General features: G+C 40.6%; 2 protein-coding genes across 3 annotated transcripts; both read right to left on the reverse strand.

Annotated features, from left to right (window-relative positions):
- Positions 1 to 1301: 1301 nt before the first annotated feature.
- lurap1l (leucine rich adaptor protein 1 like) lies at positions 1302 to 8832 on the reverse strand. The gene is made up of 2 exons (XM_080451078.1): positions 8163 to 8832; positions 1302 to 3100 (listed from the first exon to the last, which is right to left on the reverse strand). The coding sequence occupies exons 1-2, from the start codon at positions 8382 to 8384 to the stop codon at positions 2711 to 2713; spliced, it is 612 nt and encodes a 203-aa protein (XP_080307204.1). The 5' UTR covers positions 8385 to 8832; the 3' UTR covers positions 1302 to 2710.
- An 863-nt stretch (positions 8833 to 9695) lies between these two features.
- tyrp1a (tyrosinase-related protein 1a) lies at positions 9696 to 21859 on the reverse strand. 2 transcript variants are annotated; one of them, XM_080451442.1, is made up of 7 exons: positions 21345 to 21859; positions 19511 to 19833; positions 17736 to 17940; positions 15918 to 16085; positions 15107 to 15286; positions 11523 to 11663; positions 9696 to 11040 (listed from the first exon to the last, which is right to left on the reverse strand). In XM_080451442.1, the coding sequence occupies exons 1-7, from the start codon at positions 21697 to 21699 to the stop codon at positions 10853 to 10855; spliced, it is 1560 nt and encodes a 519-aa protein (XP_080307568.1). In that variant the 5' UTR covers positions 21700 to 21859; the 3' UTR covers positions 9696 to 10852. The 2 variants fall into 2 exon arrangements, with proteins under 2 accessions (XP_080307568.1, XP_080307567.1); XM_080451441.1 differs by having other exon boundaries at positions 11523 to 11666.
- Between the last annotated feature and the right edge of the window lie 50230 nt (positions 21860 to 72089).

Here is a 72089-nt window from a genome sequence, read left to right on the forward strand (position 1 = left end):
CTTCAGCAAGGAGAGATAAGGAAAGGCAACATTAACCAAGTAAAGCTGCTTTGCACTCCAAGTGAGGCAAAAGTCAGCTTAAGGTTTCTGGATAAATAGAGTGGTCGTATCTGTGTGGAATGATGAATAATGGAAATTCCAATACAGTCCTGAATTCTGTACTGAGGACAAACTCTTCATTATGTAACTATACACACTGACATCTCTTACAAAAAGCCTCCACAAATTCCTACATTTATGCTTTTGGTGGCTGCTAATTAAACAGATTCTACGGGGTTTAAGATAATGGTGTTTAAGTCCAAAGCTTCCAGTAAATAAAACATTTCCTTGCTGCATCCAAAGTTCAAAACCTGACCTTTTGTGAGAAAGCTTCACGGAAGCATCTTTAAGCATAACTCATGACTATTCAAATAAGTACGTTTCCATGGCTAAGGTCTTATGTCAGGCTAAATAAAGAGGGTGTCATCCTAGTATGGGAACTGGTGAAGTTCGCCCCATGGCTACTCGTTTATTTGCCGGCCATGGAGACCAGGGGTTTCAACTTTCCGATAATGACTTTCCCTGTATACAGTCTGTCTGGAACTGCAATTATCCCTGCACGGCTAGCAACAGCTCAGTGAGATTAGTTTAAAAATATAAAGAAATACACCACATGGCTGGAGTGCTATTCATATTCAGTTTCATGTATGATTACGGTTTGTTTCAATTGACTGGTTGTATATGCATTGTATTTTGGATGTTGAATACTAAGCAGTTTTTGTGTTGTAATTTGATTCTCATGTGTGAGAACTGAGAAGACATCCGCTCTTAAGTATTATCCCAAATGGCCTTCCTCTGTAAATAGTTTGAGGAATTTAGAAGGCAAAATGAATGGTCATTTCCTGAATTTAGAACTTCTTGTTCTAAACTCCTTGTTTTGTTTATTCCAAGCAATGTGAGGTGGGGGCATACATGCTAAATGAGGTGCAATCTTCCATGCTACATTACACAGTGAACCACAAGTTGCAATCTGGTTATGGCTGGACTACGAATTGCAGTCATTTGCAGTCTCATTAGAGAATATTGGGTAATTGAGAAATGTTTTTGTCATAAATGGACTATTATTTATTAAGTAGGCTATGCCTTGTTGGTAGGGCACCTAGTGTGTGTGTGTGTGTGTGTGTGTGTGTGTGTGTGTGTGTGTGTGTGTGTGTGTGTGTGTGTGTGTGTGTGTGTGTGTGTGTGTGTGTGTGTGTGTGTGTGTGTGTGTGTGTGTGTGTGTATGAGAGAAGGGGGATACAAATATTTTACACAAGCTGAGAAACAAGAAAATCCCAATATTATTATTTCTCATTTCTGTATTTTCAAATACAACTTCAGCCACGCACTGAAAACAATAATTTATAAAGTTAAAAAGTAGGCAAGGCATAACACAAACACAGCTTGTGTACAAATCCAACATACCAAACAAAGATACAATCATTGATTTGTGTATGGAAATTAATGGCTTTGATTAAAACTTCAAACTATTCTGACAAAATGTGAATTGTTAAAATTGTGCCCACTATTAAAACAAAATGTGTCCACTAAAAATATTCACAAGTGTCAATGCTGTGTTGGTTCTCTGGACGTAGCTTTCAACATTATATGAAATGAAAAAAATCTAAAGAAAACAACTTTTGACAATATTGACATGGGAAGAGCATGAATGAATGCAATGAAAGCCCGAGTAATACGTAGTTGTGCACATGAAAACCACGCACAACTAAGTATAACTCAGTCATTAGTCCATCCCCACCAGAGAGTATCGGTAAGGACTTGGCTTGGAGGCAAATTGCACTTGAATTTTATCACGTTTCCACAAAATGATGTGTTGCCACATTTCGAAATTTAGCCTCGTCTGCCTCTCACAGTGAATCTTCCAGTTTTCCAAATGACTGCGAATGTAAGTCCTTATCTTGACTTAGATTGACTGATTGTGGCTGGCCCATACAAGGTTTTAAGCATGTGTGACCTGATAAAAAAATTGTGTTCTGTATCTATCTATCTATCTAAGGGCCAATTTGCAGTAAATGTTCTTTCATTGTGGTGTTAACCACTGGCGTCAACCTGGCGTCCCTATTTTGGACTTGTCATTATAGGCAAAACATTTCAAAAGATTTTCTACAAGCTTACAACACGTCACAAATCGATGCAACACGTTGTGTAATTGTAGATCGGCTAAGTGATCTTGATACATCACCACATTCATGAAATTGTGGCTTTTCACCTTTGATGCAAATGTTTTGAGCCTGTAAACATGAAAATACAGTACTACTGAAATACAGTAAGAATGTCCTTGCAATAAATATGCAATAAATATAGCTTTAATGCATAATAGAGCATATTTGTTCATCAGCATAAAAACATAATTTTGTGTTTTTTCCTTTTTCTTGCAGTGTGAAGCGGCAAAGGATCGGTGAGATCATGTGCTACCATAATCCATAATATAAAGAATATAGTTTCAAGACACAAACTAGTGAGTCAGTCAGGAAATTTCAACGACACCACAGGTATCGACGTCACATGATGTTAGAACATTTTGGAGCCGTTGGCAAAGTCAAAAATAAATCTTTCAAATGACGTGCATTTCCCAAACGGGCGAGATCAACACACAAGTCTTTTATTATTTTCCTTCTTCGCGGAATATCCCCGTAGTCTCTGCCAGCGCCATATGCAGGCTCGTCTTTAATTATCCAAAACAGTAGTATTCATCCGATTCCACCCGGAGTTTCGACGGCGGCTTGCTGAAAGCCTCGCCATCGATAACGGTTTTGTCCACAAACTGGTCCAGGTCTGTGGGCGACGGGTGGTCAGGGAAGTCCTCCTCCAACGTGTCCAGATAGCTGCCCACAGATATACCATCGAGCCCGTCGCTGTTGCCGTCGTTTAAACTGGTGTAGCTGCCCTGCAGCGAGGCGCCGTCCTGGCTGTCCGACAGGCTGTACAGGCTGCCCGTCAGGCTGCCCTCTTGGCTGGCCGCGGCCCCTTTCTCCTCCATCACCCAGCGGATGGACTCGATTCCCTCGTTGATGGACATCAGCTGCTTCATCAGCTTGACGTCGATGGCTCGCAGATGGGCCTGCGGGTGAAAGGGGGGAAAGCATTTGTGTCAAGAGCGGGTGCATGATGAAGAGCCTGGCACTTGAATGCAGCTGCTAATAGCACCAGCTGAAATAGCATGCGTTTAATCATGTCAAATGAGTGAACGGGGTGGAAGAGCCACATCATTATTCTGATTGCCAGCGCCAACACTGTGAACACGATAAAGATACAGTACAGGCCACTTCCTGGCAAATCTGTTTAACCCTTTAAGACCGGGAATGCATCATTTGTGGCATTTTAAGATTTCTTTGGCTATTTTTGAAACATCGTGATAATTTGTGCAAATCTTGTAATATATATATATATTTTTTAAAGCGAACATTTGTCAAATATTTAGTTCTAGAGACCCAAAGAAGCAAAGATTTGAGTTACAAATGTTGAGTTTCTAACTCAGTTAAAAAACTTTTAACTGAGGCAAAGTTGGCAAAGTAAAAAAAAATAACAATTCAAATATTAGCAAAAATTTTCATGATTTTTCAAAAATAGCAGATCTACAAGCTCATAGCGCGGCACAGAATAGCCAAAGAAATCTCAAATGACAGAAATGCGTTCCCGGATTGAATGGGTTAACCACTTGAATCCTAACTGTCCCTATTATTCTGGGGGTGAACATTCAGCGACAATAGCAAATCTACATGCTCACTATATGTCAGCATGCGACGTGTTGTGAGCTTGTAGATTGGATAATGTTTCGTCAAAAGAGATTTGTTGCAGAGGAGAAAAAGGAGTGGCCCTGGGGGGAACCCTGGTAAGCTAAGTAGTGTACAGTATATAGGGTTACCGTAAGTGGTTAAATATTCACAGAAGATGGCATGGATTGTTTTCATTCCACATTCACGGACAGCACACTGTGTGGCTTATTTGTTCATGTTGACAGAGCAAAGAGACATAATAATATAATAATGCACCGCAATGGACTCCTTCTTATCTCACTTTTAATGGGCTGACTCTGTCTGTAAATGGGTAAGCCATGCTTACATCAATGATAATAACCACACAGTACCATTGATTTAAATCCCTTCCATGACAACCACACCACTGACTAGGAATGGTATGGGGTCAGTGGACTGACCCATAGACTGACCGTCAGTCTATGGTGGTGTCACTCAAGGGGGGGGGGGGTTCTGCCTGCCGCTAGCTAGTGACAAATGGCCGGCAGGATCCATAAATGGACAGTGAGTCAACCCAACAGTCAAAACACATTAAGCCGGATGGGAGATGACATGGCCTGATACAATGTTCCAGACAGCTGACTTGATAAAAACGGAGCCTTTCTTAGGACTGGATTCACAACCGGCCCCATTTAAGGCTCATAATGCCGGCAGTGTGTTTGCTTTGTGGGTACTGGCATCCCCGCCCGACCCCACCCTCCCTCCCCCAAACACACACACACACACACACACACACACACACTCACACCCAACCACGAATGACTCAAGCCAAGAAGACAGACAGTACAGGAAGCTGCGTTGGAATTTTTTACTCACAGTGGGTATCACAAGATGGGTTTTAACCAACATAATTAGAGCTGCACAAATGCTACGTAGTGATATCCAACTCTCCACATTGTTTGTTTGAGGAATAAACATGGGATGGGATAGAGCTACCAGGGGGAAACGTTGGCATCTAAACTTCTTTCAAACATGGCCTGAACCACTCTATTAAAATTCAACCAATTCAATGAGATATTCAAGCCAACGAATCCACATCAATTAACAGGCTGCAAAATATTGTCACACTTGCACCTAAACACGGGGGTGCTTGCTTACCATTGTGACAAGGGTGTGAATGGGGGGTTTGTAAACTCGACACCACAGAAGGGCCATCTAATTGGATTACAGATTAGGCCTAAAGTGTAAGGTGTGGCAGCACAACAAAAGCTCAAGATTGCCCAATTTAGGTATTAACAATACCTATAAACCACATGAACCCCAGCGTCTGGGGTTAACATTCAGTGAAAATAGCAAATCCACAAGCTCAATCTTGTAGATCGTCTATTTTTGGCGAAGATATTTGGTGTAGAGGGGGAAAGGGAGGGGGCCTAGCATTGACCCTTGGGGGACTCTGTATAGTATAGTATGTATTATACACAAGTATAATGGTTTTACGTGGTTAAGACATAATGGAATTACATGTACTAAAGATTCAATTTTTTTGTGATTTTGGTGAATTTCCCAATTCTGAGTGAAGACTGACCAAAACAAAGGAATAGACCTACTGTATATGTAATGTTGTTCAATTTGGGGGGGAAGTACTGAATAATGACAATATTACAGATTTTCTCACAGACACATGATTCAGCACAATACAAAGTCGGTTAGTCGGTCAAATTGGCCTTAATACCACCCCAATATAGACTGTCAAACTCGGTCAACTTGGCCATCTGGTGTGGGGAATCCTAATGCCATTGGTGACCTTAGACACGGAGAGGAAGCTTTGCTCTGACTCAAACAAGTGAGTGACCAAACATGTGCAAAGATAGAATAAAGTAGCAAACGTCTCAGAATAAAACATGAGCTCATGGTGAAACTGTGAATACACCAGACATAATCTTTCCATGTCCCATTTCTCTGATTAGTCTAAGTATCTAACTTGAGTAAAATGTTGAGGTATTTTTTTTTACTTTACTGGAGTATTTCCAATTCTCAGTACTTTTACTTCTACTCCACTACATCTCAAAGGCAAATATTGTACTTTTACTCCCCTACGAGTTACCACTTCAAAAGTAACGAGTCACTAGTTACTTTGTAGATTTTGATTATTATTACAAAACATACATTAACCACTTCAGCCCTACATACATTTCGGCCATTTGAAAATAGCCGCTTGTTTGTAGATCTGCTATTTTCAAAAGATTTTTAAAATAAATTCTATACATTTGAAAACATGTGAAACGGGACATTCTGCATAATGAGTACTTTCTACTTTTGGTACTTTAAGTACATCTTGATATACCAATACTTTTGTACTTTTTTCACAAGTACATTTTGAATTCCTGACTTTTACTTGTAACAGAGCATTTTCTACATTGCAGTATTGATACTTTTACTTAAGTAAAAAAAAGTTATTTTTCCACCCCTGGTCTGAATCACAGGGCAGACGGTGATAATGGCCTGTCAACAACAAGGAATCCTGGCTGCCCTGATCAAGGGTTAATGGCTTTCACCAAATGGAAGGTTTCACCACACTTGTTGAGAAGGATGAGCCATGTCACTTAGCACTTCTGGTTGGCATTCAACAATCCCTGTGTAATGCATGGGCCTGTTTTACAGCCTCATTACTACTATACTATTCTGATTCAAATGGGTGCATTACAAAACCAATGTGCAACCTGAGCCTGCGTGTCTATGGTTGAATCCTATTCTTATAGCCTACAATTACCCAGTGGTGGAAAAAGTACTCACATATTGTACTTAAGTAAAAGTACCAATACCACAATGCAGAAATACTCTGTTACAAATAAAAGTCCGGTATTCAAAATTTACTTGAGTAAAAGTACAAAAGTATTCGCATTAAAATATACTTAAGTACTGAAAGTAAAAGTACTAATTTAGCAGAATGTCCCATTTCACAAGTTTCCAAATGTATAAGATGCTTTGAAAATGGCAGATCTACAAGCTCACAACGCATCGCTTAGCTTGTAGATCTGCTATTTTCAAATAGCCTAAGTAATTATACGTAGGGTTGAAGTGATTAATGCATGTTTTGTAATAATAATCAAAATCTACAAAGTAACTAAAGTTTTCAAATAATTGTAGAGTAAAAGTACAATATTTGCCTCTGAGATGTAGCATAAATAATTGAAAATTGGGAACACTCCAGTAAAGCAAAGAATCCTCAAAAGTTCAGTACTTGAGTAAATGTACTTAGTTACTTTACACCACTGCAATTAGCCAGCTGATTTCAAACTTCTGTGAGGACAAGACATAACATTATGTATGGGCAGTATAGAATAACTCCCTTTACATAGGACGATGAGCTCACTTTTTTATAATGCCACAAGGAGTTGAAATTACAGGTTGGTTAGCTTTTTATAGACTGAAAAGATGAAAACATAGACATCAACACGACATGTGCTTCATGTGCTCCCACATTTTTCGTCCTGTTGTGGATTTGTATATTTGACGATTTTCTTTTCTTTTTGGAGTTGTATGTTCTGTCTTTGTTGTTTTGTCTTGTTTGTTGTTGTTTTTTGTGTGTGTTTTAGCCTTGATGTCTTGTGTATGCACTGTACAGCATTTTAAATGTGCTTTAAAATAACATTGACTTGACATGACATGTGTACCATTAATTATAGGCTTTTCCTTTGCCCAGTGTCCTGTTTGGTATAGTAGTAACTAGTAACTAAAGTTTCTAGTTACTACTATCTTTTTTAGCACTGTACTGGTAACTCAAGTTTGCAAATAATTGTAGTGGAGTAAAAGTGCAATATTTGTGGAGTAGAAGTAAAAGTATAGAAAACTGGAAATACTCCAGTAAAGTAAAAGTACCCCAAAATTGTACTTAAGTACAGTACTTGAGTAAATGTACTTAGTTACTTTCCACCATTGCCTGTGTGGTGGTATAGTAGTACTGTACAGTAAATTAATGTACAGTACTACTATACAACCACACAGGCAGTGGTATCTGTAGGGCCTACAGTGTAATAAACTGTTTATTACACTGTAGGCCCTACAGATACAATACAATGCTTTTTAACTTTGCTCAACATCTCTCTGTTGCTACTCTACCCTTTGCTAAATGGCAATTCAAGCAGCATGTACATTGTAGCTACTGAATGGCAGTGGTGTAAAGTAACTAAATACATATATATATTTTTTACTTTACTGGAGAACCAATTTTCAGTACTTTTACTTCTACATCTCACGAGGCAAATCCATTACAATTATTTGAAAACTTTATAGATTTAGATTATTATTACAAAACACACATTACCCACTTTTACCTGTAACTGAGCATTTCTAGATAGTGGTATTCATACTTTTACTTAAGTAAAACATTTGAGTACTTTTTCCCACCACTGACTGGACTCGACTTACCATTTCTTGTTTCAGAAACAACATCTTGCTCTCCAGCCTCTTCAGGTCAGAGGAATGACCACGATTGTTGCTCGCACAATGTGAGCCGACCGTCGCCTTGTTGTCGTGGTGTTTCCCTCCCACCAGAGAACGGATCAGGCTGTCGGGCACCTTGCGACCCAACTTGGTCTCTATGTCCTTAAAGTCAGACAAGACGCTGCTGTCCTGCTGCTGATCGTCCATGATGTGGCAGAAGGAGAGGAATGAATCCAGCCAGATCAGAGATCAATGATAATGGTTTCACTGGAACGACGTCTCTCTCCCCACAGGCAGCAGCAAATTACAGTACGAACCCAGGGACTGATCTCTGATCAGCACGAAAACCAATTCCAGCGAATGATCCAAAGCAGTTTAAACTTTAAATAAAAGTTACACAATGTTGATTAAAAAAATCGCCAAAAAATGCATATATCAGCCTTAAACTAATCTCTCAAGAGGGAAAATATCTGATGGGTTCCCAGATTGGCTTTAAACTAACTAAACAAAAGTAAACATCAGACACACTCTTCTCCAGTGTGCAGTAACATGCTGCTGTACGCAACAAGTCAAATGAAAAAATGCTCGCCTCAACACATTTAAAGCTTATTATTACCAGTAGCGCGCTGGTCCCATTGAAACGACTGGGAGCGTCTTACTGAATGAGGCTGGAGTGACTGACTCACTGATAATGACGCCTTCAGGGCAACGTGCTGCCCTAGCCCCGCCCCCAGTGGGCGTCACTCAGGACAGGTGGGACAGCCACGCCCCACCGGCCATAATACTCTGTAGTACAGTGTTTACCAAACACTGGGTCCCATTTGTGGGTCGCGGAATCATTTTTGTGGGTCGCGAGTGAATATCCCTTTATTTTTTGTTTCCTAAATTCTGTCATTAATTATTATTTTGAAATATTTTCTAAAGATTTCCACCCAAAAAAATCACACATTTTCATGAGTTGAAAACAAATTCAAACATTTTTCAAAAATAATTTCATGAATGAAATAAAAAATGATCAAAGAAATTCCCTAAATTAGAAAACACATGTTTAAGAAGAAGCGAAATTAGCAGATCTGCAAGCTTGTAGATCTGCTATTTTCACTAGTTTGGGTCCCGGGCTAAAAATTGGGAACCACTGCTGTAGCACACTGGTTCTCAACATGTTCAGACATGATTTATCTATAGATCTCTGACGCCATTCTTTCTAGCCATAAAAACAATCTCTAAATAAATAATAAAAAGCATTATAATGATTTACTATTATTATTAATTACTATTATTATTATTATTATTATTATTATTATTATTATTATTACCCTTATTATTATTATTATTATTATTATTATTATTATTATTAGAAGTAGTAGTAGTAGTAGTAGTAGTAACTTCATTCAGGTCAACAAGCAGGCTAAAGTTTCACAGGTGAATCTGTGTCAAAGGTTGCACTATTACACCCTCTTGTGGCCATGAGAACTAAGCTTTGTTGCTCATAGTTGAAATGAAATGTTAGCTTTTACAATGACAGCAAATACATGTTTTATTCCATCAGAAATAGTAGTATAAAACATAAAGTACATGGCAGGGTTCTTAAATTATATAGGTATGTATTTAATAATTCTGACATATTACATATTTTAAAAAGTATTCTGAAATGTGTTTACACATTTAGAGAAAAACAAATGACAACTCCTTACTATATTCTAAATATTGTAGTTCATATAAAGGCACTCAAAGATAAGTAACAACACAGAAAACATTAAACTGAGAATATATGATCCCATATTACAGTACTGAACCCAAATGTCAAACGGTATAGAATGTGTGTCACTTGTAGTATCACTAAGCAACAGGTTAATTTTATTTTATATTTTTACTAGCCTGATATAAGGACTGGCAGTGCAGTATGTGATGGCAAATTATGACTTAATATACAGTATATTTTGAAGCTCTGAAACACTTTGTAAGCACACATGGCACAAATATTCCTGCATTTTAGTTAAGGTTGAACATGATTATAATAATATGAATTATTAATAACATTAATTAATAAAGAAATTACTTTTTGCAATTATGTACACATTCTCATACTCAGTAAAATCCAAGACTGGAGTCTTAAAACAATTCATAGCTGCATTTCCAGTGGTGGAAAGTAACTAGTAAGTACATGAACTCAAGTACTGTACTTAAGTACAATTTCGAGGTACTTTTACTTTACTTGAGCAGCTCCATTTTTCAATATATTATACTTCTACTCCACTACATCTCTGAGGCAAATATTATACTTTTTTACTCCACTACAATTATTTGACAGCTTTAGTTACAAGTTACTGATGTACAAAACATACATAACCAATTAAGCTCTATTTTATACTTCATGTATTCAAAAATAGCCGATCTACAATGTCACGACACGTTGTGTATATCGGTTAAGATTTTCAGACATTCGGCAGATTGAGTAGTAGCCTACTTGGTACTTTAAGTATATTTTGATTCCAATACTTTTGTACTTTAATTCAAGTAAAATTTTGAGTACAGGCCTTTCACTTGTAACAGAGTATTTCTACATGGTGGTATTGATACTTTTACATAAGTAAATTCTTCCACCACTGTGCATTTAAGTACAAAAATAAGAAAATGAGAAGGCCGCTGATGTCTGGATACTGTGGATATTGATGTTAGACTACAGATTGGCCCTTGTCATCGTCATAACGTTGGTACTGGTTTTCAAGCAGAGGCTGGCGGCCCTCCACCCTGTTGTACTTGGATCGCACAGCGCATGTACTGACGGCAAAGATGACTGCAACAAGCACAAGGGCAGCGACAATCCCTATGGTGATCATCTCTGTCAGGGTGAAAGGCTCACCTATAAAATAGACAAGTTACAATGATTAAAATCAGTGGTGCAAAGTAACTAACTGCATGTACTCATGGCGGCAGTGGCTCAGGGGTGGAGTGGCTGGTAGAGCGGCCGGATGGCAACTGTGAGGTTCCCAGTTCGATCTTGGGCTCCCCCAGAGTTAGTGTCGATGTCCTTGAGCAAGACCCTGAACCCCAAATTGCTCCCGATGAGCAGGTTGGTGCCTTGCATGGTTTCCGCCGCCAGCGGTGTATGAATGTGTGGGTGAATGTAATGCACAATCTATGTAAAGCGCTTTAGATAAAAGCGCTATATAAATGCACCATTTACCATTTACTCCGGACTTGTACTTGTAACAGACTATTTGTACAATAGGATACTTCTAAAAAAAAATGTCTGTACTTCTTCCACTACTGTGGAAACTGATGCAGACACTATGCCAAAATTGGACATAATAAATATTTAAGTAATACAACATTATTAATTACCTGGCCACTGAGCATCATATGAGTATCCAAGGTTTTCTGGGGCGGTCAGGAACATCTCAGCGTTTGTTACCGGGGGCCAGAATGGTACCATGTTGTAGGCCCTGTTGTGACCAATGGGGGCATCTTGCTCAGGGTACACAGCTTCTGCAAGACAGAGGAGACAGAGCCACCTAGAGTTAACTAACCCAGTGGTTCTCAACCTTTTCAGGCCGCAAACCCCCAAAATAATCATATTTGAACTGGGGACCCCCCACCCTGACAGGTCGGTCGAGGCATTAAATTGAGTTTGACTCAGTTCGGCTTTTGATTGATTGAATACTTTATTAGAAGTTTGCAGAAAAAAGCACATGAAGGTACAGTTCAATATAAGGTCAGCTAATAGGAATTAAAAAACCCTTGTTTCCTTTGGGGTCCTTTGTACTCAATTCATAGTGAAACGCACATACATGTTGTGAAAATAGGCGATCTACAAGCTTGTAGATTGTCTATTTTCAAAATGTTTGCGTCTTTCTTATATTATTTGACAATTTGGCCACTGTTTGACCAGCTTTTATAGTATAGTTTGTAGATTACTTGAGATGCAGTAATGGTCTTTTTCTTTCTTTGAGGTATTAAAAAGGTCTTAAAAGTCCTTTAAATTGTCACTTCACTTTCATCTGGGGACCCCCCCCCCCAAAATCATGTGGGGACCCCCAGGGGGTTGCATTGCGACGTGTTGTGAGCTTGTAGATCTGCTATTTTCACTGAACGTTGACCCAAGAACTTTCACTGTAATGTTCACTGTCCCTGATAAATAAATAAATACAAATAAATAAGAATAGTGAAGCTAAATAAAAACTAAGCTATGATGACTGAAACTATGACTAAATATATTGACAATTTTGTCAACACAAAAACTATAGACTATAAAATGTTAGGGATGGACTAGTGGAGAAGACATCCAGTAGAACTAACTAGACAATTCATTCCGAATGTCATTCAAAGGTAACTAAGCACACAAGCTAAAGTTATTTTATCATGGCAGTCAATGTGTTAGATGGTGTGTTTATGTTAACTTGAAATACAGTGCAAGCTATATAAATCACCTCTGACCTGTACTGATTAGAGAAGTGAATGACCCAGAGTGGCTCATCTTAGTTCATAAATTAAAAGATTGTTTGACATGCTGAACGAGAATGTGTAATAATCTGAATATTAAATAATAAAGTTGACTATGCCACCTATAGGTTGAAGTGATGTCATACCATGTAACTTTTTCAGTTCGGAAGAGTTAGAACCCAAACACCAATAAATAAATAAACGAATGAATGAATGAATTAATACATTTGTCTTATTTCACTTTATTATCTTTAACTGTATTATCTCTAACTGTATTATTTGTGTTTGGTACAATTGAATAAACATAAATTCAAGCAAGTATTTCTCTTAGTTGTTATTCATTAATCTAAAGTGCGCTTGCTAACATCTGGGGCAGCATCCAAAAAGGCCTATATATAATCATAAAATCTAAATAATATATGTTATTGTCCCTAGAAAGTATACCCACTCTGTGAAGGCAGTTTATTGGTAGACACCCCCTAATCTCTCAAGAACAGATTCTGCTCTGAACAAACAGCAGAGGTCGCTGTTTTTCATTTTCAGTTAGCTCTGGGTTCCCAGATTGGACACTCCCTAAACAGGCTTCAAGCGGGCTCTTTAAATAATCCTCTGGTTTTCCAGCCCCGCCCTCTCCTCCCCCACACCTGACAGAGTTTAATAATTATTATCACACTCTCCGTTTTATTTGGAAGGAAAAGAGTGAAATAAAAGTTAACTACTTGTAATGTAACGTTCCTCCGCTGGTTCCTCGAGTGTATTACAGATACAGACAGGTGTCATTAATTACCCCTCAAGTTACCGCAAGACTGTTGTGTTGTGTGACAAACACGTAGCCTATGTGCTAACTGGAGGAATGTGGTCTGTGTAAAACTTGTGGAAAAATGTTGACATTTTATTAAACGCATGTTCTGCCAGAACTTTCAAATGCATATGAAACTGGCTGACCTTAGCTGACAGTAATTGGGTGAGTTAACGCAATAAAATGAATAACATTTGCATAAATACATTAAAAAATAAGTTTAAGAAGTAGTGAAAATAGCAGATCTGCAAGCTCACAACATGGCATGACCATGTAGATTTACTAGTTCCACTAGTTTGGGTCCCCGGGCAAACGTCTAATTTCACTTTTGGGTCTTGAGGTAAAAAGCTTGGGAACCAGTGATCTATGGCATGTAGCCTATGTCATATCACAGCCATTCTAGGGCTAGTAGGGTCCTATATACCTTTATATCCTAAATAAATAAATAAATACATACACTGTTTTGTTGGGGTGTCACAGCACCAGATATCCTTGTATGAAATCTCATACAAAATTGATATTGGATAAGTGTTACAACCTGAATAGCACATCTAGATTTCTATTTAATCTCAAAATTTATTTCATTTCTAGGTGTAGCTCTTTTATAATGTGTGCATGTTTAAAAATGGCACCAGATAGTGAGGACAAAATAAATCAATGTGTGTAGGGAAGAGAAACATGTTTACTGTTATACTCTTTATTTTGTTTGATGAAATGAAAGTATATGACTTTCAAGGTCTGCAAATGATGACACAAAGGACGACACGTATGTAGTGTATGTTGTGACAGGATACAGTATACGTTTACTAGGCTGTGTATGTTGTGACAGGATACAGCATATATGTATAATTAATAATTATACATGTGACTCTTGGTCACTTAAATTACTTTCTTTCTTTCAGATACTCAAGGTGACTGGAGACGCCGCTGGAGGGTTCATCTGGGGATGAACTAGAGAGCTCTATCTATCTCTCTCTATCCATGGGTTCCAAAGTGTGACCCTGGCCATCATCACTTACAGTTCCACAACTGATGAAGTCAAGTAGAAGACAGCTCAAGGTAGGAACCTTTGTTTTTTCTTTGCTGCTGCTGCTGTTTGTGTTGTAAGCTGTGTGTATACTTATGTGATTCAAGCTACTTTTGGGACCCAATGACTGGGTGGCAATGAAACATGTTCAATGATTGTTTCTGCCTCTGGAATTGAATGCTGACGTGAATCTACAGTTTGTATGTTGTGTTGTGTCTGCTGTTGAAGTTCGTGAGTTGTAACAGAACAGTGTAGTTGGCTCTTGGTCACTTCAAATATCCTGTGTGTGTGTGTGTGTGTGTGTGTGTGTGTGTGTGAGTTTGCTATTTCCTTTAAGTTAAAGCTAGAGGTTTTGGGCTTTTCAGCCATCAATTCCAGAAGTTCATTTGGAATATAAGACTGGTGTGGATCTTACAGTATGTGTGTTTGTTGTGTTGTGGCTGTTGTTGAAGGTTGTGAGTTGTGACAGGGTGGCTGTATTGGTTCATGAGTGGCTTGGTGGCAAAACCTGTGCCATCATTCATTCATTCATTCATTCAAATGAACTCTTACGAGTCCATTTGGTTCCATTTGTACACTCACATGGAGGTCCTTGAAATAAAATAAAAACGTTATAATACGCATTGACACCAGTATGGTCCAGTGAATGAGGTTTTTTACCTGGACTGTGTCTCCTGAGCCACTCGTCAAAGATGGCATCGGTGAAGGTGTGGAGCAGGACAAAGATGGGGTCGTTGGGGGACAGGTGCGTCTGTCCTCCTGTCCCGTTGAGAAACAGGTGGGCCAGGTTGTGAAGACTCCTGACCACTGGATCATAGTTCCCCTGGGGGGCGCTGTAGCCTGCAAACATAACACAACAAAAATGTTGACACATCTTCTCTTATGGGGGTCATTGGCACAAAAATATTCATCAATCTGAGGGTCCTTGACATGAAAACGTTTTGAGAACCACAGGTCTTATACTGTACCAATGCCAACATGCATTGCACTTATTTAATATCTTGCTTTTACATGAGCATTAAGATCAAATACATCACATACAGTACAAACACAATCTAGAGCATTGGTTCTCAAAGTGGGGTCCGGGTGCCCCCAGGGGTCCTTGAGGGAGTTCCAGGGGGTCCCCAGCTAAATGATGGATAGTTGGGAACCACATGGACCCTTATGGGTCTGTAGCTCTGAGAGTGTACAATTTTCACACCCTCAGAGTTAAATTAACATCGAAATAGAAATTGGGGTCCCAGAGATATAATTTATGGGGGTGCGTAGCCTAATGCCAAACTGGGGGTCCTTGAAATGGTTGAGAATCACTGCTAGAGCCGTAAAACTCTTCTCTTATGGGGGTCCCTGGCATATCTTTTCAAATGGGGGTCTGCGGGCTAATAAGTGTCAAGTTGGGGGTCCTTGACATGGAAAATGTTTGAGAAGCACTGATCTAGAGGCTGCACACACATGCATAATGAGCGCTAACCTTCCACTGTGTTTCTGAAGCTCTCAGAGGAGGTGGAGTAGTAGGGAGGTGTGTCAAAGGCGTTGACCTGCAGACAGTCATTTATATCCTGGGGTTCAGGTAGGCGCTGGACCATGGGTCTGTTGACGTTCCCTCCTGGGTTCCTCCTGATGGCAGATGTCTCAGTATCTAGGAGGAGTCGCAGGATAGAAGTACAGATTTCAAAAGATTGTCAACATTATTTTATGTGGCATTTTTGCTTTATTTGGGATAGAGCAGTGGGTTCACACAACCTTTTCTAGGTCAGGGCTCACTTGCAAATCTCGAAAGTGTTAACACGGCAGCTTAAGTGGTCAGATTGGTATGCTGTGTGCATTTTCTGAGCATGTTAATCAATTGATTGTGTTCTGGGTTGGATCAATGGAACCAACGCAATATACAGTTTCTATTTATCGGTAACACTATGAAAACTATTTTTTCAAGGTTTTAAAGAAAAAATACCTATATTAATGTTAATATAATCAATAAAATAAAGTGTTTTGCCAATTATTTGGGAGTCCACTTGCAATATCCGTGCAGCCCACCAGTAGGAGCTCACAGGTTTGGAATGGCTGGGATACAGTCAGTCAGACAGTGATCAGATAGACAGCGAAGGCCGGAGAAAGAGAGAGGGAGAGAGTGGAGGAGTGATGACAGGCAGCATCTAGAGCCTTAGGTCAGATTCAAACCTGGACCAGCTGCAGGAAGGACAATCAGCCTTATGTGTGTGATATGCAGTGATGTAAAGTAACTAAGTACAATTACTTAAGTCCATTTTGAGGTATTTGTACTTTACTTGAGTATTTCCAATACTTTTACTTGTACTCCATTACATCTCAGAGGCAAATATTGTACTTTTACTCCACTACAATTATTTGATATCTTTATTTACTAGTTGTGCCAATACTTTTGTACTTTTACTCAAGTACATTTTGAATTCCGGACTAACAGAGTATTTCTGTATTATATATTCTCTCTCACGCGCGTACATTCTCTCTCACTTGCTCTCTAAGATCAGAGAGAGAGAGAGAGAGAGAGAGAGAGAGAGAGAGAGAGAGAGAGAGAGAGAGAGAGAGAGAGAGAGAGAGAGAGAGAGAGAGAGAGAGAGAGAGAGAGAGAGAGAGAGAGAGAGAGAGAGAGAGAGAGAGAGAGAGAGAGAGAGAGAGAGAGAGAGAGAGAGAGAGAGGTAATAGTATGATATTATTTATTGTTGACATGAACTTATTTCTCTAAAAATGTGTCATCATGTGCTGCTGTAACACCCTGATTCCTGTGTATTTGCTGGACCAGCAGCAGGAAGGACAATCAGCCTGTGTGTGATATGTCTTCTTACCAGGTGAATTGGGCTCCCCAATATCAAAAGATCTATTATTTAATCAAAATACAGGCTTATAATTTGAAATCCTTTTTATAGAGCACTATCAATACTTATGTGTAAGCAAACTAAGCATTATTTTCTTCAATATTATTATTACAAATGTGAAAAAAAAAATCCAACCCCCCACCTCATAAAAAATTAATCATGTGGATCTTGGATCACATGGGAATGGCATGGCTCCAACATGGAGAGTTTGGACTTTTGTCTGAATGGTTTCTTTTCTTCTGTAGCCATTATAGTCCTTCACAGTGGTTCACACATTACAGTCTTTGATTAATGTTTGTGAGCTTGTAGATTGGCTATTTTCAAATAGCTGATGTTAATAGGGTTAACCACTCAAACCCTCTAGTCTTATTACTGTACTTTTTTTTTTGTACCCGGACCCCACTTTCAGAAGCACTGGTCCAGCATAGTATTCTTACTGTTGCAGATTGTCCCCAGGGTGTCATAGTCGTCGACGCTCTCACAGATGACCCTCCACTCGGCGAACAGAGAGTTGGTGCTCAGAGCGTTGGGGTCAAAGCTGCTCCTCGACCCCATCAGGTCATCTGTACAGATGTCACACGTAGACCCGCCGATGGCAAAGTTCCAGTAGGGCAGGGCAAAGGACGGCTCTTGTAACATGTCCTGGCCATTGAACAGATACAGACGTGTTATACACAGTAAAATCCTCTGCGTTCATTTAACTCTCAGAGAAACCAACCAAATGGACCAGCAAGCAGTGGTGGAAAAATTACTCGCATGTAATTAAGTAAAAGTATCAATACTGCAATGTAGAATCTCATTTCTCAAGTTTTCAAATATATAAAATGTATAAAAATCATTACAATTTTGAATAGCAGATCTACAAGCTGACAATGCGTCGCATAGCAACGCATTGCGAGCCTGTAATCGGCTATTTTCAAATGGCCGAAATGTGTATATAGGGCTGTAGTGGTAAATGTATGCTTTGTAATAATAATCCAAATCTACAAAGTAACTAGCAACTAAAGTTTTCAAATAATTGCAGTGGAGTAAAAGTACAATATTTGCCTCTCACTGGATTATTATGGAAATACTCCAGTAAAGTAAAAAATACCTCAAAAGTTTACTTAAGTACAGTACTTGAGTACATGTACTTAGTTACTTTACACCACTGCCCGCAAGGGTCCATTTGGTTTCATGTGTACACTCTCAGAGTTACAAATGGGTAAGGTTACACTTGTACACCTAGATTTGTATAGCTACTCTCTGACTTACTAATAGATAAATTAACCCAGAGGATGTTATAGTTCAATCGGTCGATGCAACATCAACTCATTTCCATATAGAACAGAGGTTTAAAGTTGAGTTCAGTTACACATACAAACAGTTCTGAGCCACAATATGAGTTTCTTTCTCTAATAATATTACACATTATGCTATTCCCCACGCCAATGGGCTGTTAAACGAGCCTTGTGATTGTCCTAGGAATAGTCTTTTCATAATTGTGCTTTAAACTCGTACTCAACAAATGGGTCTCCCATTTTAGCAGGAATTGCAATAAACCCAATATTAGTGTTAAAGCATAAAGTAAAATAATAATGCTGAGGATTGTACTAGCCTTTTCAAGTTTGTGTATATAATAGATCATCTGTATCTAATAAAACAATGCAGGAAACGTAAACAGAAGCTCTTCTGTGCTAATCAAATCTAGGCTCAGACCATATGACACACACACACACACACACACACAGACACAGACACAGACACAGACAGACACACACACACACACACACACACACACACACACACACACACACACACACACACACACACACACACACATACATTCTTGGATGCTTGCTTACAGTCCAGTTAAATTATTTGTCTTCACCAATATTCAAGTCAGCCCATAAAAACATCAAATTATTGGCTAAGTGATTATTGATTATTATCAGTAGAAGAGCAGGAAGACCAAATACAACCACCCACCAAATACAACCACCCAGATATATTGTATTAACATACTTTACCATACATATTGGACAAAATATCATTTTAAATACATAATTGAGTTTTTTTTTAAAGCAAGTACTCCAGAACTTTTAACTCAAGAACCAATTTGACTGAGCAACTTTCGCTTGTAGTGGAGTAATATTTGACCAGGAGTATCTATACTTTGACACACATGTACTGGGCGTAGAGTACTTTGTCCACCGCTGGCTGGCTGTTTTACCTGCATATCGCGCTCCAGCTGCAGCAGGTGATACCGGTGCCAGGTGACGAACCCGGGGCCCTCGTGGGAGAAGTCCACCCCTCCGAAACTCGGCTGCCCCGCTCCCAAGAAGGTCTTGCTCACGGAATAGTAGTGCGACCACACAAAGTAGTTGTAGATGGTGATGTTCTCGAACTGCATGGTGTTTCCGTCGGGCCCGAAGATGTCCGGAAAGTGGCGCGTGGCCACCACCAGGTCGGGGTGCACGGTGCGCTTGGCTTGATCCAGCGCGCTCACAAACGCTCTCTTCTCCTCCGTGCTGAGCAGCATCACATTCCTCCTGACTGGAGGATTACAAGACATGTCATGGGATTAAACTCATTAAGACCTGAGGCCGATTCTACAAATGCCAAATGTCAGTGGTTCTCAAACTCTTTTCGTGCCAAGAACTCCCAAATTGATATGTATTTGGCCCCCCCATCAGATTTTTTTTGTGCCAGGGACCCCTAGAAGAGAAGATTTGTGCTTGAAAAAAAAAAAGAAAAAAAAAAAAAGACACTTTCAAGATTTTCAAGAATAGCAGATGTACAAGCTGGCAGTGCTGCGCGAAGTGACGCGCTGCAAGCTTGTACATCTGCTATTTTTGAATAGACAACGCTAAAATCTTAAATGACACGGATGCTTTCCCGATTTTAATGGGTTAACCGAGCTATTCAGCTGTTAACTAGGGCAGTGGTTCTCAAAGTGGACCCCACTTTGCGGTCCTTGCGGTCCTTGAGGGGGTTCCAGGGGGTCACTGGCGAGCTAGTTTATATAGTATCAAAATCAGTTTAACCACTTTAACCCCATATACATCAGCTGTTTGAAAATAGCTGATCCACAAGCTCACAACGCCGTCACGTTGTGAGCTTGCAGATCTGCTATTTTAAAAAAATATGAAATAAATGGGACAATGTTGTAATATTTTTTAAACTAACAACACCAATATTTTATGGGGATCCCTGGCACAAAATATTTTCAGATGGGGGCCAAAGGCATATTAATTTGGGGGTCCTTGACATGAAAAAGTTTGAGACCCACCGAACAAGGACGCATTTTTAATAACCAGGGTGGGGGCAATGAATTGGCCAGTGATATACAGTAGCCCGTAAAATCCTTTTTTTTAACTTTACTACAGCTGGTACAGTTTAAGCCTATAGGCTACTTTACAGTACAGTATGTCTCAAGAAAAATCTGTCTTTCGGTTGGTCTGTGTCTGTCTGTCTGTTAAAGTGATAAACATTGCATTGCTAATTACAATGGGCCCTTCTGCATAATCATACTTTTACATTTGATACTGTAAAGTGCCATTCACTCTGAGCTCTATAACTATAAAGATAACTATATCGTTCACCATTGTATCTTTTGTTATAGTCTGTGTAAACTCTGCCATCCACTTGACTTAAAACTATATTTTAATGGTTATAGTTATAGTGCTCGGTGTGAATGTAAGTGAAATTTGGAATGCAGGATTTCACTTCTAAAAAGTATTTCTACACTGTGGTGTTGTCAGCTAAACAAAACATATTTTGGATATAAATAAAATAATATTGATTAGTCCTATTTGGTCCCACGGGTTGGAAATGTCTTCCCTGGCGACCTCTCTACCCATTCAGCTTTGTCCAGAATGGTCACCCACGAATATAATCTTTCACTGGTTTATACCAGAAATGTATGTGTGCATTGATTCATGTATTTTAAATGTAGTACGTAGTTGTGATCCAGAATAACTTTGGCACTTAAAACTGCAGCATTCGTTTTGGAGCCTGATTTTGTTTCAAACTGAATTCAGTTAAGACAATAAAGCTACACTCACCAACAGCAACCCGTTGGTCACAACTGACCCCCGTCCAACCGTGTCTACAGCGGCCGCAGTCAAACCCGCTGAAGTTTCCATTACACTGACATGTACTGTTGAAGAACCGGACAGGCCACCGCTCCCGGTCATCTCGTCCGTCATGGGGGTACTGAGGCCCGTGAGGACGAGCATCCACCGCTACTGACAAGCACTGTCCACGGCCAGAAGTAGATCCACACAGGTCGCCCAGTAGGCCTGAAGGTGATGGACAGCACTGTCCACTTCTAAGTCCCTCTGGCGTGACACATTCTCTTGGAAACTGAGTGTTCACCAACGCCGCTCCCAATAGCACCAAAACACAGCAATCCCACATATCCACAAAGATGTAAACTTTTTACACAATCGAATAAACCCACTGCAGTCTAGTACCAGCTGTCAATGCCTAATTTCTGCTCCAACTGAGAAATCCACACTCAGAAAAAATACAAATCATAATAGACTTAGTTTTTTCTAGTCAGTAGACACAAGCCCTCTTTCCCGTCCAGACAGGCTTTAGTTCTAATTGCCCCATGCCGAGTGAACCTCCGACCTTAAATACCGGATTAGCGCATGACTATAATGACTATAAGGATTTTTAGTCATCCGCGTGATCACGTCACATTTCCTACAGGCTACAGGGAGGAAAAGAGGGCTAGGAAGTGTGGCTAATTCATGCATTGTGTTAGGCTATTCCTCATGCCCAAAGGAATGAATACCAAGTAGAATTTGTAGGCTAATAAAATCTCCTGAAATATTAGGCCCTATAGTTTATGATACTATGGTTTTAATAGTTACATAGAAGATGCGTGTAGGATTTTTTTTTTAGACAAATAGTGTATGACAGGAGCTGATAATGTGATTATTATTTGCTTTGTTTATTCTCTTTTCTTTATGCCTGAGATGAACATTAATAAACTTTCATTTGTGTCATATTTTGTTGTCAATTACATGGATTATAAGATTCCACACGCTTGATCATTGTATGAAAATCAATTTGCCGTGTGGTAATAAAACAAATTGAGGAGGGATGTGGTTCCACTTCATATTCAAATTGGTGCAAGCTACCGCAGTGAAACATTGTGGAGGTTGTTTATAATATTCATTATCGTCAGCCGGCTACCCATACTTACCTCTGGTGTTTACTTCTAATAAAAAAAAGTAGAATACTGGGATGTACCATGCCTTTGTTTTTTGCATCACTAAACAATCTAACCCTAAAAGGCAAGATACAGCTAGGTCAGAGTTGTACTTGCCAGGATTGAATGGATAACATTTTCCCTGTACAGGGCTCAAGAGTTCATTAAAAAGGTATGATCATCACGCAAGTCATTTGACTACTCAAGTATGCCCACACTCTCCATCCCCTCATCTTTCCCACAAAGTGTACTTTTGATAGCACCTAGCATGTGAGGCATGGAAGTAAGAAGAAGTGGGGGAAGGGAGGATCTACAAAGGAATTTCTAAGAATGTGGAGCTGCCTCCGGGATGTCTCCCTCTTATAGCATAACACTGCACTGTTTGGATTTGCTGTACTTGTTCTACTTTTCTGACATGATTTCAGAGGCATGCAAAAGTGAGCAGAAATCGTTGCCTTTGACGTGGCATGTTGAGTATGCCTGATGAGGATAACTGTTAAGAGACTGTACATTCACATACAGTATATTGTCGCTGTCGATTTGTAAACTTTGTTGCGGTGTGAATTTAAAGTTGTTTTAAATCTATGCATGTGCCTGCGCGTGCTCCTGTTCTAAAAGGTTGTTGCACCGTCCCATGAGCAATGCAACCCTGAGTACAGTACAAAAAGTCCTGACTGTTTGGGTAATGGCCCCACAAACACAGGGCTATTTAGTAATACTTTAGGTCAGTGGTGTCCAAACTTTTTTCAAAGGGGGCCAAATTAGAAAATATGAAAACACCCAAGGGCCAGCTTGCTCGCACGCGCGAACATTTTCGATTAAAGGCGGATTTTGAAAAAAAATAAAGAGGTTTTCAGGCGTTTTTGGGCGTTTTATTATTACTTTATTTCGGTTTTAGGGTTAAGCAAGAGCTAGAGAAGGTGCAGCCATCCTGAGGCGAAGGAGGAAAATGCAACTTTCACTTTTATAAATCTTTTAATTTTTTTGAAGGTGCAGGCGGGCCGTTCATAATACAATTTAGGAATGAAGCCAAGGGCCGTATAAAATTTGTCCTCGGGCCGCAAATGGCCCGCGGGCCGGACTTTGGACACCACTGCTTTAGGTCATGTATAAAAATACACACACGCGCACACACACACATACATTCTAGAATATCTACATTACACATTTTCACTATGACTATGAATGACATCCCCATTAATGTGCTTGGCCACCAAAAGTTTGAAAACCATTGTTTGGTTTTATTATTTGGAGTTCCTGTTGATAAAATGGTTGTACTTGTAATCCCAAAGAGTTAGAATATGTATAAAGGTACTTTATAGCAGTGCCTCTAAAATGTTTTCATGTCAAGGACCCCCAAATTAATATGTATTTGGCCGCGGACCCCATCTGAAAATATTTTGTGCTAGGGACCCATACAAGATTTGTGTTGTGGCTTACAGAGGGTCTTTGACGCTACAGACAGTAAAATCCATAGTTAATTTAACTTAAATTAACACTGAACTATAACTGCTTGGTTGCATTAATTGCTAGTAATTATTTTTAAACAACAAGGACAAGTCCAGCCATTCTCATGGGGACCAGCTCCCACTAATTAGCAAATGGCTGTGTTCACAGCTTCACACACAATGATGGGGAGGATAATACATAATTTGGATTACTGACAGAAAAGTGACAGAGAACCAGCATTCTTCAATAAATTCAATGTTTGTGTGCAAAGATAGAATAATAGACTAACTTAATTAGGGAAACAGTCCAATAGCTCAACAGCCAAATATCTAATACATAGCTGATTTCATTTAGCTCTCAAATGGTCGGTCCAGGAATATGCTGCAGAGTTTGTTTGGGGTTTGAGCTGAAAGCATGCCTATACACCACATAAATCCTGAGTGTTAATATAACTCTTGAGTGTACAAATGGAATCAAAACAGTACTAATGCGTCCATTTGGATTTGTACACTCTCAGAGTTACAAATGGGGTCCGGGTCTGTTCGGTTCCAGGATTTTACAGCGTAGGAACAGAAAACATCTCAAGAGTGTTGTTCACAAAAGGAAGCATTAATGATTTAGCAGTGTTCATTAAATATATCTAGAAGTAATGCACTCATTCATTCGACCATAGCATTCACACACACAAAAGCTACTGTAACAAGAGAAAACATCAGCCTTTTGTTTACTGAGGGAACCTTTGACTTTCCTTGAAGGCAAACCGTCTTTGCGCGGTCACATGCGATTCACGTTGGAGATCACAATACTGGATGTATGGTTTCATAACTGGGTCAATGAGGATTACCCAAAGCTGTAGGCCTAATCTCATTCTCATGAAAAACATATGAAAATACAACATTCCTTATGTGTGTATGTTCCCAGGATGATCCTCTTGGGGTGCAGTAAAATGGCTATGACCATTCTAGCATAATCTTCTTTGAGTGTAGGCCCTACTTCTATTTGAAAAAGAGTGTAACTTGCAATAACATTCAGTCACTAGATGTCACACTTACATGTCTGATTTATTATTTCCCTGATTTGCGTCTATAAGGCAGCAATCACGTAGTTTGCAATATTGTAACGTGATGGCAGCCTCCAAAAATGACTGTATACCCACAAAAACAGAAGCACACAGGGATAATGGAGGTAGAACCATAATTCTGGAGTTTTGCCGGGCTGACAAACTTATACAAATTATTTCACAGTCATAATACGATTTTGGGGGAAAACTAATGCTTAAAAATAGTTTAAAGCATTTAATAATTAACTTCATTGGCTTCTCATGTAGTACAATTCATTAACATAATCTACCATACAGATCGGTTATAAAATAACATTTTATTTCTAAATCAAATGAATAATAATTATTGCAACTTAAATGCAAAAATGATCACAGACAAAGATTAGCACAATTAGACGCCGGGCTCTGCATACAAACCACTGGGCCTAGTCATGTCTACATCTCGTGATCCACCAACCTACCCAATCCCTCCCCTACACTGCACCCACCTACACTGTAAAATAGTGTTCTTTTAACTGTGAGGGTGTAGAGATGAAACCAAAATGAGTGTGTGTGCGTGCGTACGTGTGTGTGTGCGCATAACAATCATGTGAGAAGATGTGACTGGGGCTTAATGGTAATCCTTGCCTTCGGTCAAAATGGCAACAGTGGGAGTCATTAATAGGGAGCTGTTGCTGTTCATATGACTGTACCCCCCTCTTATGCTCAGTAAAATCCTGAGAGTTGATGGAGCTCTGAGAGTGTACAAAGGAAACCAAATGGACCCGTAACGGGTCCATTTGGTTTCCTTTGTACACTCTCAACAGTTACTTAAACATAGGCATACATAATAGCTCTTTCCATGGGAAAGTTTACAGTATTAGTTGTTGTGCCGGTGAGGTAAGAAACCCTGGGGGGCTTATGCGAGTACCTCACCGTTTACATTACATATATTAATTTATTTATTATTAAAAACAAAAACAAAAAATAATGAACAGAGAAAGAAAAGAAAAAACAAGACAGAAAAAAAAAAAAACATCTGTGAACTAAACATAAGATAAAGGAAAAATAAATTACAGACTGGGTAGAAGAGACAAAAAAAAAACGGAAATAAAATGATTGGGACAAGGCAGTTACAAATGGGTTGTGTGTTGCTCTCCCCTGCTCCAATAAGATCTATCGTTCTCTCTCTCCATCACGGTCTGTCATCACCCCGTTAATTTAATTTCTCAGCAGTGAAACAGATCAAGTTTCTATGTGAAAGAATCAGCATTGGGGGCATTTGCTCTAACGCCCCCCACCCTACCCTCCCCCCCCCCCCCCCAGATGCTTTGATTCTGAGTTTGACCAGAAACACGCGCGCACAATTTTTTGGCAAATGTATCAGGGTGATAAGAAAGTCCAGGCAAAAGTGAAGCAATGTGCTGGTAACAACAACAGAGGCACTGTAACAATACTACAATGAATTCTCTCAAAGTCCTTCGGTCATATGCATTAATAGTCATGAGTTTAATAGGCAAGCAATTCCCCCCCCTCTAGGGTTATCTTGTGGGTTGGCACGATATTTGGCACAAATCCTATCCCATTGGGAACCAGTGGACCAAGTAAGCTTGAATTAAATTAAATTAAATTCAACAGTTGGCCCCAATGTAGTGTAGCCTGTGGCATCTCCCATCGGGCATCAGCTCACAGCCCTTGCCTATTGCAATGATTGGTACAGTGCTTGACAGGTAGCTGGGAGAGTGATTGCACCTGCTGCCAGCAGGCTTGCTTATGGTGGAAACTGGGTAGACAAACTCCTGTCAAATGTACTACAACATGTTCACCAGCAGAGGACAGTAATAGCACATGTAAAGATACTGTTTGTACACCACTGGAAGTCAAGTGCCCACGGCCATAACTTCAAAGCCATTTGGGGATGAGGGGAGGGACATACAAGATTCAATTCAAAGGCTGTATTTAATTTATCTGACCTGTGTGTGTGTGTGTGTGTGTGTGTGTGTGTGTGTGTATATATGTACAGATATGTTTTGACATGTTTAATTGGTTGATGGTAAATAAGCTTTCCAGAAATGTCTCATCCCACCCTAACACGGGCACTGGAGATAAACCATCATTCCTGAGTGGTGGTGGTGTCCAGAAAGCTTAACATACCTATACTCTATTATGTTTAAAGCTAAAGGAGCACTTCACCCATTTTCAACCTTATCTTCATTTATTGGTCCTCACTAATGCTTATAAGATGGTGCCATTTACATGTACTCACTCTGTGTCTCAGTGGTGTGCTGTGGACATTTCCAAAACCTGTAGTCAGGTTTGGTCATTTCAAACAATATATTTATTTATTTATTTATTTATGCAAGAGCAGTGGCCTCTATTTCAGTATGCTAATTCTCCAGGAAGAGAAATGCTGTAGTTTGTATTAGCTTGGAATCCCCAATCCATGATGTCATTGGTAAGGCAGGTTTCTGAACTGTCCACAGCCCACCTATGAGCGAGTAGACCGAAATGGTGTAATCTTATAATGAGCATTAGTGAGGTCCAATTATATGAAGATAAGTTTGAAAATGGGTTAAGTCTTCCTTTTAATGTTCAGCCCCATTACAACCCATTACAACCGTCAAACGTTCGAGTGGAGGGGTTCACATAGGATGGAACTAGTACCAGTGTGAGAAAAAGAGTGGATAATAAAAAAGAAAAGGTAAAAGTGTTTCCTCCGTAAACTGGACGATAACTTTGAGAGCACTACCACACAGTGGCGGGCAGAATTTCGGCATAAGCGTTTTAGAGTGAGGGAAAGCGGAACTTCTCAGGATGTAGTGCCAGCTCTGAGCACACTGACATGCTGATGAATAGCAGGGGTTAGGCCCTCAACCGATGGCCCCCACTCGAATATTGGGATACTGTCTACTTAGCACATGCACCGGCATCTTAAATCTGCTGCTTTCCAATACCAAAGCACTTCAGGTGATTTACATTGCAATAATTTAAACGGCGGCGGTGCCTTGACCTGGCGTTAGCAATAAAGTATCGAGATCTACAGCCCCAACTGCCGCTATACCCCTTGATTGCTTTTTAACAGTCGTTAGTCTTGAGGGGGTTGGTGAGGGGCTTGGCGGGAGGGGGGGGGGGGGGCATCAGGATGAAAGGGCGTCCGTTTCGCCGTCTATGCCTCGCTCTCACCGAGTTATGAAGATGATACTCTCTCATCTCTCGGAGCGAGGATATTGCAAAGTGAAAACTGCCGTTAGGAGGAAGAAGAGGTAGCCGGTCGTCTCATTATGAAACGGATCATTGCAGACAGTAGTGATAATTAGAGAGGAAAGGTACCGTCGCCGCAGGATGTAGCTAGAAGGTGGTGTCGGCCATGGCCAATTAAAATGAGGTGGGTGGACTCACTTATGGATGCATACACTACGGGGTCCGGCTATCAGAGGAGAGAGGGATTTAACTAAGCAATGCTAGATACCCACCAATAACGTGTGTCATGGTTAGTGTCAGACACCCATAGCTCCCAAGGGAAGCTACAATCTGTGCAGAGTTCAGGATGGATGCTTAGACATCTACCTGAAATTTGCCCTTGAGCAAGGATCTAAACCCCACGTGGCGCTGCAGTCATCAATGGAAGTAAGTAAGTAAGTAAGTAAATTTTATTTATATAGCACCTCTCACAGAGAGAAACTCACAAAGTGCTTTACATACAGAAAATAAAAACAACAACAAAGGTAATTAAAAGCTGTACAATGTGTCTCTTAACAATAACAATAACAGACAAAGAGAAAACAAGATCATACAACATCAATAAACGCCTGCTCAAATAAAAGCGTTTTTAAGTTGTTTTTAAAAATGTCAACAGATGCAGCATCTCTCAGGGCTTTTGGGAGACCATTCCAAAGATTTGGGGCAACCGTTTGGAAGGCCCTGTCACCTTTGGTCTTTAAAAATGTTCTGGTAACCTTTAAAAGACCCTTATCAGCTGACCTTAGGGCTCTTTGCGGCTCATGGCGTGGGACCAGATCGATAAGGTATTGTGGAGCCTGACCATGTAGTGCTCTATATGTAATGACCAAAATCTTGAACTGGACCCTGAAATTGACAGGGAGCCAGTGTAAGGAGGCTAGGACGGGAGTGATATGGCACCTCCTGCTGGATCTGGTGAGTAATCTGGCTGCGGCATTTTGAATTAACTGAAGACGTTCCATGGCAGTTTTATTGAGGCAAGTGAAGAGTGAATTACAATAGTCTAAGCGGGATGATATGAAAGCGTGAATGATCATTTCTAACTCCGGGTATGAAACAATGGATCTAAGTTTTGCGATGTTTCTGAGATGGAAGAAGCAGGTGCGGGTTATGGAACTGATGTGAGTGTTTAGCTGCATGGACTGGTTGAAATTGACACCTAGGTTTCTGAGGTTTGGACGGACATTTTCTTTGAGGGGCCCGATACAGTCCACCACCTTTGGAATGAGGCTATCGGGTGCCACAATGAGCACCTCTGTTTTTGCCTCATTTAGGGATAAAAAATTGTCAGACATCCAGGCCTTTATGGCTGACAGGCATTCATGTAAAATGTTGAAATTAAAATCAGCTGGGCTCTTTGGATTAAAAGAATAATAAAGTTGGATGTCATCTGCATAAAAATGATAAGATATTCCTTTAAAAGTGCTGATAAGGTGTCCTAGTGGTATCATATAAATAGCGAACAGTGTTGGTCCAAGGACAGAGCCCTGAGGGACCCCGTAGGATAGGGGGGCAGATGCTGACACATGTGTGCCAACAGCAACATTAAAACTCCTACCCATGAGGTAGGAGGAGAACCATTTTAGGGCTCTCCCTGTGATCCCCACCTGTTTATTAAGTCTATTAATTAAAATCAAGTGATCAAGAGTGTCAAAAGCAGCACTCATATCAAGTAAAACCAGGATTGAACATTTTCCAACGTCAGATGACATCATTAAATCACTTGAGACTCGTAAAAGGGCTGTCTCAGTTGAGTGCATCCGTCTAAAACCTGACTGAAACTTGGAATGGAAGACTTGGTTGCACCGTGTGTGTGTGTGTGTGTGTGTGTGTGTGTGTGTGTGTGTGTGTGTGTGTGTGTGTGTGTGTGTGTGTGTGTGTGTGTGTGTGTGTGTGTGTGTGTGTGTGTGTGTGTGTGTGTGTGTGTGTGTGTGTGTACTTTGAGAAATAGACATTGTGAGGACAGTTTTCCTGGTCCTCTCAATATAAATGGCTGTTTTGTGGTTAAAAAGTTAGAGTTGGGCTTAAAATCAGGAATAGATTCAAATTTGGTTCAGGATCAGGCATTTAGAAGTTAGGTTTAGGGGTTAGGGTTGGATTAATGCCTGATTTATACTTAGATGAATGCCAGTGTCGCTTCATCAAAGTATAGCGCTTGTGTGTGTCTCAGGGATTAGGGGGAAAAACAGCAACTGCACTCCCAATCAACCTGACTGGCTGAGTGAAAGCTTATGATGAAGAGGGACGTTGTTACAGTATACATCAGAGGCACCCACAGCCGTACTAACTGCTACATGCTTTATGTACTACATGCTTTACCCACAACCCACAGGAAACAATAACCAATTGTATTGATTTTCAAAAGGAGAAGAATGTGGGGATGTGGCACTATACTGTTAAACTACACCAAGGTGCTGCTCACTTAAGTAGAAATGATGTGGCACTCATACAGTACTGTAGGTGCAGAACATAAAAGTAGGCTATTTATTTATGAAAGCCAGCAGTGAGGCATTAGCGGCCAGGTGTCTTGGTCTCACCACATCTCACATTGTTGTTGTTTATTCTTTAATAAACAGTTTTATTAAACTGTATAATAAAAGTTGTATTTTATTGTACAGTTGTATTCCTCACCTACATATACATATCCTTTCATCACTTTCGGAAAATATATTTTCCAAGGACTCATTGCAGCCTATAATACTGTTGCATTTTGAGAAATCTGTTATCCACTCATCGCAGTAGTTTTCTTCTCAGGTGTGCCATCCTTAATCAAATAAGTCACGTACAGCTGCTTGTTTGTTGTTTTCTTTGGTTTCCTTTCCTTTTGTTTAGCTCAGTAGCAGCAGCCTCTGAGAGTAGCCAGTGTATTAACCTAACCACATGAACCCTTGCATCCCTATTCTGGGCATGTTGTCAAAATAGGCCAACATTCTGCAAATATTGTCAAACGTTCTGTGAAAATCGTAGATCTACAAGCTCACAATGTGTCGTGCTGTGACGCGGTGTGAGCTTGTAGATCAGCTATTTTCGCCAAAGAGATTTGGTGTGGGGAGGGGACCAAGTATCGCGTCAACAAAGTATTTAGGATTAAAGTAGTTAACCACTTAAACCCTGTATACTTTAAACACTGTACTTAGCTTGTACAGTGCATCACGTTGCAATGCATTGTGTGTTTGCATATCTGCTATTTCCGCCCAGAATAGGGATGCTAGATTTCAGTGCACATTACATACTAGGACACTATTTCTCAACATCTGGTCCGGGGCCAACCAGGGGTCCAAACTATGAGAGTGTACAAATGGAACCAAATGAACCAGTAAGGGTCCATCTATTTGTACACTGTCAGAGTTACAGACCTGTAAGGGTCCATTTGGACTCCGGACCTGACGTTGAGAACCAGTGGATACTAGCCAATGGCCCACCTAGCCTTACACAGCTGATCCCATGCACTCATACCCTTATTAGGTGTCCCCTCACACATAGCTTCCTGAGGCAGCCACCCCAAAGCCACAGATGCTGTGAACAAAGGGATTGGAAGAAAGAGACTGAAGATCAAAGGCCTTATGGGCAAGGCTTTGTGAATTCCCTCGATACGGATTCTAGCGAGCAAACGCTGGCCAGATGGTGACTGTGGTGGTGTGTGCATTTACTGTAGGCACAGTACTGTGTACAAAAGTTCATATTCTCTTTTTTTCCTTTTTTGCACAAATGAGATTTTCTATATTTTTTTAGATTGAAGTGTAGGTTTCAATCATAGTAGAAAGCAATATCCTCTCACTCATCTTAGTTTATGGTCAGGTACAGTATGTGCAAAAGGTTTTGCAGAGATGGATGCATCCCCATCTTTGTAAGTGTGAACATATGATTAGTTTAAATTGGCTCCTCATTCAGTGTGTCATATTCTCTTTGTACCCTGTCACACTCTGTGACTTTCCTGTTGCCTCCTTTTGAAAGAGAGCCATCTCTCTCAATAGCCAGATTCCGATACTTAAACTTCCATCCTCGCGTCCTCCGCTCGCACCGTTTCCTCGCGCCTTAGCCCCGCCTCTGTGAGGGGAGGCGACGAGGAGAGGTGAGGACGGAGGAATCGATAGGGTTCGCTTTAAGGAATGGGAACGCTCCTCACTCAGTCTGCGTAATTTTTAAGTGACGGCAATTACTTATGACGTGTCACACAGCTGGATTGCTGGAACAATCCGGAGCCTGGAGTGTTGTCATGTGGAGGAGACGAATTTATAATTCACACATTCTGATGAAAACGTTTCAAAAGAGACATGAAGGATACACTTGATGTGTATACTTGATGAGGATCGCTGATCCTCAATCAAAGCGGCTTGGGGAGCCTCCTCTCTCCTCGCACTCCCTCCAAAAGCACATTAACAATTGAGACACAAATCATTTCTGGGTCACACTGGATGCAGAAATATAAGTATTAGCTACTGTATTTCAGGCCTGCCACACCTCTCTGAGTGCCTGCATCACCCACACCTGAATGTCATTTGATTGTCAGTGGAGCTATCAACCCCCAGAACCAACACCACCATTTGGCCACTGAGGTGTCTACTGGTGCTGTTGTTGAAACTCTGGAGCTATTGCATTGTCAGTTTGCATTTTGGGCTAGCTTAGAGCTGTTCCACTTAAAACGGTAGTTTTTTGCAGTTTAACATTTTGCTCCATACAAATAAGCGTGAGTTCAGCTCATTCACGGCTAAACTGTCTGGAAAACTTAAACCAGGGGTGTCTCAAACTAATTTTAGGTCAGACTGGGCACAATGCAACTTCATGCAGGCCCGTGACCTAAGCTGAGTTTGATAACCATGTTACAGTGTTTGTTCAGTAAAAGCAGTCTCCAAATCTCTCCAGCTCTTTAGGAAACACAAAATAAGATTTCAGGTCAGGATACAAATTCATCCAATCAGGAGAGAGAACTCATACAGGGAATTGGGTAAAGGATAGACGAGTGAAATTGGAAGCGCTGAAACAAAAACAAAGAGCAGAAATGTTAAGTCCATAACATATCTTTGTGGGGTTCTCTCTCCTGATGGACAGAAACATTTTGCTGCATGTACTACATATGAGTGACAAATAAACCCCTCTTGATTGAGTCTCACAATCGGTATCCCAGTCTGAAAATGTATTAGACAGAGAGACCCCTGTTATTGAACAGTCCATAGCAATGATTTCTGATTACTATCAGAATATAGGGCGTTTACCTTTAAACCAAACTTTAAACCCTTTAGTAACTTTATCTCCTTATTTTTCTCCTGCTTTGTTGTTAGTTAAGGGGCTTAGTACTGTTTTTCTGTTTGGTTCTGAAGACCAACGTAGCCTTTTATTTTCTATTTAGTGTGTTGTTCTGTTTATTATTTTGCCCTTGGAGACACCAACACCTCATTTGCTGCAACCTTAGTTGGTTTCTGTCTGTTCATAACTTTTCTGTAAATAAATGTTATTCAGTGCTACACTTGTCTCAGCAGTTCTCGTCATTTTAGTTCCATTTTTGCAAAGGATTTGGGTAAATTTATGTTACTCCCTGTGTTCCCCTAGAGATAAAAAACTAAAAGAAGGTCATAACACACTGGGTGTAATGACATTTTCATGACTCATACCAAATTCACTGAGACTGTGAGACCAATTTAGCTGCATGGCAAATTTGTGCCCACATACACAAGAGTTCCACTGAGTTTAAGTATGCACAAGCATGCAGTTAACGGAGTCAAAAGGAAATGGATTCATCTGAACTCGGCTGTCAACCAAGACGTACTGATCTGTGGAACTCTTTTGTCTTTCACATGTTGGAAAGTTTGATGACATTGCCACACATGACAACAAATAGATGAAACGGTGTGTAGACCTATTCTCCTGAAAAACAAATTAGTCAGGAGGCAAGCAGATAGTATTCATGAAAGCAGTTTCAAAGACGATATAGATCAGTCAGCCAGGACTGCTTGGTAAGGGAACCAAATAGTGTGGTAAACAAATGCATAAACTTCAGAGGACACAACGCTTATCTTTCCGGAGCCAAATCCAGGCAAGGGCAAAACATTGTCAATCAAGCTTGGCATATTGCTTCAGTGACGGTGGGAGCTGAGGTAGCTCCTCTAATCTCAAAGGAAACATGCGAAGCTCAACATTCAATAACGTCTCAAACATTTGCCGAACCGAGCCAGGAAAAGTCCCTTGACAACATCCTAACTGGAGGAAATTCACACATAAAGCTTTTCACAAATTCCCAAATCTGCCTTTCTGCACATTTGTGCCCTTACAGTATGTTATGGCCATGGGGCAGTGAGAAAACATGATTCACCTGCTACCGTTTCCCTGTACGATGCTTAGGTGGTGACTCATTTGTTAGCACTCCATTATGTCACATAGTCAAATGTATTTCATTTGTTATGCGTGCAGGGGTGACAACGTTGGGAATGTTCTTGCTAATTTAATGCCTATTGAGACAGAAAATTGGATCTACTTCAGGGAGCCGTGATGAGTGTTGCGGTGCCCGAGCTGCCAATTTCTGCCCAAGATTAATTAAAATGAAATTTCCATGGGACCTGTGTCAGTCGCCCATCTCTTGCACATATTTCTCCATAATTGGAATCGCAGACTGTCTCTTGAGGAGAGGAGAGGCCCAGGATGTTTCTGGGAGCCATGGAGGGATGTCCCGAGGTGTGCATGGGGGATAAATCACATTTGTTTAAAACACATGATCAGGACTCTCCCATAGTATAATGGTTAGAGTATCTACACAACTTTATTCCTCCATGTAACTTCCTATCCCACCTCATTTACACCCTTCAGCAAAATTAGTTTAACCCCCCTTTAACCCTATACATCGTTTATTTGTAAAATAGCCAAACTACAAGCTCACAACGTGTCGCATCGCAACACATTGTGAGCTTGTAGATCTGCTATTTTCAAAAACAAAAATTTGGTATGTAACAGCTTGTGTGTTGTACCCGTGACACAATGTGGTATTCAAAATTAAATACATTTTCTGGCTAGTACAAGTTTTGATAGAATTAACATTGATAACCTTCTGATCTTTTATAAAAATTGCCTTAATTTAATTAATTCAGCGGACCGCTGGCGGGCCGGCGGACCACGTCCTCACACTCATGTCACTATGACTCAGCCATAACCATATAAGGAGTTCCCAATGCAGACGCCCACATATGGAGTGAGTTGTCTAACCTAAATGTGTCGTCATGGCATCAGGCGCAAACAAATCAGTCGGCTCCATATATGGGCACAAAAGGGGGCATGCCCATATATGGGCATATACTGATGACATCAGCGATCTCCATATATGGGCATAAAGGGACATGGACTGACAGATACAGAGATCCGGTTGTCCAGAGCCACAGATCCGACTGCTATGCCCATGTATGGTCATGTGCATATATGGGACCGACCGACTTCAAACTCGGCGCACGCAGCGGCAAGAACTCGACACAGACAGGCGGGTACAACGGGTACTCTGACAAACCCCGACACTATGACTCAGACATATTGGTCGGATCGGCGGTGCGACGTAGGTGTGAGGGCCGCGTAGCATAATTGTATTTGATTTGATTTAAACACTTAGCGTTATAGTGAATTACAGTTTGTTTATTGCCTGATATGTAGGCTAATGTATATAATTCCTAGCCTGGTAAACACCCCCTCCCTCCGGAAATCTCATGCATTGCATTGCATTTGGTTTCAGGAAGGAGGGTCTGGGATTGCTCACAGAGTAAAGCTGCCCGAACCGCTGCGCATACGAACCAATCAGCGGCTGCTAGGGGCGGGATCATCCAATCACCTGCCTAGTAGCTTGAAAAAATGAAACTCCGTCTGTCATCGATTCTGCGCCCGAAGTCTCAGATGCAAGTACGCTGTGAAACAAAATGTGTGTCGCAAGCTTCTTCCATTTGACGGAGTGAGGTTATATAATTCCCCATTCTTTCCCAAATATTTAGTCAAAAGATCAAACCGTTCTCTTACCTTTCTAGCAAGACAGAAGCTTGCTAGAAAGGCTCAGTAGTGCTGTCACTGGATGGATTTTAATTTTGTCTGGTATTCTTGATGTTTCCATACAGCGAACTGCAATATTAAAAGAGATGAGTTGCCTGGTTGAAATAGAAGTGCTCAAATGTAAGTATCTATGGGAAATTAAAGGTCATTCATAATGATGGAAGTTGAAGTACTGACAAAGATCACACAACACACTCCCATGCATGCATTGCACGCATGTGTGCACAACCCCCACCCACACGCACAAATGAAATTAGAAGTGTACAGTATATTGGCACAAAACTAAAGAAGAAAAAAATAGGCAAGCAGATGCAAAAACTGTTATTTAATTGCATAAAGTGATCAAAGTGATTCAAAAGTGCAAAAAAAGGAAAACACTTGAAGTCCTCAGATCACTATCAGCTACTCAAAGCAAATCCATTCTCCTGGGACTGTTAATTTAGCACCTTCTTAGAACACTGAAGATCTCTCACTGTTTCACCCAAATATAGTAGCCCTGATTTCCTCTGTATAGATTCCTTCCAACCTAATATATTGCATCATAAAAAAAGAAACAAGGGTCTAATTTATGGGCTTTGATTTATTAATTTATTTTGCTGGGTAGTAAGGGGAAATCTACAGCGATTCTGGGTTGTTTGTCTCTGCAACAATATAGGCCCAGTGTGTGAGCATGCTGCTGCTAGCGCTCCCACGTTTTGTCTTAATGTCTGGACTCATTGCTTAGGCTATCAACAAACTGCACAATGGGCCATCCTTTGGGAGACTATGGCAACTGGGAGCAGGCAGAGAGATTAGTGTCTATTCTACCCAGCTGTTTAATACTGTTTGAAAGGATTTGCAAAGACAACTTTTGTGAATGAACGCTGCAATTACCATCCTGTCTTACAACACAGGTGGCAACCTGTGATTGTAAGCTAAAACCATACAGTGCAGCACAATATATATGCAAGTTATTTGACGTTCATGGGGTTTGAGAGTGTCCCAGAGAAGTTTCACCCAAGTCTCATTTTAATACATATTTGAGAAAATATCAAAATGAACCCAGTACCTGACCTAGAATGTTTTCAAAGTCGTGTTAAAGTGCACTGTCCATGTCTAGACAGCAATTCGAGTTTTTTTCTCTGTGGTTTTGTATTTAGAAAATATAACTCTGAGTCAGACTAAACTCTTGACTCTCTGTAGTAGATTTATTTTGGTGACAAGCAAACAACCCTCCCACTCATGCACACCACTTCAGCTCTTGTCTTTGGTTTAGCTTGTTTTGGAAGCAATGACAAAACATCTACAATCATTCTCCCTTTTGATCTTTATATTTGCAATATGCTTCAAATTATGACTAACAACTTGCTGAGATTCAAAATGAAGACCTAAACGGATGACTTTGCAGACTGAAGACGGGATTCGAACACTCGTCAATTGCAAACACTGAGAATGGCAAGCAGGGACATTAATTCACAATGCCCTGGGGTGCTGTCTTAATGAAATATGGTTGTGATGGAAATAGTCTGGAGGTCTGAGCTGTGCCTCATCCATTCATACTTTCGAGCTGGGGCAGCCTTGATGTTGGAACAAGGTGACAGAAAACATAGTCTGGGAGAACTATATAAGAAAACCTTGACATGAGAGCAACTTTGAAGAGTTTTCACTGACTTCAACAATGATGTTGTCCTCTTTGTATATCTCCCTTTCAGGAACATGTATACACATTCATACACACGTAAGCAAGGGAGTGCATAAATTCACAGTCCATCAAGCAGTTCAGTACTGAACATTGTATAATGCGTTTGAGCGGTCGGAAAGACTATATACATGCAGTCCATTTATAATTTACACACACACACACACTTGCACACGTTTTGGATATGATAGGAGACAATAGGCCTACCCTGTTCTCCGTATTTGGACCGCTTATGTAACCCACCGTTGTGATTATATAATGGCGCTTGTTATACATTTTTCATAGCATCTCTCTTTGAAGCTACTATAAATGGCCGTTTGTATGTTTTGTGCTTTGGCTCTGAGGTATGGATGCACTTTGATTTCAGTGGCAGACAAGCAAAAGACCCAAGAGTAGATTGCACGTTTCCCCTCATTTCTATGTGTCTGGAGGCTACAGCACCAAGGAAAAGTGGTTTCAGTTTGTCTTCAGCAATGAAAATATGTTGCCTGGCTCCAGCCCCTGACTCACTAGAAAATATGTTGCCTGGCTCCAGTCCCTGAATCGCTGGTTACAACCATTAAACACTTCTAGTGAAATGAAATGGAAATTCAGGCTGTCAGGCTAGAAAATCTGAGGAATGTTGGGATATCTTGGGAAATATTTAGTTCTACCACACAGATTTTTAACTAAGCTATGACAGCCGATATTAAGCACTTGGTATTTAGACAGCAGCACATGTTTTTGGTGGGAGGCTTAATTTAGGGCTGCACAATTAATTGAATTTTAACCGTGATCACAATCTTGGCTTCCCACAATTAATTGAACATGGTCGTCCGATTATTGACATTTATTGATGTGTTAATTAGCAGGGATGCAGCACAATGTAAAAGTGAAAGCGGTGCTCTGTTCTTTTAATTTAGTGTTACGTTTTGGTATTCATTCTGAGATGCACAGAATTTACAGTAGGTGAATAAGGAGGACCACTTTTATTATTTATCATTTATTTATTTATTTGACACAGAAATATGTGCATTAGCAGAAATGTCCAGTATAGTAGCAGCACAGAATGAATATAAAAGCAGTGTTATGTTTGTGACAATGCAAAAAATAAATAAAACAATCACTAAACTCAATGCATAATCATGATAATAATTGTGATAATAATTTTGGTCATAATCGTGCAGCTATAGCTTAAGTGGCATCATCATAGATGGACTAAATTAAAAAAAATTCTGGTGCATGCAGTAATCCTGGTCTCTATACTGCCTCCCCCTGGTCAGCCGGGGCGCCTGATCGAGGAGAAAGGAACTGGTTGGAATAACGTGTTCCTTCCACACACTACATCCTACCGGGGAAACTCCCCCCTGTCAGGTGATAAGAAACAGCCTGCTCAATCCTCATGCATTGAAGGAAGCATGAGCTCAGTTCGGGGCTCTCCCCAGGCTGGCAGAGGGAGAGTAGCGCCCAGGATTACAGCTTAGGCATTTGAACTGGGTGAAAAAATGGGTTACAAAAATCGTGGGATCAAAATTTAGAATTAATAAAATATAATTATTGGCGTATTGGAGTATCGTTCGGGGGGTATGAATGCAGTCAGCCAATTTCCCACAAACCGGCCTACATTTTGGGAATCGCTGTTCTAGTGCTAGGAAAGGCACTAAGGGAAAGAACCATTTGCTAACTTTAGTGAAGCCTCAATCATACAGCTTAGTGTCAGTCATCACACATGGAAGCTCATTTCAGCATGTCCAGTGGTTGTGCCATGTGCAGCGTTACCATGTAAGAAAAGCCTAATACATTATTCACCATGTACAGTCGGTGATTATACTCGCCATGACGACATCCATTTGCGAGTCTGTTGGCTCACACAAGCAGTTCTCATATCCCGGAGGGCCACCGCCATTGGTTGGTGATTAAATCTATGTTATGGAGAAGTGGGGATTCTACCCTATACAGAGACATTCAGGAAAGGCTACTTCGTCTTGTCATTGATCAGCACAGTCTCAGTTATTGCAAGATGCCCTTAGGCCTAATTAAATATTAAACCTTTCATTGGCGCCCCCAACGGTATTTGTAAATACATTTCATGCGGGAGAAAGCATCAAAGATTGCAACCTCCCCTCCCTCTCCCCACCCCAACGCAAAGTTGCGGTTATTGGCGCTCAACCCCCCCGCCCCCACCCAAACCATTTAGGTGCATTTAGAATGATGAAAGAGACTGGGAATTGCTGTAGATACTTTCCAGGGGGAATGAATGGTATATACATGTCAGTCTAATCGGGTGAAACTTTAAGCGGAAAGTATCAAGGCACTATGCAGTCAATGGAGGAAAAAAAAGCAGTGTGGGCCAGGGAATAGCTTTTTCCTCATAGCTCATATTTATTATAATTCTGGTGACAAGCCGAAAAGGCCATCGGGAGCCCGATGCTTTAGCAAAGATAGAGGGAGAAAAGGTACTTTTGAGCTAGCGACAGTGAAACTTCTTAGGCAGCTGCGAGAGCCGGCTAATGCACTGTTTTATTACTGTCTGTCAGGAAGTAATCATGGCGGTGAGCAGAGTGAGTGAGGGAAACTGGCCCCGTTTCACTGGCGGATCTGTCAAAGGAGCTCAGCCAGTCATAAACAACGGGGCGGCGGTACTTTCGACGCGTCTGTCCCAGCAAGGCAACTTAATGGATGTTCTGGCCCGACATTAGCAGATAAATCAGCAAGTCTATCATCAATAGAACCGCCAACTATCAAGTCATAACCCCAGCCAAAATAAACGGAGTGGAGCATGGTATAAAACATATATTGGCCTTCACTTGGCCCGGTATATCTATAATTCACAGGGCATAAATTACATCACTGCAGGCTCAGCACAGGTTCTGTCCGTCCCTTTGCATTTGCAGGGAAGCAATTGAATACGGGGATCGGGGAGAACATATGAACTACACTTGAGAGAACAGTAGATGGAGCCCCTTGCATTGATACCATTTAAAGTTTCACCTCCCATTGGTTTTCACTGTTCAGCTTGTTCTTTGAAACATTACATCATTGATTCTTTTTCTCTCCCCCTTCTCGTTTCAGGTCTGTTATGTTTCATCACCATCAGATGCTATTTATGTCATGGTGGTGTATGCCTGTGTGTGTATGCGCACTTGTGTGTGTGCGAGCACGCATGTGTGCGCACGCGTGTGCATGTGAGTGTGTGTGAGTGCTTAGGGCATGCTTGCACACATTTTCCAAGCATTTGTTTTTTTCACCATCTAAACCTCACTTTCACTGAACAGAAATTGATCAGATCAAAACTCCAACACCGTGGGATTTATAGAACGTGGCATTCAAGCCTCGATGCTTGTTAAACTGAAACTTTGCCAATGTTGAACCTAAATCCCATTGATATGATGTGAGGGGATCATATAGTGTGGGAAAAAAATACCCTATGCCTTCTGTGTATTTCTCCCGTGAAATGCGAAAGCGCACGCAATGACATCAAACGATGTGATGCGAAACAACCCATTTGGGATCACAGACAAACTACTTCTGCAGAAATACACAGAAGACATAGGGTACTTTTTTCCCACACTATATATTATGCATAATTTCCTCACATCAGAACAATAGGATTTAGGTGGAGGATTCAAGCCTCGGTGCTTGTTAAGTGGAGGACATCATATGGCTCAATCCTCCATGCTTGTTAAGTGGAAGACACCATGGGACCTGACATTTAAAAAAGAAAAAAATGATGTCCCAGATGTGGAGGACGGTACCTCTCAGCGCTGATTACTGCCATAGTGGAGGCAGTCTGCAGGGTGTAACAGGGACCCATTGGCATTTTGAGCTTCCTATAACAATGCAGCTCACGATGCCTGGCCCGGACGGAACGAGCCCTTAAGGTTGTCACATGACACTGTCCCACAGGCGACAACGGGACATTCAGAGCTGCTCCCAATTGGGTATGTGGCAAAACACTTATGCGCGCGCACACACACACACACACACACAAACACAAACACACACACACACACACACACACACACACACACACACACACACACACACACACAATCACGCATAAACATGTGCACGCACACACACACACACACACACACACGCACTCTCTCACATTCTACACACACACACACACACACACACACACACACACACACACACACACACACACACACACACACACACACACACACGCATAAACATGTGCACGCACACACACACATGCACTCTCTCACATTCTACCAATCACACAATAATTGTTGTACACACAGAAATACACAGACAGACATGCACACTCCGACTACACTCTCCCTTAGACGCACGCACGAACGCACGCACGCACACAGACACCAGTCTGGCTCAACCAGATTGCTGTGGCCAAAGATGTGAGGTGGAATCATCAATCATGACTGCCTCCCTCCGGTCAAATCAAGTTTGTCCTGGTGTGAACAGAACGCAACGCCAGCCGTGCAGTGGCAGCCCCGCACGGGCTGCCAGGCACGAGGGGCATGCTGGGCCCTTTCATGGCATCCAGGGGCACATCAATCTTTGAGGCAGACGGCAGGATAGATGATGATTAGGAGGAGGCAGTGGCCTAATAGCGGACTGGGACATGGCTTCTATGGGTGAAGGATTCCTCCGTCCCTCTGTCCACACCGGAGAGTGAATGGGAGAACAGCTTGAGGCGTGGGAGAGCCCATTGTTCAACCTTAAGTCCCGTTCAAGGCCCCTATCACCTCTGAAAGAGCCACTGGCCTATTCTGCCCTCAAATCTTGGTTGGCAGAGTTTTGGAGTCTTGGTGGCTAATGTGACCTTGGCTGAAGTGGTAAAAATAAACTCCTCTTGTTGGAAGGGTGGCTGCCCTAAAATCTTGGTTGGCTGAGTCTTGTAAAGCAGGCAGACATACTGTAGTCAGCGATCACCATGCTACTCTCCCATGGAGAAAACCCTCTTGAGTGATTGTAGAAAATCTAGTGAGTTTCCCACAAAAACTTCACAAAAGTGAAATTAGTCCAAATTGGTCTTTGTTGCTCAAAGCCTTGAGCTAAGAGAGGGTACAGCAGATAGACAAAACCGATCTTGGGGCCAAACCCACGTTGCCAATCTCCCCCTCCCCACTTCTCTCTTTTCTCGAGGTCAACTATCTCATCACAGTGTGAAAGGAAATCTGGTTGGAGCTGAGAAACCTCTCGGAACAGCAGGGTTTGGGGAGAGGCAGAGAGAGAGAGTGAGAAGGGGAGAGAGAGGGGGAGAGAGCTGAAGTGAAGCTCACAAGTGTAATTGGTCTCCTGACGTCCTGCTTAACATGCCTTTGAAGCATTCCAGGCACATTACCCCGCAGAACAAAGAAATACCACATTAGTGATGATTAGAAATCATCAAATGTCCTACTGGCTATTGACAGGCGAGTTACTTGACTTTCATATAGTAGGTTTGTCTGAAACACCTGTATCGATTGACAGATGAGGTCAGACAGCCGGGGTCAAAGAGAAAACAGGAGTATTTGAGGCTGGCAGAAGATGTTGCAATTAAGTTTTTGTCAAGGAAGGATATATACTTCGATGTCTGTCTTCATTTTAGCAATTGATGACCCTGTATATGTGGGTGTTCATTATGAAATTAATAAATACTGTACCACAGCAGTTAATTAAATTAGCCATATATGCATGCTTGCTATAGCCTAATTGCTGTAATGTTAATGTAAACGAGTTTGTGTTATTTATTGCTATTATTTATAATATTTCTATATACCACTGAGTCAGTGAAAATGAAGTCATAGGGTGTAGATTAAGTTATACAAATGGGGGTATTTCAGGTGCCCAGGTGGCACAGGGTAAAGTATTGTACCTGTCATGGACTCTAGGGGCTCGAATCCTCTGTGGTGCATCCGGCTTGCCAAGTGTCTACAGTCTACACGAACACAATTGGCGGTGTAAGGAAGCCGAACGGGGAGGGCGATCTTTGTCGAAGCGTTATAGTGACTCCTACTGCTGGGCCAGTGTCTTTGGTGTGGAATGGGAGGAGTAGAATGGAGGGCCTCTGACTGGCAGGTGAGCCAACGGGTAGGGTACAACTGCAGTGGCAAATCGCAAATGTGTGGCGAAGATTCATTGGATTGGCATAATGAATAAATTAAGAGAAAAAAGGGAGGAAAATAATAAGCTACTCAAAATAAAATAAATAAATACAATGAAATAAAATAAAATAAATGTGATGCTTCTGTTCAAAGATTATTATTTATTTTATCTTATCGCTTATGAGCTTTTATTTGGACAGGCAGCCGAGCTTTGAGCATGAATGGTCATTTTAATGAATGGCCTCTGTGTTTGACTAGCACTGTTGACCAGAAAGAGATCTAAATGCTTTGGTCAAGGGCTTTCTGTGGTTCATATAAGGGAGAGGAGAGCATCAGTCACACGTGTCCCAGGGACAGTGTTGGCATTCTAACCAGCAACCTTGTGGTCACTAGCCCGTTTAACTATCCTTCAAACTAGACACCTCCAACCAAGTCTCTATGGACTTGGAAGTGAATTAAACCGTGATCTGGTAATACCAGGCAAGGTCATCCAACAAACACCCACTTCATCTGCTCTCCAACTTTTCATTCTGTCATAATAAGTCATCAAAGCATGGCTTCAATCATGTACAGATCAATCCATTTTGTTGCATCCTCCCTCTCCCAATCCCACCGAAACAATTCTCTGGGCTGCCCACCTCCATCTGTCTTTTTCTAAATCCCACGGCCAGTCATGAGTTGCGCACTGAAGTGCACGTCTACTTACACCTATATATCTGTCAGTTGACAGATTCAAGTTTGACAGGGAAAAACTAATGGACTGGTGCTAGAAAACACATGTTTAGGGTTAACCCATTCAATCCAGGATCTGTGTCATTTTAAGATTTCTTTGGCTATTCAAAAATAGCAGATCTACAAGCTCATTGCGCGGCACAGAGTGCTTGTAGATCTGCTATTTTTGAAAAATCCTGAAACTTCTTTCAAATCTTTGAATATATCTACAAATGACACATAGATGCGTTCCCGGTCTTAATGGTTTAATACATTGAGAATGGTGCATAAAGCACCTTTCTCCAAAGCGCTTTACATTCACCCAATGACAGCAGAGGAAAACCATGCAAGACACAAACCTGCCCATCGACACACAGCCGGGGATCAAACCGGAAACCTTCTGATTCTAAGACCGCTGCTCCCGGGTCAACGCCAACCACTTAGAGCTTAAAGCTAGATAGTAAAACTATTTCTAGCTTTGACACAAAATAATGTAGATTCAAAAGGTTTGGAGTGCAAAACATGCCTTTTCTTTTTCCTGTGCGATAAGTATTGAATTTCTCAATTTCATGGTTCAAATGTAAAGTTACGATAAATTCTTGTACAAATTTGACAAACACCATTTGAAAAACTCAACAGAATCAAACAGATGTATATATCTTATTTACAGTACTTCCAGGTGTGGTTGACAGCATGCATCAGGTGTCCCATAATAATACTTCAGAGAATAGTCTACCAGCTACTTTACAAACTAATCAAAATGGACTTCTCTCTATTGTAGTTGCTGAGTTTCTAATACTGATTAACTAAGCAAAGTTAAAGTAATACTCTCACTCAGTCCTATGTCTTGTACCATCTAGCCATCAAAAAGTAAATACAATTATGCTCATTGTGTTTGACTGACCGAATTGAAATCATTTCACTGGATCTTGGGTTGACAATTCCCAATATCAGAGCTCATATACTATTATTTTCTAAGATCATTGGAAGCTGAGCTCCCAGAGATCAGTCAACATTTCTTGATAAAAAACATGAAAGAAAGAACCAGAAACAAGACGTTCAGTCTAAAAGCCCCTCTATAGTAGCCCCCCAGAGGTCCTTACACCGATCTGGAAATTGACCGCAGGGTTTCGGTATTGGAAAAGCCATGGTCACCAAAATCAGTCGGGGGTCATTGTGTGGGGAGCATGAAGGTGCATAGCATATTCCATGGCTATCCAGTAGTTTTCAAGATGCGTTGTCTCGAACAAAGTGGTGAACAGACGGATAGTCCACATCCTTAGAGCACTGCCGCTAGCGGGACTAAAAACTAAAATGTGTTTATTCGAATCATTTATATAACCAAGCGCTGCTTGTTTCACATGTGAATTTGAGAGATTGATTACTGATTTCTATATCAAATGAATTACTTTCTGGTGGAGGAGACTTCAACTCCACTCTATGCCTTAACCCTCGTAGGGTCCTCGGGTCCTTTTAACCCGGTTTAACATTTTCAACATGAATTAAAAGTATGTAAAAAAAAAATGTTCTCTATGAAACTTCTTCTATTTGCCTTATTTACTGTACTAAACATGTGATATGAAAATGAAAATTAAAAAAAAAATGAAAATTTTCAAAAAAATGGAAATTTTCACCCAGGGCCTTCGGGTCAAAGTGACCCGAAGGCCCTGGGTGTGACTAAAACACGAAGACCCTACTGTCCCTCAATGCTTACTCAAAAGAGGACCAGCTACTATTTGGCACAGATGACGTATACTACACTTTTTGGGTTCATTTAAAGGACGACTTCACCGCTTTTCAACCTATCTTCATATAATTGGTCCTCACTAATACTCATGATAAAATGGTACAATTTTTTTCTACTCGGCCTGTGTCTCATAGGAGGACTGTGGACAGTCCAGAAACCGTCTACCAGTGACATCATCGTTAGGCATGATTTTTTTTTCCAACAAGATTTCACATTTTTTATTTAGATTTTTATTAACACGAGAACAATTGCTTCTTTTATTGCATTGCAACTTTCCAGGAATAGAAAGCCTGCAGTTTCTATTAGCTTGGATTCCCCATTGATGATGTCACTGGTAGACGGGACTCTGAACTGTCCACAGCTCTCCTATGAGACACAGACCGAGTAGATTTTTTTTTAACCATTTTATCATGAGTATTAGTGAGGACCAATTATATGAAGATAGGTTGAAAAGCGGTGAAGTCGTCCTTTAATGTTCTCAGATGTATGCACACACAGGGAATAGAAAGCTATTTGTTTGTTGTCCATGCATACATTTCATGATAGATGTTAGGAGACCAGTCCGGAACTTCAGCTCGACACCCTCACTTTTGTTTAAGATAAAGTTTAGGTTTTTTTAAGCGTTTAAGTTTTAAAAGGTACCTCCTTGGCACAAATCCTTTGAGGCATATATCAAGCCAAAAAACTAGGCTAGTGCCTCTTTTATTTTAGTGTCATCCAGTTGAAGCCGGTTATGTTTTTGATCAGAACTCGCTCACAGTATATATCCTTGGGAATACAAGCCTTCATCCTCATGCATATTCAAACAGAGCGGGGAAGAGCGAGGGGTAAACAATTAAAGAGACGACGTGCACACGAATCTGGAACACTATGCTGATAGAAGGGAATTAATGCGCTATGATAGGATTCTCAATGATGTAGTACACACTACTGTTGTGTAAAAATACAAGCTGCTTATATGGAAATGAGCATAAGCAGGGAGCCATTGTCACCCAAGGCGATCTCATGCCAGTCACCCAGGTGTGTCCAGATTGTTAATTGGATTTACAGGACAGTAGTTAACACTGTGGTCATTTACATATGATCCCATTTATGACAGAAGTAACACTTTTTTGTTCGGGGGAGGGAAGCCGGGCAGGGACGGTGATATTTGTCACTGCACATACTCCTACGGGGCCGAGGCAGCGCCTGTCAGCAGGGAGGTGTTGGGTGGGAGGGGTAGGACAGAGGATCTACGTCCTCCCGGTGGGGGCTCCTCACTGGCAGGTGAACCAGTAGGATACAACGGCAGTGACAACACACAGAAATGTGTGTGGGGAAGAATCAATTTGCATAACGTAACGACTAAATTGGGGAGGAAATGGGGTAAAAGCACAAAAAAAGTAATGCTTTTTGGCAGAGTCTGCAGAAATAAATAAACATCCTATGAAATCGATTTCTTCTTTTTTCCAAATGACAATAATGTGAAGATGACTATAGAAGTGAAGATTAAGGGAAGATGTACTGGTTTAGAATAGATATGTTGATCCAACAACCATATAGTGGCACCAGGCTTGCATATCTGGATTGCAACGTTTTTAAAGATTCATGTGCTGATCTTGGAGATATAATGAATGAGGTATTGTCGTCATCACAGAACCCTTTGAGGAACAAATAAAAATAAAGTAAACTGCTGGAAAATGATCTGTGTGTAGCAGCCATATCGCTTCATTATCTCAGCATGTAGAATGACATGTCATTGTATTTCATTTTGTATGGTTCCAGTGAATGAGCCATCACGTCGGTGCTTTACTGGCAACAGTGAAGACATTTCACAATCCTTTTGAAGTTGGTGTTTTTTACTTGTCTTTGGCTGCTGGTGATTCACTAGTGGATAGTTGTTTGTTCAAATACAAGCTTCAACAAAATAAAATAAAATACCCAAGAGAGCACGCAGCATACCGAGCTGCAGCCCGACTGTCTCAGTCTCCACAGAGGCACTATGTTTGTAGTTGAACCATTACCAACACCACAGCTTCAGTGATGAATGCGAAGAGATGGAACCCACATAGAATGCAACGATGGAATGAGAGGCTAGTGTACGTTGCTGTTGACAAATGAGTTGTGATTTTGTATTGGCTAAGCAGTTTCAATCAAACACAAAATTACACATTTCTCGAAGGAAGAAAGATAACTTTGTAATTGTTGTAGACTCCACAACATTACAACGCCTATTCAGACAAGGCCTTTTCTTTTTTTCTTTTTTCCTCAATTTAGAGTAGCCAATTTAATTTTTTTACCCCTTTTTCTCCCCAATTTAGTCATTAGGCCAATTAATTCCTCCCCACACACTACTGTGTGTTGTCACTGCTGTTGTACCCTGCTGGCTAGCTGTCCTATTCCTCCCGCACAACACTCCCTGCTGAATGGTGCTTCCCCAGCCCATAGGAGTACGTACAGTGAAAATATCACCCTCTCTCTCTCAATCAGTCAATCAATCAATCAATCAATTTTCTGAAACTAATTTGAGAAACTTGGGACTAGAGCTCAGACTTCTCTGTGTTGTATTTCTGTGATGTCACAAACACAAGAAGCAAGAGGAGACATGAGTAGTGAAAGGTTCTTTTAAGCAGATGCTCCAAGTTCAAGTTTATGCAGAAGAGGTATACTATTGCAAAGATTTTGATATTGTGAAAGCAGTCAAAGGCAAGTTTATTTTGGGTGTTCATTTGGTTTCCGCAACTACTTGAACGGTCTGAGGTGGGAAGTAGGACGTTCCAAGTCATAAACTTCCTAATTTACCACTAGAGCGGGGCCAGATTGAACATGCTTTAGAACGTTTGGATAAAAAAACATGCATGGCTGTTGTGTGCACATATTAGTTAGTAGAGTAAAGAAAATATCTCGCTGAAAAGACACAATACTGTATTTTTTGCATTCCTTATCGACCTGGATCACCATGGATTTGTTAACATCTGTGACATATGAAAGCCGAGTTCTTATGTTGTTGATAAGATCCTTCACATTGTCTTTTGAGGTCTGTGCTTTTCCGTCATTCGGAAAAATGCATTGAAATATCAAAACCTGCCGAATGCATTGCATCTAATGCCGAAAAGAACAATCCGTCGGTTCTCAGGGTGCTTTTATGCTAGACATCAAAGGAAAGCAAAGCCTTCCTTTCTCTTTACCTGACTGCATCACAGATCAAGGCATGTAACGTAATGAGGCAAACTCAAAGGTGAGGGTTCAGAAGATGAAAGATATAGATAATGTTGCGTTCATTATCATGTGCACACATTTATATAAACTCCATTTCCCACTCCATTTTGTATTTATTTCTTTGATATTGATGATGATGAAGAAGAAGATGGTGTAGTGATTATGAAGTGGCTAATAATACTCTTGGTGCTTATACATGCTTAGGCTATATTCAAAGGCCAGTCCATACCAATGCAACTCCTTGCAACATGCAACTACTTACAAACATTATCCCCAATGGCAGTTGCAAGGAGTTGAATTGGTGCGGTATGGCCTTAAGGTAACTGCAATTGATATCTATTTTTGTTTTTATTTATTTTTTAAAGATATATATTTTTTTTTTCTACCTTTATTGATAGTTGAACAGTAAACTGACAGGAAATGGGGAGAGAGATGGGGGGGGGGTGACACGCAGCAAAGGTCGTCGGGATCGGGACTCGAACCCGCGACACGCTGTCAGGCTGGGTTACCAGCCTAGGTGCCCAGACGGCTACGCCAGCCGCCCGGGGCTGCAATTGATATCTATGATACAGGAAATGATTGCGCTTACAGTGCTGCACGTGAGAATTTTCTGAACAAACACTTCACTTTCACACTTTGATGTCTGTATTTTCTTTTTTTTCCCGTCAGCTTGTGAAATAAACCTGAATTTCTCAAAAACAATGTTTTATTGAAGGCTCCATTGTGCTTTTATCACCACGACTCAAACAACATTTTGCATTCCTGTCTTTGCTAACTTAGTAACAAGGAGAGTGTGAAACAAAATCTAATGCATTCAATTTTTCTTCGTGCTCACTGAGAGCAATTCCTCAGTGCATTGTAAAAATACAGGTGTTGGTGCTGAAACCTAAACCTAATTTAGACTCCTTGCATTATTGAGACTGGTGGAAGAAGTAGGCTACTCAGATTTCTTACTTAAGTAAAAGTAGCAATACTACAACTCACAATGTAAATATACTCTGTAACAAGTGAAAGTCCTGTAATGAAAAATGTACTTGAGTAAAAGTACAATAGTATTGGCATAAATGTATACTTATACAGTACCAAAGTAAAAGTACTCCTTATGAATAGCCTATTTCATAATTTCTTTTTTTTTCTCTTCAAAATGTCATTAAAAAATAACCTATTTTCTACAATCTACAAGCCGATCTACAAGCTCACAACGTGTCGTGATGCAACGCGTTGTGTTGAATAGCCGAAGTATGATATAGGGCTGAATTGGTTAACATATCTTTTGTAATAATGATCTGAATCTGCAAAGTACTGAAACTTCTAACTATATTTTTCAAATAATTGCGGTGGAGTAAAACGTACGGTTGAGAACCACTCTTCTAGGCCGACATGGTGTGTACGGAAAGAAGATATCAGCACTTTTGTGTTCAGCCGAGCCTGCGGCGGTCAGCTGACGTGCATGTGCTGACATCCAATACAAGCATGTGACGTGCATGTGTCCCGGGGCCCTTCCATGTGTTTCAGGGCCGCGGGTCAGATCAGGAATATTGGAAAAGTGTCATGATAGCAATTGGTTGTCTCGTAAATCTCCTTCAAAGCGGCCAGAGTGGCTATTACTGTCATTGTTCTGTCTACACTGTTGAACCGTGGCCTGTAATCCTACCGCTACGCAAGATGAGAGACAAAAGCAGGAAACAAAGTGGGTTACGTAAAAAAACGTAAGACTGTATACTGTATACTCCCCCCCCCCCCCACTCTCTACTGTACATCAAATCTTTCCCCCTGAAAATAGCTGATCTACAAGCTCACAATGCATCGTGTTGCAATACGTTCTGAGCATGTAGATCTGTTATTTTGTCGAATGTTTTCACCCCAGAATAGGGACCCCAAGGTCCATGTGGTTTTAAATGGATTATGGCGGTCAGAGAGGACTGATGATGATAATGATGCTAATGATGATGCCTATTCTAATCATTATTACGACACTGATATTGCTGTATATCTATCCTGCTCAAGGCTGGTCGTGCACCCCGGAATTTTTTATTTGATCAAATCATTCAATCAATAATGATTAACGTGACCTATCTGGTGTATGACTACCAATATTTGCTCATATATATATATGTGTGTGTGTGTGTGTGTGTGTGTGTGTGTATGTATGTATGTATGTATGTATGTATGTATATATATATATATATACATATTCCTCAGTAATTCACGTGGGAACAGCAGTGTTTTAATTTGACAAAATATACATAACTTTTTCAGAGTGTACTGTACATACACTCACAGTGTCTGCTGCTTCAGTGTGTGGGAAAAGAAGGCTTAATTGAGCGATGCCATCTGCTACATGCATCACAGTGAAGCCCAAACCCATCGCTGCTGTTGGGCAGAAACCTTGTATGTCCAAAACCGTACCCTTTTATAAAAAATAAAATAATGTATTAGAGAGTGAATATAGCGGATCTACAGGCTCATAGCCTCGATCTCCAGGCTTTTATTGTTTAGTTTTGCTACAAAATAAAAGCCTGGAGGAGCGCGTCGGTGTACCCGGTATAGGAAGTGTTTCATATCCCCAACCAACCAGAGTGCAGTGGGCGTCGCTCGTAATGTTGTGTTAACCATAGATATATATAAAGGCTAGATGGCTCAAGGGGGCGTCGCAAGCGTAGCTCAACCTCGGCCATCTTGCAACAGTCATTCATAACATTATGTCTATGGTGCATATACTTTGAAATAACCATAGCGTGCTCAATTTTCATCCGATTTTCAAACGGTTTGGTGTGTTGTAAACACCAAAGATGTAGTTATGATACTGCATACTTATAATTATAATCATGTTTTAAAAAATTAAGTATGCAGTATCATAACTACATCTTTGGTGTTTACAACACGCCAAACCGTTTGAAAATCGGATGAAAATTGAGCACGCTATGGTTATTTCAAAGTATATGCACCATAGACATAATGTTATGAATGACCGTCCCAAGATGGCCGCCATGTGGCAACATCGTACTCCATTGGCCAGCAGCGCGGGTGAGTCATCTAGCCTTTATATATATCTACGGTGTTAACGGGGCGGTGGTTGACGGACAGATCGGTGAACCAATGGGATCAGGCGCAATCTCTCCGCGCCTCTATACACCGGCCCCTCTATACACGGTTAGCGCTAGTGCAGCCTATAACAGGCTCATAACGCGACCCATTGTGAGCTTGTAGATCAGATATTTGAACACTCTTGTTTGATGTATGCCGTAAATTTACGTAAAACCCTAAAAAGTTGAAATATGGAGATACAAGATTTCTGCCCGACAGCAACGCCATAATACTGGCTCTGATAAAAACACTATGGGAGGCCATTGATTACATAATACAAAGTCTTCGTTTGAATGCCTCGCTGAATGATGTTTTCTGCCAATTGTCATTTTTAGCAGACACTGAGCATTTTCAACTTCAGCTCTGAATACAAAACTCGCTGCGGTCCCGAGCACCAATTATGTTATTTGAAACGGTTATCTTAAGTTAATCAGATGAATGTTAATCAGATGAATGTTTTCATGTTAAGTTGATATATAAAAAAAAGAATAGAAAATGTATAAAAACGGGTTCCTTGGTTATTTGATTAATCAAAAAGGTAATCGATAGAATAAATGCAAAACGGCCAATGCAAAACATGAGAACCGAAGTCAAGCTAAATGATTGGCATGTGTGCACTTTCTCTATCACTGACAACATTGGGTGGTGATGGATCAGGAGGTAGAGTGGACACCGTAGAACAGGAAGGTTCTCGGTTCGATCCCTGGCTTCATGTAGTGACCTTGAACAAGACACAGAGCCTTTAACTGTCACTGATGCTCATCTTGGTGCTTTGCATGGTTTCCTCCACCATCAGTGTGTGAATGGGTGAATGTAACAGACACTGTCAACTTAAATACTTTGGATAAAAGTCACTATTAGAAATAATGACCGGCTATTTAACGTTACATAAATGCAGTCATTAAAGTCCTGGCAAGGAAGGACAATTAAATATGCAAGCAAGCAAGATCCAGGCAAAATATATATATTTTTTCCCCAAGATGAGGCCACACATTAATACAATAATTTCATATACACAAGGTCTGTAGCCCAGTGTAGGGAGACCACCTCCAAACACTTCCGATATGTTATATGAATTAAAATGACATTTTATTAAAATGACATTTTATTCATTAAAATAAGTTCTGGATTCCAGCTTTAATCATTCAAAAGTGTAATTTTGAGTGTGAGTTTAGGGGTTAAGTAAAATCTGTGGATACATCTAAAATGTATCAATTTGTGATCAGGATTACTGGATGCCAAAAAACGAAATCCTCCAAATACTGCACCTTTCGATAGGTATTCTCTTTTCTTTCAAGTCTGAAGTTCCATTCCCAAAAGGCTCACTATGTTTGCCATGTCTTTCTTATTGGATGTTCCAACAAGAAGGTATTTGGTAAAATGCCCTGGGCTAGAACAGCTGAGCGTATTTGTAAGTATAACAAAAAGGTATTATGTGGAATATTAACCACTTAAACCCTATGTACTTTGTTGACTGGGGTTCTCCAGGGTACTATACTTGGTCCCCTCCTTTTTCCCTCTACTCCAAATTTCTATTTTCGCCGAACGTTCGCCTATTATGACATACACAGAAAAGGGATGCTAAGGTTCATGTGGTTAAAAGTTTCATTGAGACTTTGAAAGGTTTTGATGTCATTATGATCTTTAATGTCACATTCACAGCTAAACAAATACTACTGGCTCTGATAAAGAGCACTGATTATATGATACAAATGCTGCTTCTGAATGATTCGCTGCACGATGTCTGTGCAGGGCCGCATTAACCGTGGAACTTAGTGGAACTTGTGTTCCACGGCCCGCAGCCTGCAGGGCCCTGTGAGAATGATAGACAGTTTAGACACACTGTAGTTATAGCAGAAACAGACTGTTGGAAAGGCTGTGCTGTGCCCTGTGTCTGTGCAGTGTGACTGTCAGCGCCGCTCGTGCTGGCGGTGGCACATGCACCGAACGCACGTGCGGTGCGCGTTCATTCGCTGGGCGCGCGAACGCACCCGATATTGTCCGATTAATGTTGAGGGGGGGCCTTTGATTTTGTGTTGTTCCACGGCCCTGAGGGGTCTTAATGCGGCCCTGTGTCTGTGTGTCTGACTGTTTTTATGCACGCTCACACCCCAGGTCAAATTGGACTGAAACGTTCCATTATGTATTATGATCCGGGGAAGGTCATGGGCAAAGAAATGTTTTCCACTTTAATAGTTTAACTTTTTTAAACTTTTCTTGTTTACCGCAAGTCACTGGAGTGGCTGCTTGGGCAGAAACCTTACCCAAGCAAGGAGATATTGTTATGGCGTGGACGTCAATAGATGACTAGACTGGCCCTCAAGTACTTAGTTTTTTTATTTCACCTGAACAATAATCCAGGCAAAGCTGCTGGGGCCCAGTAGTGGACAAAGTACAACCCCAGTACTAGAGTACAGAGTATAGACACTCCTGGTCAAGAATTACTGATTATTAAGTGAAAGTTGCTCAGTCAAATCAGTACTTGATTTTTACCATTTAATATATATTATTAGTATTCAAAAGGACATGCTTTTAAAAATACTTTATCCCACCCCCCACAAAAAAAGGAAATATTTTGGAAAGAATAGCAGATCTACAAGCTCATGCATGGCTTCCCATGTTGATTACGTCATATTGATGACGTCAGTCAAGGACTATATTTTGGCAAGATTGATTAGTGGATCGCCGGGACAGTGGATCTGTGATTATGAATTCACACAATGTGAAAAATATTCACACAAATCAAATATTTGCATCAAGTGAAAACATATTCAGGGATTTACTTCCTTGGCCTATACTGGCAGTGTGCACAATACATTTGGCATTGATCGATCCAGTGGTTTGCAATATTAGGCGCAGACAGACAGACAGCGGAACGGCTCTTCAAGGCGGTTATTGCCCACTGGGTCAGATTGATTTTTGTAAACTCACTGAGGAGAAAAATGGATGAGAAAGGAATTTTTTAATTGAGTGACAGAGTTCACAAAAACAATAGACACTAAAGGCCTGTTGCCTGCCTGCCTACCCAGCATAATAAACACAAAACTGTTTAGCTAGCTCTGTCTGGTTATTACAAAACACTTTTATTTATTGAAATGTTTACTCTTCAATGTTGCTGTTTCTGGGTTGTCTTTCCCATGTGTCATTCAGGGTGGGGGAAGGAGATGGGGAAATAAAACAAAGTCTGGAGGAATAAATAGAGTCCCTTGTTTGGTGCCATGTTTGTATACATAAATTGATCTACGTTCAGATGTATGTAGATTGATTATTTGCTATCATTCTCATTTCGACCTCTAGTATTACAAATAAAAGATGATTACAAAAACAAGTGGTTGGGGACCCAGGATGTGTCTTCAACAAAGATTTCCTCAAGAAAAGTGTACATGAATCTACCCATTGTCTGTACTGAAAATGCGTAGTCTACATTAAACTTCTGACTTGGACTGCTTTTGAACTTGCTCTATCTAGTTTTTGAGAAACACGTTGTTCCTCCAGTAGATGGGTGTTCGTAGTACATTAGATATCCTTTCTGGTCACGTTGGCAAACATTTCAAAGGCAAATGGTCTCCAAATGATCTTGTTAATTTTGTCAGACATGTTCCCTATGAGCTCATTCACAGGTAGCAACTTATCGCAGAGCTTCTTATCAATCTTCTTGTCGAGCTTCTCAAGCTTCTTGTCTAGTATGGCGCTCTTCATGAATAATTTCTCGCATTGCAGCGGCCATGTCTGCCTTGTATGCTTTCTGTTGGCGCGTCGCTGTCGACCGCTGTTTGTCATTTAGTTTATCTTGTCCATACGTGCAACATTTTCTCATCACTTCCTTTCACTCTTTTAATTACCAAGAAATCCTGGTTTAGAGATACACATCTGCTTATACAAACCTTCCTTTCATTTTATTTAAATATTTGATAGGAATGCACAGTCCCACATGACCAGAGCATTATTCAGTGTCATGGCAATTCAGCATTTGCATCAATCATAAAAAAGCGCCTGCAGCCAAGAACTATATATAATTTGGGTGCCAGATGAGAATGGTCAAACTAAACGGTCCTCTGTGGCTCGTGGCACTCCGTGAAGTGCTGATGTGTGAAAGTGATGGAAACGTTACACAGCTAATGAATATGGCTTAATGACACGATAGATGCTGTGATAGCGACAAGCTGATACACTGTGTGGGCTTATGAAGTTTTCTTGTTTTTTTCATTCATTTTTTGGAATGCACTGACTACAGCCTGGTTTTAAAAAAACTAATAATATTCAACTTATTGCAAATTGGCTTAAAAAAGAAAAGAAAAACATAGTGAGCCAATCTACAAGCTCACAATGCCTCGTGCTATGAAATGTTGTGAGCTTGTAGATCAGCTATTTTTCGCCATTTTGTTTTCGTTAAAAAATGGCTAAAATAAGGATGCCAGGTTGAAAGTGGTTAAACTGGCACAGTAATTTTATGAATTGAAATTTAATTTGACATGTTTCTTTTATATAAAAAAAACATTTTCCCATCCTTTCCAATTGCCCCCCCCCCCCCCCCCCCCGGCGTCCCGCCTGGGGCCGTGGCCCCTACTTTGAAAACCACTGTTCTATCTTTGTCTGCTGTAGCTCTAAAGGGAGATAGGGACCGGAGCCTTTTCCCTTGTATGTGCCACGTTCTGATGAGCACAAAGAGACATCGTAACCACTTGTCAGTCAGCTAAGGTAGCAGATGGGCCACGAAAGACACGCACAGCTACAAAACAAACAGTTGACACACTTGGAGCTCTCGCCTATCCCACGATAAATGGGCAAAAGCAGCAAGGGAGGCAATAACTGAACTGCTAAATCTGCCACCTTCACTGCTCGCTCCCCAAGAGCACACCAGCCAATTCAGCAACTGGGACACCCGGAATTATGTTGGTGCGTACGGAGGCTAGCCTAGCAAAGTGTAAATAAGCCTTTCCAAGCTCAGCACCGGGTGTGTAACACAGTGTCAGGTAGCTGCAATGAATGTGTATGGGGTGGGGGGGAGCAATCAGCCAACCTTCGCCTCCCTGAGATGGAGGGCCGCTGCCACACACACAAACAACCAATCAGCATGGGACAGTGATTGATGGCTCATCCGTCTTCGAAATCTATCACCCTCGCCAAGTGGCTGTCGAGGCCTGGCCCGGCAGATGGTTAAGCGGAGCTTAATATACATCACGTAAGCAAATAGATCATCAACTCTTTATTATTTCAGTAAGAGTTGTTTACACCTCTGTCCTTGCCTCTATTATGTGTTGAGTGCGCCTACAGTACACGATGAAACAGGGTTCTGCGATATTACATTCTACTTCGCTGTGTTTTCAAGTGGAGGAAAAACAATACTTTTTTTTAGTTCTTCTCTCAGAATCGTGTTAAGCATCAAGTTCAACATGTTTTAACTGAGTGAGCGCTCTTCACTTGAAGCACCCTGATACTGAAACATTGTGGACTAACACAGTGGCAGCATTTATTAAGCTCTTCATTAAGCAGGACACCATCATTAGCTCTAGGGACATGACCATGACAGATGTTTAGACTCGCAAGTATTCCTCTGTTTAGAACACACAAAGGTACTTCTTTTGAAGTGGAATGTTTGTCATGCATGAAGCCAATGATTATATGACACATTATGATGTTTCTTTCTTAACAGATGACAGAGAGAGAGAGAGAGAGAGAGAGAGAGAGAGAGGGAGAGGGAGAGGGGTGGGGGGAGAAAGATGATGACATGAAGCAAGATCAACTGTTTCAGTCTATTCAACACTTCATTAGCAAATATCTAGTGTGTCTTGATTTGCAGACATCATGATAACAGTTCCTTTTTATTCTTGGATCTGTGAAAATCACGCTGCATATTGAGAATATGATTTGCTGCATTACGTCACCCTTCAAAGTTAACTTAACAGAACTTTCTGTCTCTCCCACACTCTTCAACAAAGGCTGATTTAACGGCATAATATACAAGTGGACGAAATGGCACTGGATGTAGTCACATTGTTATTTAACACAATTTGGCATTTTCACAATCCTCCCAACCCCCCACCCTCCACTCTGCACATATGTGTTATAATTATAACCTTATTTTTAATTATTTTTTTAAAATATTTTTAATCAGATTAATCACAGTTTAGCAGCGATTAATATGAGTAATCACCATTCGTAAATCTGCCCAAAATATGCCATGTTTCTCTGTATATCATGTGGGAACGGAGATATAAATGCCAGCAGATACATATTACATTATCTATAAGTGAAGAGAAAGACGAAAAGGAAGGAGAAGGAAAAGTCTAACATTTGCCCTCAGAAACATTATATTAACCACATGAACCCTAGCGTCCCCTTTCTGGGCATGTCGCAAATAGACGATCTACAAGTTCACAGCGTGTCTGTAGAATAATCTATTATGATGTAACGGTGGCGTTTGTATTGACATGTTACCTGCACATGGGTAGACCAACCCATATAAATAGAGTGGATGCTTGCTGAACAGGAGTGTGTTCTGCATGCATCAGTGTTACTTGTGACCAGGGTGTTATTGCTGTGTTTGTCATTTTCCATTATGAGCGCCGAGGGACTGACGGTAAGAATTGAGAGCGTGTTTACACGGCGATAAATGATTATATTTCTGATATGTTTTATAGTTGTGTGTGTATATCTCATGTCAGTAATTTGTCGTTGTGTTGTTTTTTGTGTTACCTTTTCTCTTTACTTCCAGAATGTGATGAAGCTGAGCAGTACAGGAGGTCAGCATCCTTCTGCCCCTGCTGCTCGGCTGTACCTGTACGCCGGTCCAGCAGACGTGGCCTGTGATTTCTGCACCGGAGCCAGACCTTACAAAGCTCTCATGTCTTGTCTGGTGTGTCTAGCCTCTTACTGTGAGACTCACCTGCAGACTCACCTCCAGCCTCACTACAATGTTCCTGTGTTGAAGAAGCACAAGCTGGTCCCAGCCACCAACAAACTGCAGGAGAAGATGTGCTTCAGAAAGGACTTTTTACAATGTGAGTCCATGTTGATGCAGGTTCTGAACGTTGAAGTTTCATTCTGATATGTTGTTATTTAAAGCTCTAATGAGTTTGATCTGAGAGACTAACTCTAAACACAATAAGGTTCATGAGGTTTGAATTCTCTTTTGTCGTGTGTTCTCACAGATTCCTCTCATCTGCGTCTGGACATGAACACAATAAACACACATCTCTCCCTGTCAGAGGAGAAGAGGAAGGTGACTGTGCACCCACTGCACACAAAACGAAGTGGAAACCGAGCTACACTTCCTAACCGTCTGTCCATTGTACCAAGACATCAGAGACACATACTTCCCACAGATTACAACCACACACGGAGATTTTGAAAACATGACCAATGACAAAAAACTCCCATATCTGCTAGGCGAAGTACAACAATGTGCAAACACAGCAGCAAGATTCGTGAGTTGCTGTGATAGGAGAAGGATATCAAACGGAACACAACCACCCTAAAGACTAATCATTGTGTATATTCCTGCACTATACCTGCACCCAGTGATCTTGGTACATAGAAATTGATCTATTGAAGATTCTGACTTTCAAATGTACATATTTTTTGTTTTGATTGTATTTCTGTATTGTTGTATTGTACTTTCTGCTTTGGCAATGTAAACGTATGTTTTCTCATGCCAATAAAGCCCATTGAATTGACTGTAACACGACAACAACAACCTTACCCTCATCATGCACAGAGATTTACTACGTGCAACTGTCAGGTGTTGTGTACAGAGGGTCTGTCTGAACGTTGTTACTGGGAAGTAGAGTGGAGTGGTAAAGGGGTTGATATAGCAGTCAGTTATAAAGACGTCAGCAGACAAACCTTCTTTGGATCCAATGATAAATCCTGGTGTTTACAGTGCATTGATAAAAACTACAGTTTCATTCACAACAGTGTTGAGACTAACGTGTCAGGGCCTCTCTCCTCCAGAGTGGGGGTGTACCTGGACCACAAGGCACTCTGTACTCTGTCCTTCTACAGTGTTTCTGACACAATGACCCAGACCCTCCTACACACAGTTCAAACCACATTCACACAACCTCTCTATCCAGGAATAAGGCTTTTGTATAGCTTTGGAGATACAGCAGAGCTGTGTAAGACATGGTAGACATGTTAAGAATACTGATGATGATATTCAGTTGAAAACTTAGTTTTCTTCAATTGATAACAGATTCTCCCTTCTAGATAAAGCATGTGTAAGAATGATGTGATCAATCAATCCATTGTGTTCCTCTCATTGCATTTCTTTAATAAGCCTGCTGCAGACAATCATTATACAGTATGCCCTGTTATCTTGTTGATATTACTACAGAGCCCTCTGTCAGTCAGTGTAGTTTGGTTATACTTAATGTAGTGGTTTTCAAACTGTGGGTCGGGACCCCCAGGGGGTCCCCAAATTATGATTTTTTGTTTAATGTGCAACATTGTTTTCTCACTCAACAGTAAACAAACCAACATACAGTATGTATAGTGTATACAGGGTATCTGCACATTTCTAAAGTGAAAGGACTTTTAAGACCTATTGAATACCTCTAAAAGGAAAAATAAAATGAGACATTACTGTTACACACTTAAAACTTGCCATGTTAAAAACAAAAGAGGGGGGAAAAGCTTCTGTAACTTCTTTAATATCCGATATGCAAGCTCACAACCTATATGGTAAAATGACAAAATTATGTTTCAATTCATATAAAGGATTTTGAGACCGTCAAGTGATCATACTATTTTCATTAACTTTACTTAATTTACACTGACTTATTTTTTTCTAAATAAATGTTAGACTGCAACCTCTAACAGTGTGTTTTAGTCTGATTTGAAGAATGTTTCTGTTTCTGTCTCTCTGTGAAAGTTGTCTCCATGTTTAGATGACGTTTTATACAGGATCTGAATTTTGATGTTAGATGTGAATTTTGATGTTAGAACAGTGTGAGGACTGAGAGGACAAGACCAATATCTGATTAATTGTGTGTGTGCACTTGTACAATTGTGAACAAGACTAATTTTATCCAATAAAACATATTCATAATATTATGTACTTCTCGTGCCATAGTTCTTTTCAAGAGCAGCGGACCTCTATTGTTATTAACCAAGAGATTAATCAAACACTATTCTATTGGGTTGATGGTGTCCCCAAACGAAATATTTTACACTATGATATTTGCTCTAGAAACAAGAAAGAAATGACAAGTCATACTATACCAGGTTTGTGTGTGTGTGTGTGTGTGTGTGTGTGTGTGTGTGTGTGTGTGTGTGTGTGTGTGTGTGTGTGTGTGTGTGTGTGTGTGTGTGTGTGTGTGTGTGTGTGTGTGTGTGTGTGTGTGTGTGTGTGTGTGTGTGTGTGTGTGTGTGTGTGTGTGTGTGTCTGGTTAAATTGAGGATTCAATTCAGGTTTGGTACGGTCCAATGGGCGGGGCCTAGCCTATATAAGTAGGGGGACCTGCCACTCAGTCAGTGAAGGACTGTTGAGGAGTAGACCCAGGGCCAATCTGTCCAGTGTGTATATAGAGTTTGCTGTGCGTCATTATTTTTGTTCATGATTTTCCTGAGATGTAAGAAGGTGAATAAAATCCACTTCCATTCTGCAACGTCGAGGGTTCTGTCTGGCGATTTTTGGCAGTTTTGCTATTTTACCAGTGGTTTCAAACTATGCCTTTCGGCAAACACTATCCTCACTAAGTCATAGTGTGACAATTCTGAAACTTAGTATTTTGCCGCAGATACTCCAACCCAGATGTAACCTATACAAAATTAATATTGCATTTTGTCTCAGAAGTGGCATAAGTTCTAAGATTTAACCCTTTATAACATTAAAAACAATGTAGCTATTCTAATCTGTGTTGTAACTTAATGGGTTATAGTTAATTTGCATGATTGATTTAATTGCTGCTAAATTCATAAAGTATTATTACAGTTAAAAGCAGAGTTTAAAAGGAAAGTTTATTGTTTATTTTATTGTTTATTGAGAAACATTGTTTGACAGTGAATTGTTACTTTTCTATTTGTACACCTAACAAGGGGTTAAGTAAAAAACTGCATGTCCCACAAGGCTTAGCGGTAAACCGGATGTTAATAGACTCCGGGTCAGTCTTGTTGTGTGCCAGTGCGATTGAGCAATACTAGCTCCGTGAAACAAATGAATGAAAGCTAAGCTAACAAGTCTAAAAGACCGTTTATTGTACCATTTGTATCACCCTTTTTTTCTCTAGATAAAGTACCAACTTTAATTCCATTTCCGACGTCCTGTCTACTACTTTGATCGTAGTTATTCTACATGCTGCTACAAACTATTAGGCATTTATTGTCAACTGGTTTATATACCACTTAAACAAATAAGCTGAAGTTAAAAATTAAATCCCATCCCACACAGCAACAGATTTCGCTGTGTGGGATGGTAAATTTTTTGTGTTAAATTGTGACTGTAGCCTGAATGCATCAGTGGTCAATTGTAAGCAAAAACAGATTGTTGTAATTGGAAGTAAGTAATATCCATAATTGAATGCAAACCTTTTGCTGAGATCTGCAGACTAACAATAATTAGCCGTTTCTGGCCAGAGGCACTTGTCTGACCTCTGACCTTACTGGACGGCCCTCCACGTTCTGTATAGTAGTGTGTATATCTATGTCTCTTATATGTCATCATGATTTGTGTGCGTGGGGATCTCATTTTAAACAAGCTTAGTGCTTTATGAGCCTTCCAGTTTAGTAGACCTTGTATTGTGAATTTTGTACTTCCATGTACTGTTGTTCTCATGTCTTACTAAATAAAGTACATCAATCAATCAATCAATCAATCAATCATGATCAATCAATCCATTGTGTTCCACTCATTGCATTTCTTTAATAAGCCTGCTGCAGACAATCATTATACAGTATGCCCTGTTATCTTGTTGATATTACTACAGAGCCCTCTGTCAGTCTGTGTAGATTGTGGTTATACTAAATGTAGTGGTTCTCAAACTGTGGGTCTGGACCTCCAGGGGGTCCCCAAATGATATTTTCCTTAATGTGCAACATTGTTTTCTCACTCAACAGTAAACAAACCTACTAACACAAACACAAACACACAGTACATACATGTATAGTGTATGTATAGTGAAAACAGAGTATCTGCACATTTCTAAAGTGACAATTTAAGGACTTTTTAAGACCTATTGAATACCTCTTAAATGAGACATTACTGTGTCAAAAGTCATTAACAAACTATACTATAGAAAATGGTCAAACATTGGCCAAATATTACCTGACAAAGAGACAGACATTGCGAAAATAGCAGATCTACAAGCTCACTGTGAGCTTGTAGATCTGCTGTTTTCACAATATTATATATATATATATATATATATATATATATATATATATATATATATATATATATATTATATATTATTAATTTGAAGTCAAACTAAATGTAATGCCTCAACTCTGGCAATTCCAAGTGCTTGTCAGGGTGGCTGGTCCCCAGTTCAAATACGAGTATTTTGGGTCTCTGCCTGAAAAGTTTGAGAACCACTGGTGTAATGTCTTCCTCCTCAATGTGTCAATAGGGTATTGTGTGTCAACACTGACAGTGAATCGATTTAATCGCTTATGAAAACGTGATGAACAAGTTTTTTTTACCCCATTTTGTAAATACAGTAGAAACTGTTTGAAGAGTCCTTCAAACAGTTACACACTTATGAAGCCATGTTAAAAACAAAAGAGGGGGAAAAAACGTTTGGTAATTTCTTTATAGACAAGCTCACAACTGATGTGGCAAAATGACAAAATTATGTTTCAATTCATATAGTTGTTTGAGACAGTCAGGTAATCATAATTTTTTCATTAACTTTACTTAATTCACACTGACTTCAAAATAAATGTCAGTCTGCAACCTCTAACAGTGTGTTTTAGTCTGATTTGAAGAATGTTTCTGTTTCTGTATAGATGTTAAGATAGATGTTAAAACAGTCTGAGGACTGAGAGGACAAGACCAATATCTGATTAAGAGTGTGTGTGTGTGTGTGTGTGTGTGTGTGTGTGTGTGTGTGTGTGTGTGTGTGTGTGTGTGTGTGTGTGTGTGTGTGTGTGTGTGTGTGTGTGTGTGTGTGTGTGTGTGTGTGTGTGTGTGTGTGTGTGTGTGTGTGTGTGTGTGTGTGCGTGCGTGCGTGCGTGCGTGCGCGCGCCTCCGTGTTGACTTGTGGAAAATAAATTGGGAACTGAGTGAAGTTTCTCTTCACATAATGTTCATTATGACAAATATAAAAAACAAGTGTGTGTCCTTGGTCGTGCTACTGAAGGAAAGAGGGATAATAGAAGTTTTATTAACTAAAGCCTAAAATTCAGAAAACCTTAAAATGGTGAATTCCAATTTGATTGAGTCACACCCATTATTGTTTCTGTCGGACAGAAACCTTGTATCTCCATATTTTTGTACTATCCTACTTCATACAAGAGTGTCACACAAAAGTAGTGAAAATAGCCAATATAAAAGCTCACAACTCCTCGCATTGTGAGGTGCTGTGAGCTTGTAGAGCAGCTATTTTCACTATTTCATTAAATGTGTTTAATAGTAATAAAAACGGTATTTTTTTGTCATTCCATACAAGTACACAACAAAATGTATTACCCTGGTACTGGTCATGGCAGAATAAATTAAAAGAATGCAATATATACTACCACCTAAAAACCTTGCACTTGCCCGCGAAACAATTCAATAGCATGTTAAAAACAACGTATTTTAAGGTTTTCACCCGACAGCTAGGGAACACAGGTAAGTCACCCGGGGGGGGGGGGGGGGTCAAAACGGCATTGCTTAGCTCCTCCACCCACGTGGAGCGTTGCGTTTATCACTTGGCACCTTGACAAGTTGTTCCTCCTCCCCAGTCTTATCGGACCTCCTTGACCGCATGTGTCCCCTCCCGGAAGTCAGAAGGAGAAAAAAAAAAAGAAGTGGGCGGGTGAGGTCCCTTGGCCGAGAGGTTATTTTTCTCCTCCAGTCCAAATCAGATAAGTGTGTTTGCTCTTTTGTGTCTGGGGCTGCTCTTAATCAAGACCAGGTGGGACGTACACAGAATTTGGTGAGTTGCTGATAAGGGAAGTATCTGGCCAACTATATATATATATATATATATATATATATATATATATATATATATATATATATACATATACATATACATATACATATACATATACATATATATATATATATATATATATATATATATATATATATATCACAGAATACCTATTTCTATTCACGACTTTATCTTTTAACATAAAATATTTTTTCATAAATTAATACCCTGTTTTAGTCATTGTCATATGACAGTATCACACAAAAGCAGCCAGAATAGCCAAGCCAAGCTCACAACGAGTCATCGTGACACATTTTGAGATTGTACATCTTCTGTTTTCGCAAATCTTTTGATTTTTTTCATTTGGAAGATTTTCCGATAATGCCATACCCAAGATGGGGAAGCCAGGGTGAAAGTTGTCTGTGGGTTTTATAAATATTTTACCAATGAAAAGTGTTAACCAGAGCTTGTGACTAAATAATAACTACATTGGTTTTGGACATACAAGGTTTCTGCCCAACAACGACAATATATTACAGGCAGAGTTACAAATGATGGGTAATTTTGTCCAGAAGTGAAGTAGATAAAAGGGTAGTTCTCATAAATGCAGATGTACTCTTTATCTTGCACATACTGTGAAAAGGCCTTTTAGAAGTGATTCCAATTATTAGCTGACAGGCAAGTATCTTTTCAGTGTCTGTTCTTACTTACTTAATCCTTTTCGTCCCAAGTGGGACATAAAGGCTTTGACGATCTGCCTCCATCGGCCATCAGTATCTGTTGTAAAGGCATATTACTACAAAATGACCAGCCGGAGCAACATTTTCACACTTCACAAGATCATGCTAAAGATGGTGGAGCTAATAAGGTCATTCATGAGATACTTCAAATAAAGCGGTGACACACTGTAAAGCTGCATAATAGCCGCACAGCCAAACATGCAACTGAAGTAGCCAGTGGTGGAAAGTTACTAAGTACAGTTACTCAAATACTGTACAATTTTGAGATACTTTTACTTCTACTCCAATTAAGCCCTATTTCATACTTTTTCTATTCAAAAATAGCATATTACAAGCTCAGAGCTTGTAGATCTGCTGTTATATATACATACATACAGTATACACAATTATTATTTTTAGAGTCCACCACAGAAGAAGTACAGCAGATACTGTAACAATGAGTGGCATTCATGCCTTGGGGTGTGTCTGCGCTTGTGTTGCTGCCTCTGTCACTGTGACAGCACCGGGAGCGGACGCTAATTTAGCATTTCAAAGCCTCTCCGCTGTTCCCATCCGACTTTATACCTGTAATCGCCTCTCACCGAGCTATTTTTAGCTGCATGGATTCAGTCCGTACTCACGGCTTCCCTAGGGAAATAACCATTCCCAGTGCTGACATCAGCTGAGTTCTCTCCATAGATCAAACAGGGCCGGGCCTAAATTGCCCAGGCCCTCAGGATCTATGCTGCCAAACACAAGAACTACTGTATCTTTGTTTCATGGCTCCTGGAGAGGTACTGTACGTATGTGGCCGGCTCTTGGACAGGTTTACTCGTGAGAAACACCCATCTTGTGACTCAAATAAATCACATGGTGAATTATTCCCAACTCCCACCTCCTCCAGAGACACTAACTCTTGCGATAAAATTAAGCATTCTTTCCTTGGCTTGTTAGCCCCATGACTCCTACACATTCTCATCTTTTTTTTCTGGTCTCAATTAAGAGGCAGATTTCGTATGTATGTGGCGTCCTACTCAATTTAAACGTGCTGCACATTGAACAACGTCACTTCGTGGAGGTCTGAAGCGTTGGCCTGGATTCTGTGGGGAAAGTTTGCTCCACTTTCTCCCCACTTCTCTCTGATCTGTGACTGCTTTCTGTTTGTTGCGGCAGGAATCGAAGATCAGCACATTTTTGTTTAATGTGGAGATTAACTTTTATATCATCATGCAAGATTTAAGAGAGAACAAAGTGTTTCTTCTTTACTTTGCAGAACCGAGCTATGGCCATTCTTTTGATACGCAAAAACAATGCCAAAATCTCTTTCCTGGCAATCATTTTCAACAACAGAATAAACAAACAAACAAACAAACAAATAAAAACTATAATGGATTTATTTTCTTTGTCAAGTGCATATGGCTCAAATACAAGGACACAAAAAAGAAAAAACGAAACAAACAAAAAAAGTGTGCTACTTAGAGTGCAGACCTCTGCCAGGCTGGGTTGCCTACCCAGGGCTGTGTCAGTTGTGAGGTGCAGCCATCAGGAACGCGAGAAAGCTGGGGCGGGAAATAGAGTCTGTACAACAGATGGTGCAACTTTTCATTTGTGGAGACCCCTATGAGCAGAGGTGAAACCGCTTGTGGAGGTGCGCCATAGAGGCCACTCAACATGAAATTGCAATTTGGGTATGATTGCGTTAATTATACATGCGTTTTTTTGGTACGAAATAAGCCCTGTCCACAAACACAGGTAAATGGTATTCAAAGGACTGTTTGATGGTCATTGTCACATCATTCACGAGACCATTGTACCTAATTTGGTGAAGAAAATCACATTTCTGCAACACACTGACATTTGTTGCATTTGTGGCAACCCCTATGGGTGGAAAATGAAATCCCCTTTGGGTCAGCATTGTTTAGTCAGCATGTGTGATTTAAATTCGGCTTGGATTGATTGTGATCTTTGCAATTTTATGGTAAAACAGGGCCCAAACTGCAAACTGCAAACTTTGGAAGTCAATCCAAGCCAATTGGAATGGAGTAAGACAGGGGTTCTCAAACTTTTTTTATACCACAACCCCATATTCTATGGGATTTTTTTGGGCGACCCCCATGATCCACTAGCCGGTTGAGTGTCTAAACGGAAGTACTGGAATTTGGTGGAAGTACCGCCCAGCGGTGTCCAAGATTAGCTGTGAAAACATCATCTCTGGCTGGCCTTTTGAGATAACAAACAAACACAAACAAACAAACTGTTAATACCCTTAAAAGATACATACAAATGTGCCATACGCATACCAGTTTGCCTCAGTACTGTAATCGCCAATGAGCTAGCTAGGCAGTGGGGATAAATTATTTGTTTCTCCTGTGTGAAGGTCACTCTGAGCCTTCACCCCGGGATCATCATCACAAAAGAGATATGAAGGGGTTGAGATGGGTCATCCATGAGTTTGATAGCCATTCTGTTCACAGAGCTTGTAGGGGCAAAAGCCCCATGGGTTTACTGTGTCAGCATGGACAGCGCCTGTAAATTTGTGAAGGAATATCAAAATGACACACACACACACACACACACACACACACACACACACACACACACACACACACACACACACACACATACAGTCAATGTTACTACCGTCAGCTGCATTTACTGTCAAAAAGGCCACTTTGAAAAGGGTCCATGTCAGCCTTGCTGTCCTAATGGACTGCCCCCACTTCTCTCTACTTCCAGTATCCATGCCACCTCCCCATTGCTACAATCATAAATATTTAGTGTATGAGGATGCGTACAGTATGCATCCCAAATACAATAACAAGAATATCAACTAGAATATCAACTATAATCCTGATCACATAAGTGCATGGAAAAACTGTACCAGTCTATGAGTGAAAAATAACGAGGTGTTGGCTGAATTATTTGGCAAGCAAACACGTTGTCAGCATGGTAGCTGTTCAATAATTCATATGTGACATAATACATGCTTTAGCCATGGCTGAGTGAAATTATAGTCAATATACTTTTAATCTCTCTTCCGTTTTTCTTTTTTCAAGATTAGAGTCTGGCAGGATTGCCGGAGTCGGTAGAAACGAGCCATGTTTTTTTACTCTGATCATTTCATTGAGCTGTACACAACCTAATTCCCCACAGTCGTTGTGATGGCTCTGTGTTTTCAGCATCGTGTCCCGTGGGTTTAATTATCTGTAAGTGTTGAGAACGGTAGAAAGAGGGCAGTCTTGATGCATTCTGCCTGGTGTCAGTACACGGTGCCAATCAGAAAGCGAGACCAACGGCGTGACGTTTGACGGTTGATGACAGGGGCACTTTGCTGCAATAACTCAAGCACTGTTTGTCTTTTCAGTGTCAGTACCATCAATAATGTCATAAAAAAAATGGCTTGACTGATTCATGTGACGGTTTTCAGGGCCCTTGTAAACACTGTCAAATGTCTCTATAATTTGTGAACTTTCCAGGTGCACCCACTCTTACTTTGACTCAAATTAAACCACTTAACTCTTTAAGACCGGGAACGCATCTGTGTGTCATTTTAAGATTTCTTTGGCTATATAAAACTAGCAGATATACAAGCTCATAGCGCGGCACCAAGTGCCGAGCTTGTAGATCTGCTATTTTAGATTTTTTTTGAAAATGTGTGCAAATCTTTCAATATATTAGTTTTTTTTAAGCGTTAGGATTTAGGGGAAAAAAAGTTTTAATCGGCCTCAGGTCTTAATGGGTTAAATCCATATACTTCATTGACCGGATGCCCCCAGGGGTTTGCACTTGGCCCCCTGCCTTTTCCCCTCTACACCAAATCTCACTACTATAACATGATGTTATATTATCAATAAAATCATAGTGTTTTGCCAATTATTTGGGGGCCCAATTAAAATATCCCCAAGGCCCACCGGTTGGGAAACGCTACACTATGGTTCATGTGGTTATGTGGCTTCAGGGCCTGTATGATTTTCATGTTGACCCATGAGTCCCCATGTCAGATGAGTTATTTCCTTTGAAGTTTGCCCGACAGTGTCTCACAATAATGTCAAGGTGGACCGACTTGTGTGGGTTTTCCCGCTCATGAATATTCATAGTTGCAAATAGCCGGCATGGCCTTAATAAATTTCATAACATTCCGCTTACACTCCCGTGTGAGTATCGCGTGAGATCACAATGAAAGATGAAAGGGTGTTTGCATAACAGCACCTTTATTATTCATATGTTTCATTCTGAAGTGGCCTCCTCATTAATCTGGGCTAATTATGACTGTACCACTTTGGAGATGAGATAGCTGTGGAAACATGCGTTTGAGAGGGAAAGACTCCCAACGCAACTGGTGAGCTTGTGCGTAGATTTCACTGAGATGCCCTAGATAACATACAGTAAGAAGCTTGTTTGTGCTCTGGCATCCAGAGGAACTTGGATGTAATAATGGATCATATACATAATGCACTTTGCACCAGATGTCTCTTCCCTTCATTTGAAATGAGTCGCTGGCAGAGACACAGTTTCTTTCAAATAAAAAGTGATGCGTTCTAAAATAGAAATACGCTGTCACACACATTGCTAATGAAAATGTCATTTCAAAACTTGGTGAAGAGCATCATTTCTCACTTTTCACTTCTTTTTGCCATTGTAATTATTATCACTGAAATTAGGTCATTGGGACATGATGAAAACATAGAGCAAGAGTGAAGGGGAAATATTTGCTTCATTATGCTATTATGGGCATCAGCATTCACATTAACATGAACCCGCCCCTATTCTGGGCATGTAGTAATAGACAACGTTCGGCGAATTTAAGATCTTGTAGATCGGCTTTTTGCAGCAAAGAGATTTGGTTTTGAGGGGGGGAAAAAAATCAATTACGCCCTGTGGCTTAACACATTGACTGCCAGAGTTTATTCATAATGTACTCACCCCTGTGCCAGCAAATTTAGTTTTTTTGTTTGTTTGTTATTTTGTCATTTTTCGTTCAAATAGTTTGTCTGGCTGCGGTTTTAAACACATACGACAGATCGACCAGCAGAGAGCAGCAGATTGACACCTTGATCACACGCTGACTCGCTCGACCCCCCCAAACAGGCTCAAACAGTCCATACGTCATCACCGGATGTGACGTTTTCGCAGATCGGCGATCGGCCTTCAGTCCGATGTGATACACGACGACGATGGCTGTTCGTCATCCAGACTAAAGAAAATAGAACTGGAGCTCTCCGTTAGTTTTTTATACCGTGTGAAAAACCGTGTTTTTCCCTATTCTCGCCTAAAATGCCTAAAAAAGGCCTCCGAGAACCGGAAACGGAATCTGCGTCATGAATCTGCGTCCAGTGAGTGTGATGTAAACAGAAAACGAAACTGATGATGAAAAATTCACAGAACACCGCGATCACAGATTAAACAATGAAAATTCCAAAGAACGTATATATGCGATCTTCAGAATTGCGGCAATCAAGCGATGGATTTGAAAAACGCATATATGCGATCTAGGCAATCAATGTGTTAATAAGTCACTAATGACCTCCTCCTGTTATTTGTATCCTTTATTCTTCACTGAACGTACTGTAGTCAT

This window comes from Gymnoscopelus braueri (genome assembly GCF_963280865.1).
Source record: "Gymnoscopelus braueri genome assembly, chromosome: 15".
NCBI lineage: Eukaryota > Metazoa > Chordata > Actinopteri > Myctophiformes > Myctophidae > Gymnoscopelus > Gymnoscopelus braueri.

Coding starts and splice junctions, on each gene's coding strand:
- tyrp1a (XM_080451441.1), bottom strand. CDS start 21,699: ATGTGGGATTGCTGTGTTTTGGTGCTATTGGGAGCGGCGTTGGTGAAC. Junction 17,941..19,510: donor AGCTGGAGCGCGATATGCAG/GTAAAACAGCCA, acceptor TTCAATGGCCAG/GACATGTTACAAGAGCCGTC. Junction 11,667..15,106: donor GCTCAGGAGACACAGTCCAG/GTAAAAAACCTC, acceptor TCTGTCTTGCAG/AAGCTGTGTACCCTGAGCAA.
- lurap1l (XM_080451078.1), bottom strand. CDS start 8,384: ATGGACGATCAGCAGCAGGACAGCAGCGTCTTGTCTGACTTTAAGGAC. Junction 3,101..8,162: donor TGTTTCTGAAACAAGAAATG/GTAAGTCGAGTC, acceptor TTTCACCCGCAG/GCCCATCTGCGAGCCATCGA.